The sequence below is a fragment of the Schistocerca piceifrons genome, chromosome X (assembly GCF_021461385.2).
Source record: "Schistocerca piceifrons isolate TAMUIC-IGC-003096 chromosome X, iqSchPice1.1, whole genome shotgun sequence".
NCBI lineage: Eukaryota > Metazoa > Arthropoda > Insecta > Orthoptera > Acrididae > Schistocerca > Schistocerca piceifrons.
Window position 1 is genome coordinate 952,185,699 of NC_060149.1, and position 72,089 is coordinate 952,257,787.

Genomic DNA, 72,089 nt, shown 5'->3' on the forward strand with positions numbered 1-72,089 from the left:
TTAACTGTATCCCTTGGACCTTCACATCGACTTGAAACACAGAAGTTGCATCGGGATTGAATACAAAAGGCACAATGCCGACTTAAGTTTAAGAAGAGTGAATCTTCTAAGAGATTGTGGTTTAAGCGGCTCCTCGGAGGCCAGTATCAGGTTCCGATGCACCAGTGCAGGTTTACTGTATCCCTTGGACCTTCACATTGATCATGTAACACAGAAATTGCATCGGGATTGAATACAGAAGGCGCAATGCCAACTTAAGTACAAGAAGAGTGAGTCTTCTAAGGGTTTGTGGTTTGAGCGGCTCCTGGGAGACCAGTATTTGATTTCGATCCATTAGTGCAGGTTTACTTTATCCCTTGGACTATCATATTGACTTAAAATACAGAAGTTGCACCGGGATAGAATACAAAGGCACAATGCCAACTTAAGTACAAGAAGAGTGAATCTCGTATAAGTTTGTGCTTTGAGCGGCCCTTGGGAGACCTGTATTAGATTCCGATGCACGAGTGCAGGATCACTGTATCAATTGGACCTTTACATTGACCATGAAACACGGCAATCGCACTTCATTGAATACAGAAGGCACAATGACGACTTAAGTACAAGAAGAGTGAATCTTCTAAGAGTTTGTGGTTTGAGCTTCTCCTGGGAGACCAGTATTAGATTCCGATCCACCAGTGCAGGTTTACTGTATCCCTTGGATTTTCACATTTTCTTGTAACTCAGAAATTGCATCGGGATTCAATACAAAATCCACAATGCAGACGTAAGTACAAGACGAATGAATCTTCTAAGAGTTTGTCGTTTGAGCGGCACCTGGGAGGCCAGGATTAGATTCCGATGCACCAGTGCAGGTTTACTGTATCCCTTGGAACTTCACATTTACGATGTAACACAGATATTGCAACGGGTATTAATACAAAAGGGACAATGACGACTTAAGTACAAGTAGAGTGAATCTTCCAAGAGTTTGTGGTTTGAGCGGCTATTGGGAGACCAGTATCAGATTCCGATGCACCTGTGCAGGTTTACTGTATCCCGTGGACCTTCACATTGGCCATGAAATACAGAAATTGCATCGGGATTGAATACAGAAGGCACAAAGCCGACTTAAGTACAAGAAGAGTGAATCTTCTAAGAGTTTGGAGTTTGAGCGGCTCCTGGGAGATCAATAATAGATTCCGATCCACTAGTGCAGGATTGCTGTATCCCTTGGACTGTCACATTGACTTGAAACACAGAAGTTGCATCGGGATTAAATACAAAAGGCACAATGCCGACTTAAGTACAAGATGAGTGAATCTTCTAAGAGATTGTGGTTTGAGCGGCTCCTGGGAGACCAGTATTTGATTCCGATGCACCAGCGCAGGTTTACTGTGTCCCTTGGACCTTCACATTGACGATGAAACACAGAAATTGCATCGGGATATAATACAAAAGAGACAATGCCGACTTAAGTACAAGGAGAGTGAATTTCTAAGAGTTTGTGGTTTGAGCGGCTCCTAGGAGACCACTATTAGATTCCGATGCACCAGTGCAGGTTTACTGTATCTCTTGGACCTTCACATTGACTATGAAACACAGATATTGTTGCGGGAATGAATACAGAATGCACAATGCAGACTTAAGTACAAGAAAAATGAATCTTCTAAGAGTTGGTTGTTTGAGCGGCTCCTGAGAGACCAGTATTAGATTCCGATGCACCAGTGGAGGTTTACTGTATCCCTTGGACCTTCACATCGACTATGAAACACAGACATTGCCGCGGGAATGAATACAGAATGCACAATGCAGACTTAAGTACAAGAAAAGTGAATCTTCTAAGAGTTGGTTGTTTGAGCGGCTCCTGAGAGACCAGTATAAGATTCCGATGCACCAGTGGAGGTTTACTGAATCCCTTGGACCTTCACATTGATCATGGAACACAGAAAACGCAACGGGATAGAATACAAAAGGCACAATGCCGACTTAAGTACAAGAAAAGTGAATCTTCTAAGAGTTTGTGGTTTCAGCGACTCCTGGGAGATCAGTATTAGTTTTCTGATGCACCAGTGCATGTTTACTGTATCCCTTGGACCTTCACATTGTCCTTGAAACACAGAAATTGCTTCGTGATTGAATAATAAAGGCACAATGCAGACTTTAGTACTAGAAGAGTGAATCTGCTAAGAGTTCGTGGTTTGAGCGGCTCCTGGGAGACCAGTATTTACATCCGATGCACGAGTGCAGGTTTACTGTGTCCCTTGCACTTTTACATTAGCTTGAAACACAGAAATTGAATCAGGATTGAATACAAAAGCCACAATGCAGACTTCAGTACTAGATGAGTGAATCTTGTAAGAGTTTGTTCTTTGAGCGGCTCCTGGGAGATCAGTATTAGATTCCGATGCACCAGTGCAGGTTTACAGTATCAATTGGACCTTCACATTGACCATGAAACACCGAAATTGCATCGGGATTGAATACAGAAGGCACAACGCCGACTAAAGTACAAGAAGAGTGAATCTTCTAAGAGTTTGTGGTTTGAGCGGCTCCAGGGAGACCAGTATTAGATTCCGATCCACCAGTGCAGATTTACTGTATGCCTTGGACTATCATATTTTCTTGAAGCACAGAAATTGCATCGGGATTGATTACAAAAGCCACAATGCAGACTTAAGTACAAGAAGAGTGAATCTTCTAAGAGTTTCTGGTTTGAGCGGCTCCTGGGAGTCCAGTATTAGATTCCGATGCACCAGTGCAGGTTTACTGAATCCCTTGGATTTTCACATTGACCATGAAACACAGAAATTGCAATGGGATATAATACAAAAGGGACAATGACGACTTAAGTTAAAGAAGAGTGAATCTTCCATGTGTTTGTGGTTTGAGCGGCTCCTGGGAGACCAATAATAGATTCCGATGCACCAGTGCAGGTTTGCTGTGTCCCTTGGACCTTCAAATTACCATGAAACACAGAAATCGCAACGGGATAGAATACAAAATGCACAATGCCGACTTAAGAAAAGAAGAGTGAATCTTGTAAGAGTTTGTGCATTGCGCGGCTCCTGGGATACCAGTAATAGATTCCAACTCAGCAGTGCAGAATTAACTCTATCCCTTGGACCTTCACATTGACCAAGAAACACAGAAATCTCATCGGGATTGAATACAAAAGGCACAATGCCGACTTAAGTCTAAGACGAGTGAATCTTCTAAGAGTTTGTGTTTTGTACAGCTCTTGGGAGACCTGTATTAGATTCCGATCCACCAGTGCAGGTTTACTGTATCCCTTGGACCTTCACATTGACCAATAAGCACAGAAATCGCATAGAGATTGAATACAAAAGGGACAATGCCGACTTAAGTACAAGAAGGGTGAATCTTCTAAGAGTTTGTGGTTTGAGCGGCTCCTAGGAGACCAGTATTAGATTCCGATGCAATAGTGCTGGTTTACTGTATCCCTTGGACCTTCACATTGACCATGAGACACAGAAAACGCATTGGGATTGAATTCTGAAGGCGAAATGCCGATATATGTACAAGAGCAGTGAATCTTCTAAGAGTTTGTGGTTTGAGCGTCTACTGGAAGACCAGTATTTACATCCGATGCACGAGCGGAGGTTTACTGTATGCCTTGCACTTTCACATTAACTTGAAACACAGAAATTGAATCGGGATTCAATACAAAAGCCACAATGCAGACTTGAGTACAAGGAGAGTGAATCTTCTAAGAGTTTGTGGTTTGAGCGACGCCTAGGAGACCAGTATTAGATTCCGATGTACCAGTGCAGGTTTACTGTATCCCATGGACCTTCACATGGACCATGAGACACAGAAATTGAATTGGGATTGAATTCAAAATGCACAATGCCGACATAAGGACAAGAAGAATGAAACTTCGAAGAGTTTGTGCTTTTACCGGTTACTGGGAGACCAGTATTAGATTCCGATGCAACAGTGCAGGTTTGCTGTATACCTTGGACCTTCACATTGACGATGAAACACGGAAATGTTAACGGGGTATAATACAGAAGGGACAATGCCGTCTTAAGTACAAGAGGAATGAATCTACCAAGAGTTTGCGGTTTGAGCGGCTCCTGGGAGACCAGTATTAGATTGCGATGCACCAGTGCAGGTTTACTGTTTCCCTTGGACCTTCACATTGACCATGAAACACAGAAATTGCATCGGGATTGAATACAAGGGGCACAATGCCGACTGAAGTACAAGAAGAGTGAATCTTCTAAGAGTTTGTGGTTTGAGCGGCTCCTGGGAGACCAGTATTAGATTCCAACACACCAGTGCAGAATTTACTCTATCGCATGGAGCTTTACATTGACCATGAAACACAGAAACCTCATCGTGATTGAATACGTAAGGCACAATGCCGTCTTAAGTCTAGGACGAGTGAAACTTCTAAGAGTTTGTGCTTTGTACCGCTCCTGGGAGACCTGTATTAGATTCCGATGCACTAGTACAGGTTTACTGTATCCCTTGGACCTTCACATTGACCATGAGACAAGAAATCGCATTGGGATTGAATTCAAAATGCACAATGCCGACATAAGGAGAAGAAGAATGAAACTTAGAAGAGTTTGTGTTTTTACCGGCTACTGGGAGACCAGTATTAGATTCCGATGCAACAGTGCAGGTTTACTGTATCCCTTGGACATTCACATTTACCATGAAACACAGAAATTGCATCGGGATTGAATTCAGAATGCGAAATGCCGACTTAAGTACAAGAAGAGTGAATCTTCTGAGAGTTTGTGGTTTGAGCGGCTCCTAGGAGACCAGTATTAGATTCCGATGCAATAGTGCTGGTTTACGGTATCCCTTGGACCTTCACACTGACCATGAGACACAGAAATCGCATTGGGATTTAATTCAAAAGGCGCAATGCTGACATAAGGACAAGAAGAAATAATCTTCGAAGAGTTTGTGCATTGAGCGGCTCCTGGGATACCAGTATTAGATTCCAACGCACCAGTGCAGGTTTACTGTATCAATTGGACCTTCACATTGACCATGAAACACCGAAATCGCTACGGGATTAAGTACAAGAAGGACAATGCCGACTTAAGTACAAGAAGAGTGAATCTTCTAAGTTATTGTGGTTTGAGTGGTTCCTGGGAGACCAGCATTAGATTCCGATGCACCAGCGCAGGTTTACTGTATCCCTTGGACCTTCACATTGACCGTGAAACACAGAAATTGCATCGGGATTGAATACAAAAAGGACAATGCCGACTTAAGTACGGGAAGAGTGAATCTTCTAAGAGTTTGTGGTTTGAGCGGCCCCTGGGAGGCCAGTATTAGATTCCGATGCACCAGTGCAGGTTTACTGTATCGCTTGGACCTTCACATTTACCGTGAAACCCAGAAATTGCTACGGGATAGAATACAAAAGGCACAATGCCCACTAAAGTACAAGAAGAGTGAATATTCTATGAGACTGTGGCTTGAGCGGCTCCTGGGAGACTAGTATTAGATTCCAACGCACAAGTGCAGAATGTACTCTATCCCTTGGACATTCACATTGACCATGAAACACAGAAATCTCATCGGGATTGAGTACAAAAGGCACAATGCCGACTTACGTACAAGAAGAGTGAATCTTCTAAGAGTCTGTGTTTTTAACAGCTTCTGGGAGACCAGTATTAGATTCCGATGCACCAGTGCAGGTTTACTGTATCCCTTGGACCTTCACATTGACTTGAAACACAGAAGTTGCATCGGGATTGAATACAAATGGCACAATGCCGACATAAGTACAAGAAGAGTGTAACTTCTAAGAGATTGTGGTTTCAGCGGTTCCTGGGAGACCATTATTAGATTCCGATGCACGAGTGCAGGTATCATTTATCACTTGTACCTTCACATTGACGATGAAACAAGGAAATTGCATCGGGATATTATACAAAAGGGACAATGCCGACTTAAGTATAAGAAGAGAGAAGCTTCTAAGAGTTTGTGGTTTGAGCGGCTCCTGGGAGGCCAGTATTAGATTCCGAAGCACCAGTGCAAGTTAACAGTATCAATTGGACCTTCAGGTTGACCGTGAAACACCAAAATCACATCGGGATTGAATACAAAAGGCACAACGCCGACTTAAGAACAAGGAGAGTGAATCTTCAAAGAGTTTGTGGTTTGAGCGGCTCCTGGGAGACCAAAGCAAAACACAAACAATGGGAAGATTAACTCCTCTTGTACTTAAGTCGGCACTGTGGCTTTTGTATTAAATACTAGCGCAATTTCTGTGTTTCATCGTCAATGTGAAGATCCAAGGGATTGAGTGAAGCTGCAGATGTGCATCGGAGTCTAATACTGATCTCCCAGAAAACTCTCAAAGCAAACCACAAACAATGAAAAGTTTTACTCTTCTTGTACTTAAGGCGGCACTGTGCCTTTTGTATTAAATACCGACGCAATATCTGTGTTTCATCGTCAATGGGAAGGTTCAAGTTATTGAGTAAAGCTGCAATAATGCATCGGAATCTAATACTGATCTCGCAGGAAACGCTCAAAGCAAACCACAAACAATGAGATGATTTACTCCTCTTGTACTTAAGTCGGCATTGTGCGTATTGTATTAAATCCCTACGCAATTCCTGTGTTTCATCGTTAATGTGAACGTCAAAGGGATAGGGTAAAGCGGGTGTAGTGCATCGGAATCTAATACTGATCTCACAGGAAACGCTCAAGGCAAACCACGAACAGTGAGAAGATTTACCCTTCTTGTACTTAAGTCGGCATTGTGCCTTTTGAATTAAATCCCGACACAATATCTGTGTTTCATCGTCTCATGTGAAAGTCCAAGGGATGGAGTAAAGCTGCAGTAGTGCAATGGAATCAAATACTGATCTCCCAGGAAACGCTCAAAGCAAACCAGATACAATGGGAAGGTTTACTCTTCCTTTACCTAAGTCGGAATTATGGTCTTGTATTAAATTCCGACGCAATATCTGTGTTTCATCGTCAATATGAAGGTCCAAGGGAAAGAGTAAAGCTGGAGTAGTGCATCGGAATGTAATACTGAACTCCCAGGAAACGGTCAAAGCAAACCACAAACAATGAGAAGATTAACTCTTCCTTTACCTAAGTCGGCATTATGGCTTTTGTATAAAATCCCGACGCAATTCCTGTGTTTCATCGTCAATGTGAAGGTCCAAGGGATAGAGTAAAGCTGCAGTAGTGCATCGGAAAGGTATACTGATCTCCCAGGAAACGCCCAAAGCAAACGACAAACCATGAGAGGATATACTCTTCTTGTACTTAAGTCCGCATTGTGCTTTTTGTATTAAATCGTGACGCAATTTCTGTGTTTCATCGTCAATGTGAAGGTGCAAGGGATAGAGTAAAGCTGCAGTATTGCATCCTAATCTAATACTTATTTCCTTGGAATCACTCAAAGAGAACCACAAACAATGAGAAGATATACTATTTTTGTACTTAAGTCGACATTCTGCTTTTTGTATTAAATCCCAACGCAATATCTGTGTTTCATAGTCTATGTGAAGGTCCAAAGGATAGAGTAAAGCTGCAGTAGTGCATCGGAATCTAATACCGATCTCCCAGGAAACGCTCAGAGCAAACCACAAACAATGAGAAGATTTACACTTTTTGTACTAAAATTGGCATTGTGCCATTTGTACTAAATCCCGACGTAATTTCTCTGTTTGGTCGTCAATGTGAAGGTCTAAGGGATTGAGTAAAGCTGCAGTAGTGCATCGTAATCTAATACTGATCTCCCAGGAAACGCTCAAAGCAAACCACAAACAATGAGAAGATTTACTCTTCTAGTACATAAGTCGTCAAGGTGCCTTTTGTATTAAACCCCGACGCTCATTCTGTGTTTCATCGTCAATGTGGAGTTCCAAGGGATAGAGTAAAGCTGCAGTAGTGCATCGCAATCTAATACTGATCTCCCAGGAAACGCTCAAAGCAAACCACAAAGATTGAGTAGAATTACTCTTCTAGTACTTAAGTCGGCATTGTGCCTTTTGTATTAAATCCCGACGCAATTTCTATGTTTCATCGTCAATTTGAAGGTCCAAGGGATAGAGTAAAGCTCATTACTGCATCGGAATCTAATACTGATCTCCCAGGAAACACTCAATGGATACCTCATGGAATGAGGAGATTTACTCTTCTTGTACTTACATCGGCACTATGCCTTTTGTATCAAATCCCGGGGCAATTTCTGTGTTTTATCGTCAATGTCAAGGTCCAAGGGATAGAGTAAATCTGCTGTAGTGCATCGGAATACAATACTGATCTCCGATGAAATGCTCAAAGCAATCCAGAATCAATGAGAAGATTTACTCTTCTTGTATGTAAGCTGGCATTGTGCCTTATGTAATAAATCCCGACGCAATTTCTGCGTTTCATCGTCTACGTGAATGTCCAAGGGATAGAGTAAAGCGGGTGTAGTGCATCGGAAACTAATAATGATCTCCCAGGAAACGCTCAAAGCAAACCAAAAACAATGAGAGTATTTACTCTTCTTGTACATAAGGCGGCAATTGCGATGCACTACTGCAGCTTTACTCTATCCCTTGGACCTCCACATTGACGATGAAACACAGAATGTGCGTCGGGATTTAATACAAAAAGCACATTGCCGACTTATGTACAAGAAGAGTAAATCTTCTCATTGTTTGTGGTTTGCTTTGAGCGTTTCGTGGGAGATCAGTATTAGATTACGATGCACTATTGCAGCTAGACTCAATCACTTGGACCTTCACATTGACGATGAAACAGAGAATTTACGTCGGGATTTAGTACAAATGGCATAATGCCAATTTTAGTACAAAAGGAGTAAATCTTCTCATCGTTTGTGGTTTGCTCTGAGCGTTTCCTGGGAGATCAGTATTAGATTCCGATGCACTACTGCAGCTTTACTCTATCCCTTGGACCTTCACATAGACAATGAAACACAGATATTGCGTCGGGATTTAATACAAAAGGCACAATGTCGACTTAAGTACAAAAATAGTATATCTTCTCATTGTTTGTAGTTTTCTTTGAGTGATTCCATGGAAATAAGTATTAGATTGGGATGCAATACTGCAGCTTTACTCTATCCCTTGCACCTTCACAGTGACGATGAAACACAGAAATTGCGTCAGGATTTAATACAAAAAGCTCAATGCGGACTTAAGTACAAGAAGAGTAAATCCTCTCATTGTTGGTGGTTTGCTTTGGGCGTTTCCTGGGAGATCAGTATTACTTTCCGATGCACTACTGCAGCTTTACTCTATCCCTTGGGCCTTCACATTGACGACTAAACACAGATAATGCGTCGGCATCTTATACAAAAGCCATAATGCCGACTTAAGTAAAGGAAGAGTTAATCTTCTCATTGTGTGTGGTTTGCTTTGACCGTTTCCTGGAAGATCAGTATTAGATTCCGATGCACTACTCCAGCTTTACTTTATCCCTTGGACCTTCATATTGACGAAGAAATACAGATGTTGCGTCGGAATTTAATACAAGGCCATAATGCCGACTTAAGTAAAGGAAGAGTAAACCTTCCCATTGTATCTGGTTTGTTTTGAGCGTTTCCTGGGAGATCAGTATTTGACTCTAATGCACTACTGCAACTTTACTCCATCCCTTGAACCATCACATTGACGATGAAACACAGATATTGGGTCGGGATTTAATTCAAAAGGCACAATGCCGACTTAAGTACAAGAAGGGTAAATCTTCTCACTGTTCGTGGTTTGCTTTGAGCGTTTCCTGTGAGATCAGTATTGGATTCCGATGCACTACACCCACTTTACTCTATCCCTTGGACTTTCACGTTGGCGATGAAACACACAAATTTCGTCGGGATTTATTACAAAAGGCACAATGCCAGCTTACATACAAAAAGAGTAAATCTTCTCATTGTTTGTGGTGTGCTTTGAGAAATTCCTGGGAGATCAGTATTAGATTCCGATGCACTACTGCAGCTTTACCCTATCCCTTTGACGTTCACATTGACGATGAAACACAGAAATTACGTCGGGATTCAAAACAAAAGGCACAATGCCGACTTAGGTACAAGAGGATTAAATCTTCTCATTGTTTGTGGTTTGCTTTGAGCGTCTCCTGCGAGATCAGTATTAGATTGCGATGCACTACTGCAGCTTTACTCTATCCCTTGGAGCTCCATATTGACGATGAAACACAGAATGTGCGTCGGGATTTAATACAAAAGGCACAATGCCGACTTATGTACAAGAAGAGTAAATCTTCTCATTGTTTGTGGTTTGCTTTGAGCGTTTCCTGGGAGATCAGTTTTAGATTATGATGCACTACTGCAGCTTTACTCAATCCCTTGGACCTTCACATTGACGATGAAACAGAAAAATTACTTCGGGATTTAGCACAAATGGCGCAATGCCAATTGTAGTACAAAAAGAGTAAATCTTCTCATTGTTTGTGGTTTGCTCTGAGCGTTTCCAGGGAGATCAGTATTAGATTCCGATGCTCTACTGCAGCTTTACACTATCCCTTGGACCTTCACATAGACGATGAAACACAGATATTGCGTCAGGATTTATTACAAAAGCCATAATGCCGAATTAAGTAAAAGAAGAGTTAATCTTCTGTTTGTTTGTGGTTTGCTTTGACCGTTTCTTCGGAGTTCAGTAATAGATTCCGATGCACTATTCCAGGTTTACTCTATCCCTTGGACCCTCATATTGACGATGAAACACAGATATTGCATCGGAATTTAGTACAAGACCATAATGCTGACTTAAGCAAAGGAAGAGTAAACCTTCCCATTGTATCTGTTTTGCTTTGAGCGTTTCCTGGGAGATCAGTATTAGATTCTAATGCACTACTGCAGCTTTACTCCATCCCTTGGACCTTCACATTGACGATGAAACACAGATATTGGCTCGGGATTTAATTCAAAAGGCACAATGCCGACTTAAGTACAAGAAGGGTAAATCTTCTCACTGTTCGTGGTTTGCTTTGAGCGTTTCCTGTGAGATCAGTATTGGATTCCGATGCACTACACCCACTTTACTCTATCCCTTGGACTTTCACGTTGGCGATGAAACACACAAATTGCGTCGGGATTTATTACAAAAGGCACAATGCCAGCTTACATACAAAAAGAGTAAATCTTCTCATTGTTTGTGGTGTGCTTTGAGAAATTCCTGGGAGATCAGTATTAGATTCCGATGCACTACTGCAGCTTTACCCTATCCCTTTGACGTTCACATTGACGATGAAACACAGAAATTACGTCGGGATTCAAAACAAAAGGCACAATGCCGACTTAGGTACAAGAGGATTAAATCTTCTCATTGTTTGTGGTTTGCTTTGAGCGTCTCCTGCGAGATCAGTATTAGATTTTGATGCACTACTGCAGCTTGACTCTATAACTTGGACCTTCACATTGACGATGAAACACAGATATTGGGTCGGGATTTAATTCAAAAGGCACAATGCCGACTTAAGTACAAGAAGGGTAAATCTTCTCACTGTTCGTGGTTTGCTTTGAGCGTTTCCTGTGGGATCAGTATTTGATTCCGATGCACTACCGCACCTTACTCTATCCTTTGGTCCTTCACGTTGACGATGAAACACAGAAATTGCGTCGGGATTTATTACAAAAGGCACAATGCCAGCTTACATACAAGAAGAGTAAATCTTCTCATTGATTCTGGATTGCTTAGAGCATTTCCTCGGAGATCAGTATTAGATTCCGATGCACTACAGCAGATTTACTCTATCCCTTGGCCCTGCACATTGACGATGAAATACAGAAATCGCGTCGGGATTTGATACAAAAGGCACAATGCCGACGTAAGTAGAAGAAGAGTAAATCTCCTCATTGCATGTGGTATCCTTTGAGCGTTTCCTGGGAGATCAGTAATAGATTCCGATGCAGTAATGAGCTTTACTCTATCCCTTGGACCTTCAAATTGACGATGAAACATAGAAATTGCGTCGGGATTTAATACAAAAGGCACAATGCCGAGACAAGTACAAGAAGAGTAAATCTTCTCAGTGATTGTGGTTCGCTTTGACCGTTTCCTTGGAGATCAGTATTAGATTCCGATGCACTACCGCTGCTTTACTCTATAACTTGGACCTTCACATTGACGATAAGACACAGAAATTGCGTCGTGGTTGAATGCAACGGGACAATGCCGACTTAAGTACAAGATGAGTAAATCTTCTCATTGCTTGTGGTTTGCTTTAAACATTTCCTGGGAGATCAGTATTAGATTCCGATACTCTACTGCTGCTTTACTCTATCCCTTGTACCTTCGCATTGACGATGAAACACAGAAATCGCGGCGGGATTTAATACAAACGGCACAATGCCGACTTCAGTACAAAAAGAGTAAATCTCCTCGTTGTTTGTGGTTTGCTTTGACCGCTTCCTGGGAGATCAGTATTAGATTCCGATGCACTACTGCAGCTTTACTCTATCCCTTGAACTTTCACGTTGACGAAGAAACACAGAAATTGCGTCGGGACTTAACACAAAAGGCACATTGTCGACTTAAGTAAAAGAAGAGTAAAACTTTTCATTGTTTGTGGTTTGCTTTGAGAGTTTCCGATGCACTACTGCAGCTACACTGTATCCCTTGGACCTTCACATTGACGATGAAACACAGAAGTTGCGTCGGGATTTAATAAATAAGGCACAATTACGATTTAAGTACAGGAAGAGCAAATCTTCTCATTGTTTCTGGTTTGCTTTGAGCGTTTCCTGTGAGATCAGTATTAGATTCCGATGCACTACTGCAACTTTACTCTATCACTTGGACGTTCACATTGACGATGAAACACTAGGATTGCGTCGGGATTTAAAACAAAAGGCACAATGCCGACTTAAGTACAAGAGGTGTAATTCTTCCACTGTTTGTGGTTTGCTTTGATCGTTTCCTGCGAGATCAGTATTAGATTCCGATGCACCACTGCAGCTTTACTCTGTAACTTTGACCTTCACATTGACGATGAAACACAGAAAGTGCGTCGGGATTGAATACAAACGGCACAATGCCGACTTAAGTACAAGAGGAGTAAATCTTCTCATTGACTCTGGTTTGCTTTGAACGTTTCCTCGGAGATCAGTATTAGCATCTGATGCACTACAGTGGACTTACTCTATCCCTTTGACTTTCACATTGATGATGAAACACAGAAATTGCGTCCGGATTTAATACAAATGCCATACTGCCAATTCAAGTAAAGGAAGAGTTAATCTTCTCATTGTTTGTGATTTGCTTTTAGTGTTTCGTGGGTGTTCAGTATTAGATTCCGATGCTCTACTGCAACTTTACTCTATCCCTTGGACGTTCACATTGACGATGAAACTCAGAGATTGCGTCGGGATTTAATATGAAATGCACAATGCCGACTTACGTACAAGAAGAGTAAATCTTCTCATTGTATCTGGTTTGCTGTGAGCGTTTCCTGGAGAATCAGTATTAGATTGCTATGCACTACTGAAGCTTTACTCTACCCCTTGGACCTTCACATTTACGATGAAACATGGAAATTGCGTCTGGATTTAATACAAAAAGCACAATGCCGACTTAAGTACAAGAAGAGTAAATTGTCTCATTGTGTGTGGTTTGCTTGGTTTGCTTTGAGGGTTTCCTGGGAGATCAGTATTAAAGTCCAATGCACTACTGCAGCTTTGCTCTATCCTTTGGACCTTCACATTGACGATGAAACACAGAAGTTACGCCGGGATTTAATATAAAAGGCACAATTACGACTTAAGTACAAGATGAGTAAATCTTCTCATTGTTTCTGGTTTGCTTTGAGCGTTTCCTGTGAGATCAGTATTAGACTCCAATGAACTACTGCAGCTTTACACCATCCCTTGGACCTACACATTGACGATGAAACACAGAAATTGCGTCGGGATTTAATACAAATGCACAATGCCGACTTAAGTACAAGAAGAGTAAATCTTCTCATTGATTGTGGTTTGCTTTGACCGTTTCCTGGGAGATCAGTATTAGATTCCGATGCACTACTGCTGCTTTACTCTATAACTGTGAACTCCACATTGAAGATAAAACACAGAAATTGCTTCGGGATTGAATGCAAACGGCACAATGCCGACTTAAGTACAAGATGAGTAAATCTTCTCATTGTTTGTGGTTTGCTTTGAACATTTCCTGGGAGAACAGTATTAAATTCCGATACTCTACTGCTGCTTTACTCTATCCCTTGCACCTTCACATTGACGATGAAACACAGAAATTGCTTCGGGATTTAATACAAAAGGCACCATTCCGACTTAAGTACAAGAAGAGTAAATCTTCTCATTGTTTGTGGTTTACTTTGAGCGTTTCCTGGGAGATCAGTATTAGATTCCGTTGCACTACTGCAGCTTTACTCTATCCCTCTGATGCTCACATTGACGATGAAACACCGAAATTGCGTCGGGATTTAATGCAAAAGGCACAGTGCCGACTTAAGTACAAGAGGAGTAAAACTTCTCATTGTTTGTGGTTTGATTTGAGCGTCTCCAGCGAGATCAGTATTATATTCCCATGAACTATTGCAGCTTTACTCAATATCTTGGACCTTCACATTGACCATGAAACACAGATTTAGCGTCGGTATTTAATACAAAAGGCACAATGCCGACTTATGTACAAGAAGAGTAAATTATCTCATAGTTTGTGGTTTGCTTTGAGCGTTTTTTGTGAGATCAGTATTCGATTCCGATGCACTACTGCAGCTTTACTCTATCCCTTGGACCTTCACATTGACGAAGAAACACAGAAATCGCGTCGGGACTTAACACAAAAGGCACATTGTCGACTTACGTAAAAGAAGAGTAAATCTTCTCATTGATTCTGGTTTGCTTTGAACGTTTCCTCGGAGATCAGTATTAGATTCCGATGCACTACAGTGGACTTACTCTATCCCTTGGACTTTCACATTGATGATGAAACACAGAAATTGCGTCCGGATTTAATACAAATGCCATACTGCCAACTCAAGTAAAGGAAGAGTTAATATTCTCATTGTTTGTGAATTGCTTTTAGCGTTTCCTGGGTGTTCAGTATTAGATTCCGATGCACTACTGCAGCTTTACTCTATCCCTTGGACGTTCACATTCACGGTGGAACTCAGAGACTTCGTCGGGATTTAATACGAAATGCACAATGCCGACTTATGTACAAGAAGAGTAAATCTTCTCATTGTATCTGGTTTGCTGTGATCGTTTCCTGGAAGATCAGTATCGGATTCCTATGCACTACTGCAGCTTTACTCTATCCCTTGGACCTTCACATTTACGATGAAACATGGAAATTGCGTCGGGATTTAATACAAAAAGCACAATGCCGACTTAAGTACAAGAAGAGTAAATCTTGTCATTGATTGTGGTTTGCTTTGACCGTTTCCTGGGAGATCAGTATTAGATTCCGATGCACTACTGCTGCTTTACTCTATAACTTGGAAATCCACATTGAAGATAAAACACAGAAATTGCGTCGGGATTGAATGCAAACGGCACAATGCCGACTTAAGTACAAGATGAGTAAATCTTCTCATTGTTTGTGCTTTGCTTTGAACATTTCCTGGGAAAACAGTATTAAATTCCGATACTCTACTGCTGCTTTACTCCATCCCTTGGACCTTCGCATTGACGATGAAACACAGAAATTGCGTCGGGATTTAATACAAACGGCACAATGCCGACTTCAGTACAAGAAGAGTAAATCTCCTCATTGTTTGTGGTTTGCTTTGACCGCTTCCTGGGAGATCAGTATTAGATTCCGATGAACTACTGCCGCTTTACTCTATCCCTTGGACCTTCACATTGACGATGAATCACAGATATTGCGTCGGTATTTAATACGAAAGGCACAATGCCGACTTAAGTACAAGAAGAGTAAATCTTGTCACTATTTGAGGTTTGCTTTGAGCGTTTCCTGTGAGATCAGTATTAGATTCCGATGCACTACTGCAGCTTTACTCTATCACCCAGGACGTTCACATTGACGATGAAACACAGGGATTGTGTCGGGATTTAATACAAAAGGCACAATGCCGACTTAAGTACAAGAGGTGTAAATCTTCCACTGTTTGTTGTTTAATTTGATCGTTTACTGCGAGATCAGTATTGGATTCCGATGCACCACTAAGCTTTCACATTGACGACGAAACACAGAAATTGCGTCGGTACTTAACACAAAAGGCACATTATCGACTTAAGTAAAGGAAGAGTAAATCTTCTCATTGATTCTAGTTTGCTGTGAGCGTTCCCTGGAAGATCAGTATTAGATTCATATGCACTACTGCAGCTTTACTGTATCACTTGGACTTCACATTTACGATGAAACATGGAAATAGCGTCGGGATTTTATACAAAAAGCACAATGCCGACTTAAGTACAAGAAGAGTAAATCGTCTCATTGTGTGTGGTTTGCTTGGTTTGCTTTGAGCGTTTCCTGGGAGATCAGTATTAAATTCCGATGCACTACTGCAGCTTTACTCCATCTCTTGGACCTTCGCATTGACGATGAAACACAGAAACTGCGACGGGATTGAATACAAACGGCACAATGCCGACTTCAGTACAAGATGAGTAAATCTTCTCATTGTTTGTGGTATGCTTTGAACGTTTCCTGGGAGGTCAGTAAGAGATTCCGATGCTATACTGCTGCTTTACTCTATCCCTTGGACCTTCACATTGACGATGAAACAGAAATTGCGACGGGATTGAATACAAACGGCACAATGCCGACTTAATTACAAGAAGAGTAAATCTTATCATTGTTTGTGGTTAGCTTAGAGCGTTTCCTGGGAGATCAGTATTAGATTCCGATGCACTACTGCAGGTTTACTCTATCCCTTGGACCTCCACATTGACGATGAAACACGGAAATTGCGTCGTGATTTAATACAAAAGGCACAATACCGACTTAAGTACAAGAAGAGTAAATCTTCTCATTGTGGTTTCCTGTGAGCGTTTCCAGAGGGATCAGTATTAGATTCCGATGCACTACTGCAGCTTCTCTCTATCCCCTGGACCTTCACATTGACGATGCAACACAGAAATTGCGTCGGGTTTTGATACAAAAGGCACAATGCCGTCTTAAGTACATGAAGTGTAAATTTTCTCATTGTGTTTGGTTTACTTAGAGCGTTTCCTGGGAGATCAGTATTAGATTCCGATGCACTACTGCAGCTTTACTGTATCCCTTGGACCTTCAAATTGTCGATGAAACACAGAAATTGCGTCGGGATATAATACAAAAGGCACAATCCTGAACTAAGTACAGGAAGAGTAAATCTTCTCATTGTCTGAGGTTTGCTTTGAGCGTTTCCTGTGAGATCAGTATCAGATATCGATGCACTAATGCAGCTTTACTCTATCCCTTGGACCTTTACATTGACGATGAAACACAGAAATTGCGTCGGGATGTAATACAAAAGGCACAATGCCAACTTATGTACAAGAAGATTAAATCTTCTCATTGATTGTGGTTTGCTTTGAGCGTTTCTTTGGAAATCGGTATTAGACTCCGATGCACTACAGCTGCTTCAGTCTAGAACTTGGACCTTCACATTGACGATGAAACACAGAAATTGCGTCGGGATTGAATACAAATGGCACAATGCCAACTTAAGAACAATAAGTTTGAAACCTCTCATTGTTTGTGGTTTGCTTTGAGTGTTTCCTGGGAGATCAGGATTAGATTCCGATGCAGTACTGCAGCTTCACTCTATCCCTTATGGCTTCACATTGACTATGAAACACAGAAATTGCGTCAAGATTTAATACAAAAGGCACGACCCCGAATTATATACAAGCAAAGTAAAAATTCTCATTGTTTGTGGTTTGCTTTGAGCGTTTCCTGGGAGATTAGTATAAAATTCCAATGCACTACTGCAGCTTTACTCTATCCCTTGCGCCTTCATATTGACGATGAAACACAGAAATTGCGTCGGGATTTAATACAAAATGCTCAATGCCGACTTAAGTACAAGAAGACAAAGTCCTTGCATTGTTTGTGGTTTGCTTTGAGCGTATCCTGGAAGATCTGTATTATATTCAGATGTACTACTGCAGCTTAATTCTATCGCTTGGACCTTCACATTGACAATGAAACATAGAAATTGCGTCGTTATTTAATACAAAATGCACAATGCCGACCTAAGTACAAGCAGAGTAAATATTCTCATTGTTAGTGGTTTGCTTTGAGCGTTTCCTGGGAGATCAGTATTAGATTCTGATGCACTACTGCAGCTTTACTCAATCTGTTGAAACTTCACATTCACGGTGAAACACAGAAATTGCGTCGTTATTTAATACAAAAGGCACAATTCCGACTTATGTACAAGCAGATTAAATATTCTCTTTGTTTGTGGTTTGCTATGAGCGTTTCCTGGGAGATCAGTATTTGATTCCGATGCACTACTGCAGCTTTAATCTATCCCGTGGACCCTCACATTGACGATAAAACACAGAAATTGAGTCGGGATTTAATACAAAAGGCACAATGCCGACTTAAGTACAAGAGGAGGCTACCTTGTCTTTGTTTGTGGTTTGCTTTCAGCGTTTCCCGCGAGATCAGTATTGGATTCCGATGCACTACTGGAACTTCACTGTATAACTTGGACGTTCACATTGACGATGAAACACAGAAATTTCGTCAGGATTGAATAATAACTTCACAAAGCCGACTTATGTACAAGAGGAGTAAATCTTCTCATTGTTTGTGGTTTGCATTGAGCGTTTCCTGGGAGGTCAGTATTAGAATCCGATGCACTACTGCTGCTTTACTCTATCCCTTGGACCTTCACATTGACGATGAAACACAGATATTACGTCGGTATGAAATACAAAAGGCTCAATGCCGATATAAGTACAAGAAGAGTAAATCTTTTCATTGTTTGTGGTTCGTTTAAGCGTTTCCTGGGAGATCAGTATTAGATTCCAATGCGCTACTGCAGCTTTACTCTATCCCGTGGACCTTCACATTGACGATGAAACACGGAATTGGCGTGGGGGTTTAATACAAAAGGCACAATGCCGACTTAAGTACAAGAAGAGAAAATCTACTCATTGTTTCTGGTTTGCTTTGAGCGTTTCCTGGGCGATCAGTATTAGATTCCGTTGCACTACTGCAGCTTCGCTCAATCCCTTGGACCTTCACATTGACGATGAAATACAGAAATTGCGTCGGGTATCAATACAAAAGACACAATGCAGACTTAATTCCAATAAGAGTAAGATTTCTCAGTGTTTGTGGTTTGCTTTGAGCGTTTCCTGGGGGTTCAGTGTTAGATTCCGATGCACTACTGCAGGTTTACTCTATCCCTTGGACATTCACATTGAAGATGAAACACAGAAATTGCGTTGGGATCGGTAAGCGGATCTAAATCCCCTATTCAGTCACTCGTTGACCACGATGGCACCGAAACAGAGGACGACCGAAGAAAGGCAGAAATACTGAATTCAGTGTTCCGAAACTGTTTCACTGTGGGAAATCGTAACACGGTCCCTGACTTCAGCCGTCGCACGGACGCCAAAATGGAAAATATTGAAATAAACGATATCGGAATTGAAAAACAACTGCTATCACTTAGTAGCGGAAAAGCATCCGGACCAGACGAGATACCCTTAAGATTCTACAGTGATTATGCTAAAGAACTTGCCCCCTTTCTATCAGCAATTTATCGTAGATCGCTGGAAGAACGTAAAGTACCTAGCGATTGGAAGAAAGCGCAGGTCGTTCCCATTTTCAAGAAGGGTCATAAATCAGATGCGAATAATTATAGGCCTATTTCGCTTACGTCAATCTGTTGTAGAATAATGGAACATGTTTTGTGTTCTCGTATTATGACGTTCTTAGATAATACAAATCTCCTTCATCATAACCAACATGGATTCCGCAAACAGAGATCATGTGAAACTCAGCTCGCCCTATTTGCCCAAGAAATTCACAGTGCCGTAGACACTGGCGAGCAGATTGATGCCGTATTCCTGGACTTCAGGAAGGCATTTGATACGGTTCCGCACTTACGTTTAGTGAAAAAAATACGAGCTTACGGAATATCGGACCAGGTTTGTGATTGGATTCAGGATTTCCTAGAAGAAAGAAGACAACACGTCATTCTTAACGGTTCAAAATCTGCAGATGTAGAGGTAATTTCGGGAGTACCGCAGGGAAGCGTGATAGGACCTTTATTGTTTACAATATACATAAATGACTTAGTTGACAACATCGGTAGCTCCGTGAGGCTATTTGCAGATGACACAGTTGTCTACAAGAAAGTAGCAACATCAGAAGACTCGTACGTACTCCAGGACGACCTGCAGAGGATTAATGCATGATGCGACAGCTGGCAGCTTTCCCTAAACGTAGATAAATGTAATATAATGCGCATACATAGGGGCAGAAATCCATTCCAGTACGATTATGCCATAGGTGGTAAATCATTGGAAGCGGTAACGACCGTAAAATACTTAGGAGTTACTATTCGGAGCGATCTGAAGTGGAATGATCACATAAAACAAATTGTGGGAAAAGCAGGCGCCAGGTTGAGATTCATAGGAAGAATTCTAAGAAAATGTGACTCATCGACGAAAGAAGTAGCTTACAAAACGCTTGTTCGTCCGATTCTTGAGTATTGCTCATCAGTATGGGACCCTTACCAGGTTGGATTAATAGAAGAGATAGACATGATCCAGCGAAAAGCAGCGCGGTTCGTCATGGGGACATTTAGTCAGCGCGAGAGCGTTACGGAGATGCTGAACAAGCTCCAGTGGCGGACACTTCAAGAAAGGCGTTACGCAATACGGAGAGGTTTATTATCGAAATTACGAGAGAGCACATTCCGGGAAGAGATGGGCAACATATTACTACCGCCCACATATATCTCGAGTAATGATCACAACGAAAAGATCCGAGAAATTAGAGCAAATATGGAGACTTACAAGCAGTCGTTCTTCCCACGCACAATTCGTGAATGGAACAGGGAAGGGGGGATCAGATAGTGGTACAATAAGTACCCTCCGCCACACACCGTAAGGTGGCTCGCGGAGTATAGATGTAGATGTAGATGTAGATTTAGTACAAAAGGCACAATGCCGACTTAATTGCAAGAAGTGAAAAACTCCTCATAGTATGTGGTTTGATTTGAGCGTTTCCTGGGAGATCAGTATTAGATTCCGATGCACTACTGCAGCTTTACTCTATCCCATGGACTTTTACATTGACGATGAAACACAGAAATTGCGCCGGGATTTAATACAAAAGACACAAAGCTGACTTAAGTACAAGCAGAGTAAATCTTCTCATAGTTTGTGGTTTGCTTTGAGCGTTTCCTGGGAAATCAGTATTAGCTTCCGATGGACTACTGCAGCTGTACTCTATCCCTTGGAACTTCACATTGACGATGAAACACAGAAATTGCGTCGGGATTTAATACAAAAGGCACAATGCCGACTTAAGTACATGCAGATTAAATATTCTCATTGTTTGTGGTTAACTCTGAGCGTTTCCTGGGAGATCAGTATTAGATTCCGATGCACTACCGCAGGTTTAATCTATTCCTTGGACCCTCACATGGACGTTGAATTACAGAAATTGGGTCGGGATATAATGCAAAAGGCACAATGCCGACTTAGGTACAAGAAGAGTAATTCCTTTCAATGTTTGTGGTTTGCTTTGAGCGTTTCCTGCGAGATCAGTATTAGATTCCGATGCACTACTGCAGCTTTACTCTATCCCTTTGACGTTCACATTGACGATGAAAGACAGAAATTGCGTCGGGATTTAACACAAAAGCCACAATGCAGAGTTCACTACTAATGGAGTAGATCTTCTCAATGTTTGTGGTTTTCTTTGAGCGTTTCCTCGGAGATCAGTATTAGATTTCGATGCACTACTGCAGCTCGACTCTATCCCTTGGACCTTCACATTGACGATGAAACACAGAAATTGCGGCGTTATTTCATACAAAAGGCACAATGCCGACTTAAGTACAAGAAGAGTGTATCTTCTCATTGTTTGTGGTTTGCTTTGAGCGTTTCCTGGGAGATCAGTAAAAGATTCAAATGCACTACTGCAGCTCTGCTCTTTCCCTTGGACCTTCACATAGACGATGAAACACAGAAATTGCGTCGGGATTTAACACAAAAGGCACAATGCCGACTTAATTCCAATAAGAATAAAATTTCTCAGTGTTTGTGGTTTGCTTTGAGCGTTTCCTGGGGGTTCAGTATTAGATTCCGATGCACTACTGCAGCTTTACTCTATTCCTTGGACCCTAAAAGTGACGCTGAAACACAGATATTGCGTCGGGATTTAATACAAAAGGCACAGTGCCGACTTAAGTACAAGAGGAGTAAATCTCATTGTTTGTGGTTTGCTTTGAGCGTTTCCTGGGAGATAAGTATTAGATTCCGATGCACTACAGAAGCTCTACTCTATCTGTTGGACCTTCACATTGACGATGAAACACAGACATTGGGTCGGGATTTAATACAAAAGGCACAATGCCGACTTAAGTACAAGAAGATTAAATATTCTTATTGTTTGTGGTTTGCTATGAGCGTTTCCCGGGAGATCAGTATTAGATTCCGATGCACTACTGCAGCTTTACTCGATCCCTTGTACCTTCACATTGACGATGAAACACAGAAATTGCGTCGGGATTTAATACAAAAGGCACAATGTCGACTTATGTACAAGTGGAGTAAATCCTCTCATGGTTTGCGGTTTGCTTTGAGCGTTTCCTGGGAGATCAGTATTAGATTCCGATTCACTACTACTGCTATACCCTATCCCTTGGACCTTCAAATTGACGATGAAACACAGATATTGCGTCGGGAATTAATACAAAAGGCACAATGCCAGCTTTAGTACAAGAGGAGTAAATCTTCTCATTGTTTGTGGTTTGCTTTGAGCGTTTCCTGCGAGATCAGTATTAGATTCCAATGCACTACTGCAGCTTTACTCTATAACGTGGACCTTCACATTGACGATGAAACACAGAAATTGCGTCGGGATTGAATACAGACAGCACAATGGCGATTTAACTACAAGAAGAGTAAATCTTCTCATTGTTTGTGGTTTGCTTTGAGCGTTTCCTGGGAGATCAGTATTAGATACCGATGCACTACTGCAGCTTTACTCTATCCCATGTACTTTCACATTGACGATGAAACACAGAAATTGCCTCAGGAATTAATAAAAAATGCTCAATGCCGACTTAAGTACAAGAAGAATAAATTTTCTCATTGTTTGTGGTTTGCTTTGAGCATTTCCTGGGAGATAAGTATTAGATTCCGATGCGCTACTGCAGCTTTACTCTATCCCTTGGGACTTCACATAGATGATGCAACACAGAAATTGCGTTGGGATTTAATACTAAAGGCACAATGCCAACTAAGTACAACAAGAGTAACTGTTCTCATTTTTCGTGGTTTGCTTTGAGCGTCTCCTGGGAATCAGTATTAGATTCCGATGCACTACTGCAGCTTTACTCTATCCCTTAGACCTTCACTTTGAAGATGAAACACAGAAATTGCGTCGGTATTTAATACAAAAGGCACAATGCTGACCTAAATACAAGAAGAGCGAATCTTCTCATTGTCTGTGGTTTGCTTTGGGCGTTTCCTGGGAGATCAGTATTAGATTGCGATGCACTACTGCAGCTTAAATCTATCCCTTGGACATTCGCGTTGACGATGAAACACAGAAATTGCGTCAGGATTTAATACAAAATGCTCAATGCCGACTTAAGTACAAGAAGAGTAAATCTTCTCATTGTTTGAGGTATGCTTTGAGCGTTTCCTGGGAGGTCTGTATTAGATTCCGATGCACTACTGCAGCTTTTCTCTATCCCTTGGACCTTCACGTTGACGATGAAACATAGAAGTTGCGTCGGGATTTAATAAAAAAAAACACAATGCCGACCTAAGTACAAGAAGAGCGAATCTTCTCATTGTCTGTGGTCTGCTTTGGGCGTTTCCTGGGAGATCAGTATTAGATTGCGATGCACTACTGTAGCTTCACTCTATCCATTGGACATTCACATTGAAGATGAAACACAGAAATTGTGTCGGGATTTAATACAAAAGGCACAATGCCGACTTGAGTGCAAGAAGAGAAAATCTCATCATAGTTTGTGGTTTGCTTTGAGCGTTTCCTTGGAGATCAGTATTAGATTCCGATGCACTAATGCAGCCTCAGTCTATCCCTTGGACATTCACATTGACTTTGAAACACAGAAATTGCGTAATTATTTCATACAAAAGGCACAATGCCGACTTAAGTACACGCAGATTGAATAATCTCATAGTTTGTGGTTTACTATGACCGTTTCCTGGGAGATCAGTATCAGATTCCGATGCACTACTGCAGCTTTAATCTATTCCTTGGACATTCATATTGACGATAAAACACAGATATTGCGTCAGGATTTAATACAAAAGGCACAATGCCGACTTAAGTACAAGAAGAGTAAATCTTCTCATTGTTTGTGGTTTGCTTTGAGAGTTTCCTGGGAGATCAGTATTAGATTCCGATGCACTACAGCAGCTTTACTCTATCCCTTGGACCTTCACATCGACGATGAAACACAGAAATTGCGTCAGGATTTAATAAAAAAATGCTCAATGCCGGGTTCAGTACAAGAAGAATAAATCTTCTTATTGTTTGTGGTTTGCTTTGAGCATATCCTGAGAGATAAGTATTACATTATGATGCACTACTGCTGCTTAATCTATCCCTTGGACCTTCACATTGACGATGAAAGACAGAAATTACGTCGGAATTTTAATACAAAAGGCACAATGCCGACTTAAGTACAAGAAGAGTAAATCATCTCATTGCTTATGGTTTGCTTAGAGCATTTCCTCGGAGATCAGTATTAGATTCCGTTGCACTACTGCAGCTTTACTCTATCCCTTGCAACTTCACATTGACGATGAAACCCAGAAATTGCGTTGGGATTTAATACTAAAGGCACAATGCCAACAAGTACAAGAAGAGTAAATCTTCTCATTGTTTGAGGTTTGCTTTAAACGTTTCCTGGGATATCAGTATTAGATTCCGATGCACTACTGCAGCTTTACTCTATCCCGTGGACCTTCACATTGACGATGAAACACAGAAATAGCGTCGGTATTTAATACAAAAGGCACAATGCCGACATAAGTACAAGAAGAATAAATCTTCTCATTGTTTGTGGTTTGCTTTGAGCGTTTCCTGGAAGATCAGTATTAGATTCCGATGCACTACTACAGCTTTACTCTATTCCTTGGACATTCACATTGACGATGAAACACAGATATTGCGTCGGGAATTAATACAAAGGGCACAATGCCAGCTTTAGTACAAGAAGAATAAATATTCTCATTGTTTGTGGTTTGCTTTGAGCATTTCCTGGGAGATAAGTATCAGATTCCGATGCACTACCGCAGCTTTACTTTATCCGTTGGACCTTCACATTGACGATGAAACACGGAAATAACGTCGGAATTTTAATACAATAGGCACAATGCCGACTTAAGTACAAGAAGAGTAAATCTTCTCATTGCTTATGGTTTGCTTAGACCATTTCCTCGGAGATCAGTGTTAGATTCCGTTGCACTACTGCATCTTTGCTCTATCCCTTGCATCTTCACATTGGCGATGAAACACAGAAATTGCGTCCGTATTTAATACAAAAGGCACTATGCCGACTTTAGTACAAGCAGAGGATATATCCCAATTGTTTGTGGTTTGCTTTAAGCTTATCCTGGGAGATCAGTATTAGATTCCGTTGCACTACTGCAGCTTTACTCTATCCCTTGGACCTTCACATAGACGAAGAAACATAGAAATTGCGTCGGGATTTAATTCAAAAGGCACAATGGCGACCTAAGTACAAGAAGAGCGAATCTCCTCATTGTCTGTGGTTTGCTTTGAGCTTTTCCTGAGAGATCAGTATTATATTCCGATGCACTACTGTAGCTTCACTCTATCCATTGGCCATTCACATTGAAGATGAAACACACAAATTGCGTCGCGATGTAATACAAAAGGCACAATGTCGACTTGAGTGCAAGAAGAGTAAAACTCCTCATAGTTTGTGGTTTGGTTTGAGCGTTTCCTGGGAGATCAGTATTAGATTCCGATGCTCTACTGCAGCCTCACTCTATCCCTTGGACTTTCACATTGACGATGAAACACAGAAATTGCGTCGGGATTCAATACAAGAGACACAAAGCTGACTTAAGTACAAGAAGAGTAAATCTTCTCAAACTTTGTGGTTTGCTTTGAGCGTTTCCTGGGAGATCAGTATTAGATTCCGTTGCACTACTGCAGCATTACTCTACCCCTTGGACATTCACATTGACGATGAAGCACAGAAGTGGCGTCGGGATTTAATACAAAAGGCACAATGCCGACTTATGTACAAGTGGAGTAAATCTTCTCATTGTTTGCGGTTTGCTTTGAGCGTTTCGTGGGAAATCAGTATTAGATTCCGATTCACAACTGCAGCTTTACTTTATCCCTTGGACCCTCACATTGACGATGAAACACAGATATTGCGTCGGGAATTAATACAAAATGCACAATGCCAACTTAAGTACAAGAGGAGTAAATATCCTCACTGTTTGTGGTTTGCTTTGAGCGTTTCCTGCGAGATCAGTTTTAGATTCCGATGCACTACTGCAGGTTTACTCTACAACTTGGACCTTCATATTGACGATGAAACACAGAAATTGCGTCGGGATTGAATACAAACGGCACAATGCCGACTTAAGTACAAGAAGAGTATATCTTCTAATTATTTGTGGCTTGGTTTGGGGGTTTCCTGGGAGATCAGTATTAGATTCCGATGCACTACTGCAGCTTTACTCTATCCCTTGGACCGTCACATTGACGATGAAACAAAGAAATTGCGTCAGGATTTAATAAAAAAATGCTCAATGCCGACTTAAATACAAGAAGAGCTTCTCATTGTTTATGGTTGGCTTAGAGCATTTCCTCGGAAATCAGTATTAGATTCCGTTGCACTACTACAGCTTTACACTATCCCTTGGATCTTCACATTGACGATGAAACACAGAAATGGCGTCGGTATTTAATGCAAAAGGCACAACGCCGACTTTAGTACAAGCAGAGTATATATTCTAATTGTTTTTGGTTTGCTTTGAGCTTATCCTGGGAGATCAGTATTAGATTCCGTTGCGCTACTGCATCTTTACTCTATCCCTTGGACCATCACATTGACGATGAAACACGGAAATTGCGTCGGGATTTAATACAAAAGGCACAATGCCGACTTAAGTACAAGAGGAGTAAATCTACTCATTATTTGTGGTTTGCTTTGAGCGTTTCCTGCGAGATCAGTATTAGATTCCAGTGCACTACTGCAGCTTTACGCTTTAACCTGGACCTTCACATTGACGATGAAACACAGAAATTGCGTCGGGATTGAATACAAACGGGACAATGCCGACTTAAGTACAAGAAGAGTAAATATTCTCATTGTGTGTGGTTTGCTTTGAGCGTTTCCTGGGAGATCAGTATTGGATTCCGATGCACTACTGCAACTTAACTCTATCCTTTGGACATTCGCATTGACGATGAAACACAGAAATTACGTCAGGATTTAATACAAAATGCTCAATGCCGACTTAAGTACAAGCAGAGTAAATCTTCCCATTGTTTGTGCTATGCTTTGAGTGTTTCCTGGGAGATCAGTATTAGATTCCGATGCACTACTGCTGCTTAACTCTATCCCTTGGGGCTTCACATTGACGATGAAACATAGAAGTTGCGTCGGGATTTAATACAAAAGGCACAATGCCAACCTAAGTACAAGAAGAGCGAATCTCCTCATTGTCTGTGGTTTGCTATGAGCGTTTCCTGGGAGATCAGTATTAATTTCCGATGCACTACTGTAGCTTCACTCTATCCTTTGGACTCTCACATTGACGATGAAACACGGAAATTGCGTCGAGATTTAATACAAAAGACACAATGCCGACTTAAGTACAAGAAGAGTAAATCTTCTCAAAGTTTGTGGTTTGCTATGAGCGTTTCCGGGGAGACCAGTATTAGATTCCGATGCACTACTGCAGCTGTACTCTATCCCTTGGAACTTCACATTGACGATGAAACACAGAATTTGCGTCGGGATTTAATATAAAAGGCACAATGCCGACTTAAGTACACGCAAATTGAATATTCTCATTGTTTGTGGTTTACTATGAGCGTTTCCTGGGAGATCAGTATTAGATTCCGATGCACTACTGCTGCTGTCCTCTGTCCCTTGGAACTTCACATTGACGATGAAACACAGAATTTGCGTCGGGATTTAATACAAAAGGCACAATGCCGACTTAAGTACACGCACATTGAATATTCTCATTGTTTGTGGTTTACTATGAGCGTTTCCTGGGAAATCAGTAGTAGATTCCGATGCACTACTGCAGTTTTAATCTATCCCTCGGACCCTCACATTGAGGATGAAACACAGAAATTGCGTCGGGATTTAATACAAAAGGCACGATGAAGACTTAAGTACAAGAAGAGTAAATCTTCTCATTGTTTCAGGTTTGCTTTGAGCGTTTCCTGGGAGATCAGTATCAGATTCCGTTGCACTACTGCAGCATTACTCTAACCCTTGGACCTTCACATTGACGATGAAGCACAGAAATTGCGTCGGGATTTAATACAAAAGGCACAATGCCGACTTAAGTACAACAAGACTAAAACTTCTCATTGCTTGTGGTATGCTCTGAGCGTTTCCTTGGAGATCAGTATTAGATTCCGATGCACTACTGCAGCTTTACTCTATGCTTTGAACCTTCACATTGACGAAGAAACACAGAAATTGCGTCGGGATTTAATACAGAAGGCACAATGCCGACTTACGTTCAAGAAGAGTAAATCTTCTAATTGTTTGTGGTATGTTTTGAGCGTTTCCTGGGAGATCAGTATCAGATTCCGATGCACAACTGCAGCTTTTCTGTATCCCTTGGACCTTCACAATGACGATGAAACACAGAAATTGTGTCAGGATTTAATACAAAAGGCACAATGCCGACATAGGTACAAGAAGAGTAAAACTTCTCATTGTTTGTGGTTTGCTTTGAGCGTTTCCTGGGAGATCAGTATCAGATTCTGATGCACTACTGCAGCTGTACTCTATCCCTTGGAGTTCACCATTGACGATGAAACACAGTAATTGCGTCGGAATTTAATACAATAGACACAAAGCCGACTTAAGTACAAGAAGAGTTAATCTTCTCATAGTTTGTGTTTTGCTTTGAGCGTTTCCTGGAAGAGCAGTATTAGATTCCGATGCACTACTGCAGCTTTACTCTATCCCTATGAACTTCACATTGACGATGAAACACAGGAATCGCGTCGGGATTTAATACAAAAGGCACAATGCCGACTTAAGTACAAGCAGATTAAATATTCTCATTGATTGTGGTTGCTATGAGAGCTTCCTGGGAGATCAGTATTTTATTCAGATGCACTTCTGCAGCTTTACCCTACCCCTTGGACCGTCACATTGACGATGAAACACAGCAATTGCGTTGGGATTTAATACTAAAGGCACAATGCCAACTAAGTACAAGAAGAGTAAATTTTCTCATTGTTTGTGGGTTGCTTTAAGCGTTTCCTGGGGGATCAGTATTAAATTCCGATGCACTACTGCAGCTTTACTCTATCTTTCGGATCCTCACATTGACGATGAAACAGAGAAATTGTGTCGGTATTTAATATAAAATGCACAATGCCGACATAAGTACAAGAAGAGTAAATCTTCTCATTGTTCGTGGTTTGCTTTGAGCGTTTCCTGGAAGATCAGTATTAGATTCTGACACATTACTGCAGCTCTACTCTATCCCTTGGACCTTGACTTTGTCGATGAAACACAGAAATTGCGTCGGGATTTAATAGCAAAAGCACAATGCCGACTTAAGTACAAGAAGAGCAAATCTTCTCATTGTTTCTGGTTTGTTTTGAGCGTTTCCTGAGAGTTTAGTATTACATTTCGTTGCACAACTGCAGCCTTGCTCTAACCCTTGGACCTTCACATTGACTATCAATATAGAAGTAGCGGCGGGATTTAATACAAAAGGCACAATGCCGACTTAAGTTTAAGAAGAGCGAATCTTCTCATTGTCTGTGGTTTGTTTTGGGCGTTTCCTGGGAGATCAGTATTAGATTCCGATGCACTACTGTAGCTTCACTCTATCCATTGGAGATTCACATTGAAGATGAAACACAGAAGTTGCGTCGGGATTTAATACAATAGGCACAATGCCGACTTGAGTGCAAGAAGAGAAAAACTCAACATAGTTTTTGGTTTGCTTTGAACGTTTCCTCGGAGATCAGTATTAGATTCCGATGCACTACTGCATCCTCACTCTATCACTTGGACACTCATATTGACGATGAAACACAAAAATTGCGTGTGTTTTTAATACAAAAGGCACAATGCCGACTTAAGTACACGCAGATTGAATAATCTCATTGTTTGTGGTTTACTATGACCGTTTCCTGGGAGATCAGCATTAGATTCCGATGCACTACTGCAGCTTTACTCTATCCCTTGGACCTTCACATTGACGTTGAAACACAAAAATTGCGTCAGGATTTAATATAACAATGCTCAATGCCGGCTTCAGTACAAGAAGAATAAATCTTCTTATTGTTTGTGGTTTGCTTTGAGCTTTTCCTGGGAGATAAGTATTAGATTCCGTTGCACTACTGCAGCTTTACTCTATCCGTTTGACCTTCACATTGACGATGAAACATAGAAGTTGCGTCGGGATTTAATAAAAAGGCACAATGCCGACCTAAGTACAAGAAGAGCGAATCTCCTCATTGTCTGTGGTTTGCTTTGAGCGTTTCCTGCGAGCTCAGTTTTAGTTTCCGATGCAATACTGCAGCTTTACTCTACAACTTGGACCCTCATATTGACGATGAGACACAGAAATTGCGTCGGGATTGTAGAAACGGCACAAAGCCGACTTAAGTACAAGAAGAGTAAATCTTCTAATTGTTTGTGGCTTGGTTTGGGCGTTTCCTGGGAGATCAGTATTAGATTCCGATGCTCTACTGCAGCTTTACTCTATCCCTTGGACCGTCACATTGACGATGAAACACAGAAATTGCGTCAGGATTTAATAAAAAAATGCTCAATGCCGACTTAATTACAAGAAGAATAAATCTTCTCATTGTTTGTGGTTTGCTTTGAGCGTTTGCTGGGAGATAAGAATTGGATTCCGATGCACTACTGCAGCTTTACTCTATCCCTTGGGCCTTCACATTGACGATGAGGCACGGAAATTACGTCGGAATTATAATACAAAAGGCACAATGCCGACTTAAGTACAAGAAGAGCTTCTCATTGTTTATGGTTTGCTTAGAGCATTTCCTCGGTAATCAGTATTAGATTCCATTGCACTACTACAGCTTTACACTATCCCTTGGATCTTCACATTGACGATGAAACACAGAAATTGCGTCGGTTTTTATACAAAAGGCACAATGCCGACTTTAGTACAGGCAGAGTATATATTCTAATTGTTTGTTGTTTGCTTTGAGCTCACACTGGGAGATCGGTATTAGATTGCGTTGCACTACTGCATCTTTACTCTATCCCTTGGACCATCACACTGACGATGAAAAACGGAAATTGCGTCGGGATTTAATACAAAAGGCACAATGCCGACTTAAGTACAAGCAGAGTAAATATTCTCATTGTTTGTGGTTTGCATTGAGCTTTTCCTGGGAGATCAGTATTAGATTCCGATGCACTACTGCAGCTTTACTATATCCCTTGGACCTTTACATTTACGATGAAACACGGAAATTGCGTCGGGATTTAATACAAAAGGCACAATGCCGTCTTAAGTACAAGAAGTGTAAATCTTCTCATTGTTTGTGGTTTGCTTTGAGCGTTTCCTGGGAGATCAGTGTTAGATTCCGATGCACTACTGCAGCTTAACTCTATCCTTTGGACATTCGCATTGATGATGAAACACGGAAATTGCGTCGGGATTTAATACAAAAGGCACAATGCCGTCTTAAGTACAAGAAGTGTAAATCTTCTCATTGTTTGTGGTTTGCATTAAGCTTTTCCTGGGAGATCAGTATTAGATTCCGATGCACTACTGCAGTTTTAATCTATCCCTTGGACCCTCACATTGAGGATGAAACACAGAAATTGCGTCGGGATTTAATACAAAAGGCACGATGAAGACTTAAGTACAAGAAGAGTAAAACTTCTCATTGTTTCAGGTTTGCTTTGAGCGTTTCCTGGGAGATCAGTATTAGATTCCGTTGCACTACTGCAGCATTACTCTACCCCTTGGACCTTCACATTGACGATGAAGCACAGAAATTGCGTCGGGATTTAATACAAAAGGCACAATGCCGACTTAAGTACAACAAGACTAAAACTTCTCATTGCTTGTGGTATGCTCTGAGCGTTTCCATGTAGATCAGTATTAGATTCCGATGCACTACTGTAGCTTTACTCTATCCCTTGGACCTTCACATTGACGACGAAACACAGAAATTGTACCGGATTTAATACAGAAGGCACAATGCCGACTTACGTTCAAGAAGAGTAAATCTTCTAATTGTTTGTGGTATGTTTTGGGCGTTTCCTGGGAGATCAGTATCAGATTCCGATGCACTACTGCGGCTTTTCGGTATCCCTTGGACCTTCACAATGACGATGAAACACAGAAATTGAGTCAGGATTTAATACAAAAGGCACAATGCCGACATAGGTACAAGAAGAGTTAATCTTCTCATAGTTTGTGTTTTGCTTTGAGCGTTTCCTGGAAGAGCAGTATTAGATTCCGGTGCACTACTGTAGCTCTACTCTATCCCTTGGAACTTCACATTGTCGATGAAACACAGGAATTGCGTCGGGATTTAATACAAAAGGCACAATGCCGACTTAAGTACAAGCAGATTAAATATTCTCATTGATTGTGGTTTGCTATGAGAGTTTCCTGGGAGCTCAGTATTTTATTCAGATGCACTTCTGCAGGTTTACTCTACCCCTTGGACCGTCACATTGACGATGAAACACAGAAATTGCGTTGGGATTTAATAGTAAAGGCACAATGCCAACTAAGTACAAGAAGAGTAAATCTTCTCATTGTTTGTGGTTTGCTTTAAGCGTTTCCTGGGGGATCAGTATTAAATTCCGATGCACTACTGCAGCTTTACTCTATCTTTCGGATCCTCACATTGACGATGAAACAGAGAAATTGTGTCGGTATTTAATACAAAATGCACAATGCCGACATAAGTACAAGAAGAGTAAATCTTCTCATTGTTCGTCGTTTGCTTTGAGCGTTACCTGGAAGATCAGTATTAGATTCCGGTGCACTACTGCAGCTTTACTCTATTCCTTGTACCTTCACATTGCCAATGAAACACAGAAATTGCGTCGTTATTTAATACAAAAGGCACAATGCCGACTTAAGTACAAGAAAAGTAAATCTTCTCATTGTTTGTTGTTTGCTTTGAGCGTTTCCTGGGAGATCAGTATTAGATTCCGATACATTACTGCAGCTCTACTCTATCCCTTGGACCTTGACTTTGTCGATGAAGCACAGAAATTGCGTCGGGATTCAATAGCAGAAGCACAATGCCGACTTAAGTACAAGAAGAGTAAATCTTCTCATTGTTTCTGGTTTGTTTTGAGCGTTTCCTGGGAGTTTAGTATTACATTCCGTTGCACAACTGCAGCTTTGCTCTAACCCTTGGACCTTCACATTGACGATGAATATAGAAGTAGCGGCGGGATATAATACAAAAGGCACAATGCCGACCTAAGTACAAGAAGAGCGAATCTTCTCATTGTTTGTGGTTTGCTTTAAGCGTTTCCTGGGAGATAAGTATTAGATTCCGATGCACTACTGCAGCTTCACTCTATCCATTGGACATGCACATTGAAGATGAAACACAGAAATTGCGTCGGGATTTAATATAAAAGGCACAATGCCGACTTAAGTACAAGAAGAGTAAATCTTCTCATTGTATGTGGTTTGCTTTGAGCGTTTCCTGGGAGATCAGTATTAGATTCCGATGCACTACTGCAGCTTTACTCTATCCCTTGGACCTTCACATTGTCGATGAAACACAGAAATTGCGTCGGGATTTAATACAAAAGTCACAATGCCGACTTAGGCACAAGAAGAGTTAATCTTCTCATTGTTTGTGATTTGCTTTGAGCGTTTCCTGGGAGATCAGTATTAAATTCCGATGTACTACTGCAGCGTTACCCTATCCCATGGACTTTCACATTGACGATGAAACACAGAAATTGCGTCGGGATTTAATACAAAAGACAAATGCCGACTTAAGTACAAGCTGAGTAAATGTTCACATTGTCTGTGGTTTGATATGAGCGTTACCTGGGAGATCAGTATTAGATTACGATGCACTACTGCAGCTTTACTCTATCCCTAGGACCTTCAGATTGAGGGTGAAACACAGAAATTGTGCCGGGAATTAATACAAAAGGCACAATGCCGACTTAAGTACAAGAAGAGTAATCCACCTCATTGTTTGTGGTTTGCATTGAGCGTTTGCTGGGAGATCAGTATTAGATTCCGATGCACTACTGTAGCTTTACTCTATCCCTTCGACATTCGCATTGAAGATGAAACACAGAAATTGCGTCGGGATTTAATACAGAAGGCACAATGCCGAATTAAGTACAAGAAGAGTAAATATTCACATTGTTTTTGGTTTCCTGGGAGATCAGTATTAGATTCCGATGCACTACTGCAGTATTAATCTATCCCTTGGACCTTCACATGACGATGAAAGGCAAAAATTTGGTTGTTATGTAATACAAAAGGCACAATGCCGACTTAAGTACAGGAAGAGTAAATCTTCTCAATGTTTGTGGTTTGCTTTGAGCGTATCCTGTGAGAACAGTATCAGGTTCCGAAGCACTACTGCTGCTTTACTCTATCCCTTGGACGTCCACATTGACGATGGAACACAGAAATTGCATAGGGATTTAATACAAAAGGCACAATGCCCTTATATGTACAAGAAGAGTAAATCGTCTCATTGTTTGTGGTTTGCTTTGAGCGTTTCCAGGGCGATCAGTATTAGATTCCGATGCACTACTGCAGCTTTACTCCATCCCTTGGACCTTCACATTGTCGATGAAACTCAGAAATAGCTTCGTGATTTATTACAAAATTCAAAATGCCGACTTAAGTACAAGAAGAGTTAAACTTCTCATTGTTTGTAGTTTGCTTTGGCCTTTTCCTGGGAGATTAGTATTAGATTCCGATGCACTACTGCAGCTAACCTCTATCTGTTGGACCTTCACTTCGACGATGAAACACAGACATTGGGTCGGGATTTAATACAAAAGGCACAATGATGACTGAAGTACAAGAAGAGTAAATCTTCTCATTGTATGGGGTTTGCTTTGAGCGTTTCCTGGGAAATCAGTATTATATTCCGATGCACTACTGCAGCTTTACTCTATCCATTGGACCATCACATTGACGATGAAACATGGAAATTACGTCGGAATTTTAATACAAAAGGCACAATGCCGACTTAAGTACAAGAAGAGTAAATCTTCTCAATTTTTATGGTTTGCTTAGAGCATTTGCTCGGAGATCAGTATTAGATTCCGTTGCACTACTGCAGCTTTTCTCTATCCCTTGGATCTTCGCATTGACGATGAAACCCAGATATTGCGTTGGGATTTAATACAAAAGGCACAATGCCAACTAAGTACAAGAAGAGTAAATCATCTCATTGTTTGTGGTTTGCTTTAAGCGTTTCCTGGGAGATCAGTATTAAATTCCGATGCACTACTGCAGCTTTACTCTATCGCACGGAACTTCACATTGACGATGAAACAGAGAAATTGTGTCGGTATTTAATACAAAATGCATAATGCCGACATAAGTACAAGAAGAGTAAATCTTCTCATTGTTTGTGGTTTGCTTTGAGCGTTTCCTGCGAGGTCAGTATTTGATTCCGATGCACTACTGCAGCTTTACGCTATCACTTGGCCCTCACATTGACGGTGAAACACTGAAATTTAGTCGGGATTTAATACAAAAGGCACAATGCCGACTTAAGTACAAGAAAAGTAAATATTCTCACTGTTTTTGGTTTGTTTGAGCGTTTCCTGGGAGATCAGTATTAGATTCCGATGCACTACTGCAGCTTTACTCTATCCCTTGGACCTTCATATTGAAGATGACACAGAGTAAATGCGTCTGGATTGAATACAAAAGGCACAATGACGACTTAAGTACAAGAAGAGTACATCTTCTCATTGTTTGTGGATCGTTTTGAGCGTTTCCTGGGAGATCAGTGTTAGATTCGGATGCCCTACTGCAGCTTTCCTCGATCCCTTGGACCTTCACATTGACGATGAAAGATAGAAATTGCGTCGGTATTTAATACAAAAAGCACAATGCCGACTTATGTACAACAAGAGTAAATCTTCTCATTGTTTGTGGTTTGCTTTGAGCGTTTCCTGGAGATCAGTATTAGTTTCCAATGCACTACTGCAGATTTACTCGATCCCTTGGACCTTCAGATTGACGATGAAACGTTGAAATTGCGTCGGGATGTAATACAAAATGTAGAATGCCAACATTTGTACAAGATTAGTAAATCTGCTCAATGTTTGTGCTTTGCTTTGAGCGTTTCCTGGGAGATCAGTATTAGATTCCGATGCACTACTGCAGCTTTACTCCATTTCATGGACCTTCACATTGACGGTGAAACACAGAAATTGCGTCGGGATATAATACAGAAGGCACAATGCCGTCTTAAGTACAAGAAAAGTAAATCTTCTCATTGTTTGTGGTTTGCTTTGAGCGTTTCCTGCGAGGTTAGTATTTGATTCCGATGCACTACTGCAGCTTTACGCAATCCCTTGGACCATCACTTTGACGTTGAAACATAGAAATTGCGTCGGGATTTAATACAAAATTCACAATTCCGACTTAAGTACAAGAAGAGTAAAACTGGTAATGTTAGTGGTTTGCTTTGAGCGTTTCCTGGGTGACCAGCATTAGATTCCGATGCACTGCTGCAGCTTTACCCCATCCCTGGAACCTTCACATTGACGATTAAACTCAGAAATTGCGTCGGGATTTAATACAAAAGGCACAATGCCGACTTAAGTACAACAAGAGTAAATCTTCTCATTGTTTGTGGTTTGTCATGAGCGTTTCCTGGGAGATCAGCATTAGATTCCGATGCACTACTGCAGCTTTACTCTATCCTTCTGACCATCACATTGACGATGAAGCACAGGAATTGCGTCGGGATCTAATGCAAAAGGCACAATGACAATTTAAGTACAAGTAGAGTAAATCTTCCCATTGATTGTGGCTTGTTTTGGGCGTTTCCTGGGAGATCAGTATTAGATTCCGATGCACTACTACAGCTTTACTCTATCTCTTGGTCCTTCACATTGACGAAGAAACACAGAAATTGCGTCAGGATTTAATTGAAAAGGCACAATGCCGACTTAAGTACAAGAAGAGTAAATCTTCTCATTGTTTGTGGTTTGCCATGACCGTTTCCTGGGAGATCAGTATTAGATTCCGATGCAGTACTGCTGCATTACTCTATCCCTTGGACCATCTCATTGACGGTGAAACACAGAAATTGCTTTGGGATATAATACAAAATAAACAATGCCGACTCAAGTACAAGAAGAGTAAATCTTCTCATTGTTTGTTGTTTGCTTTGAGCGTTTCCTGGGAGATCAGTAGTAGATTTCGATGCACTACTGCAGCTTTACTGTATCCCTTGGACCTTCACATTGATGATGAAACACAGAAATAGAGTCGGGATTTAATACAAAAGCTAGAAAGCCGGCTTAAGTACTTTAAGAGTAAATCATCTCATTGATTGTGGTTTCCTTTGGCCGTTTCCTGGGAGATTAATATTAGATTCCGAAGCACTACTGCAGCTCTAGTCTATCTGCTGGACCTTCACATTGACGATGAAACACAGGAATTGCGTCGGGATTAAATACAAAAGGCATAATGCCAACATAAGTACATGAAGAGTAAATCTTCTCAATGTTGCTGGTTTGCTTTGAGCGTTTCCTGTGAGATCAAGATTAGAATCCGATGCACTACTGCAGCTTTTCTTTATCCTTTGGACCTTCACATTGACGATGACGCACAGAAATTGCGTCTGGATTTAATACAAAAAGCACAATGCCGACTTAAGTACAAGAAGAGTAAATCTCCTCATTGTTTGTGGTTTGCTTTGAGCGTGTCCTTTGAGATCAGTATTAGATTCCGATGCACTACTGTGGCTTTACTCTATCCGTTGGACGTTCACATTGACGATGAAAGAAAGTAACTGCGTCGGGATTTAATACAAAAGGCACAATGCCGACTTAAGTACAAGAAGAGAAAATCTTCTGATTGCTTGTGGTTTGCTTTTAAGAGATTCCTGGGAGATCAGTACTAGTTTCCGATGCACTACTGCAGTTTTACTTTATCGCTTGGACCTACACATTGACGATGAAACACAGAAATTGTGTTGGGATTTAATACAAAAGGCACGATGCTGACTTAAGTACAAGAGGAGTAAATCAACCCATTGTTTCTGGTTTGCTTTGAGCGTTTCCTGGGAGATCAGTATTAGATTCCGATGCACTCCTGCAGCTTCACTCTATCCCTTGGTCCTTCACAATTACGACGAAACACAGAAATTGCGTCGGAATTTAATTCAAAAGGCACAATGCCGACTTATGTACAAGAAGAGAAAATCTTCTCATTGTTTGTGGTTTGCCTTTAGGAGATTCCTGGGAGATCAGTACTAGTTTCCGATGCACTACTGCAGTTTTACTTTATCGCTTGGACCTACACATTGACGATGAAACACAGAAATTGTGTTGGGATTTAATACAAAAGGCACGATGCTGACTTAAGTACAAGAGGAGTAAATCATCTCATTGTTTCTGGTTTGCTTTGAGCGTTTCCTGGGAGATCAGTATTAGATTCCGATGCACTCCTGCAGCTTTACTCTATCACTTGGAACTTCACATTGACGATGAAACTGAGAAATTGCATCGGGATTTAATACAAAAGGCACAATGCAGACATAAGTACAAGAATAGTAAATCTTCTAATTGTTTATGGCTTGCTTTTAGCGTTTCCTGGGAGATCAGTATTTGATTCCGATGCAATACTGCAGCTTTAATCAATCCTTTGGACCTTCCCGGTGACTATGAAACACAGAAATTGCGTCGGGATTTAATACAACTGGCACAATGCAGACATAAGTACAAGAAGAGTAAATCTGCGCATTGTTTGCGATTTGCTTTGAGCGTCTCCAGTGAAATCAGTGTTAGATTCCGATGCACTACTGCAGCTTTTCTCTATGCCTTGCAGCTTCACAATGACGATGAAACACAGAAATTGCGTCGGGATTAAAACAAAACACACAATGCCGACTTAAGTACAAGAAAAGTAAATCATCTCATTGTTTGTGGTTTGCTTTGAGCGTTTCCTGGGAGATCAGTATTAGATTCCTTTGCACTACGGCTGCTTTACTCTATCCCTTGGACCTTCACATTGACGATGGACACAAAAATTGCGTCGGGAATTAATACAAAAGTTCACAGTGCCGACTTAAGTACAAGAAGAGTAAATCTGCTCAATGTTTTTGGTTTGCATTGAGTGTGTCCTGGGAGATCAGTAGTAGATTCCGATCCACTACTACAGCTTTGCTCTATCTCTTTGCCGATCACATCGACGATGAAACACAGCAATTGCGTCGGGATTTAATAGAAAAGGCACAATGCCGACTTAAGTACAAGAAGAGTCAATCGCCTCATTGTTTGAGGTTTGCTTTGAGCGTTTGCTGGGGATCAGTATTACAAATCCGATGCACTACTGCAGCTTTACTCTATCCCTTGGAGCTTCACATTGACGATGAAACACAGAAATTGCGTCTGGATTTAATACTAAGGCACAATGCCGGCTTAAGTACAAGAAGAGTCAATCTTCGCATTGTTTGTGGTTTGCTTTGAGTGTGTCCTGGGAGATCAGTATTAGATTCCGATGCACTACTGCTTCTTTACTGTATCCCTTTGACGATCACGTCGACGATAAAACACAGAAATTGCGTTGGGATTTAATACAAGAGGCACAATGCCGACTTAAGTGCAAGAAGAGGAACTCTTCTCATTGTTTGTGGTCTGTTTTGAGCAGTTCGTGGGAGATCAGTATTATATTCCGATGCACCACTGATGCTCTACTCTATCCCTTGGCTCTTCACATTGACGATGAAACACAGAAATTGCGTCGGGATTTAATACAAATGGCACAATGCCGAGTTAAGTACAAGAAGAGTAAATCATCTCATTGCTAGTGTTTTGCTTTGAATGTTTCCTAAGAGATCAGTATTAGATTCCGATGCACCACTGTAGCTTTACTGTATGCCTGGGACATTCCCATTGACGATGAAACATAGAAATTGCATCGGGATTTAATACAAAAGGCTCAGAGCCAACTTAATTACAAGAAGAGCAAATCTTCTCTTTGTTTGTGGTTTGCTTCGAGCGTTCCTGGGATGTCAATATTAGATTCCGATGCACTACTGCAGCTTTACTCTATCCCTTGGAGCTTCACATTGGCGATGAAACACAGAAATTGCGTCTGGATTTAAGACTAAGGCACAATGCCGGCTTAAGTACAAGAAGAGTCAATCTTCGCATTGTTTGTGGTTTGCTTTGAGTGTGTCCTGGGAGATCAGTATTAGATTCCGATGCACTACTGCTTCTATACTGTATCCCTTTGACGATCACGTCGACGATGAAACACAGAAATTGCGTCGGGATTTAATACAAAATTCACAATGCCGACTTAAGTACAGAGTAGCATATCTTCTCAAAGTTTGTGGTTTGCTTTGAGCGTTTCCTGTGAGATCAGTATTAGATTCCAATGCACTACTGCAGCTTTACTCTATCCCTTGGCCTTCACATTGGCGATGAAACACAGAAATTGCGTCGAAATTTAATACAAAATTCACAATGCCGACTTAAGTACAGAGTAGCATATCTTCTCAAAGTTTGTGGTTTGCTTTGAGCGTTTCCTGTGAGATCAGTATTAGATTCCAATGCACTACTGCAGCTTTACTCTATCCCTTGGACCTTCACATTGGCGATGAAACACAGAAATTGCGTCGAAATTTAATACAAAATTCACAATGCCGACTTAAGTACAGAGTAGCATATCTTCTCAAAGTTTGTGGTTTGCTTTGAGCGTTTCCTGTGAGATCAGTATTAGATTCCAATGCACTACTGCAGCTTTACTCTATCCCTTGGGCCTTCACATTGATGATGAAAGAAAGAAATTGCGTCGGGATTTAATACAAAAGGCACAATGCCGACTGAAGTACAAGAACAGTAAATGTTCTCACTGTTTGTGGTTTCCTTCGAGTGTGTCCTGGGAGATCAGTATTAGATTCCGATGCACTACTGCAGCTTTACTCTATCCCTTGGACCTTCACATTGGCGATGAAACACAGAAATTGTGTCGGGAATTAATACAAAAGGCACAATTCCGACTTAAGTGCAAGAAAAGTAAATCATGTCATTGGATGTGGTTTGCGTTGAGCGTTTCCTGTGAGATCAGTATTAGATTCCAATGCACTACTGCAGCTTTACTCTATCCCTTGGGCCTTCACATTGATGATGAAAGAAAGAAATTGCGTCGGGATTTAATACAAAAGGCACAATGCCGACTGAAGTACAAGAACAGTAAATGTTCTCACTGTTTGTGGTTTGCTTCGAGTGTGTCCTGGGAGATCAGTATTGGATTCCGATGCACTACTGCTGCTTTACTCTATCCCTTGGACTTTCACATTGACGATGAAACACAGAAATTGCGTTGGGATTTTAATACAAAAGGCACAATGCCGAATTAAGTAAAAGGAGAGTAAATCTTCTCTTTGTGTGTGGTTTGCTTCCAGCGTTTCCTGGGAGATCAGTATTAGATTCCGATGCACTACTGCAGCTTTACTCTACCCCTTGGAGATTCACATTGACGATGAAACACAGAATTTGCGTCGGGATTTAATAAAAAAGGCACAATGCGGACTTAAGTACAAGAAGAGTCAATCTTCTCATTGTTTGTGGTTTGTTGTGAGCGTCTCCCGTCAGATCAGTATTAGATTGCGATGCACTACTGCAGCATTGCTCTATCACTTGGACCTTCAATTTGACGATGAAACACAGAAATTGCGCCGGGATTTAATACAAAAGGCACAATGCCGATTTATGTAAAAGAACAGTCAATCATCTCATTGTTTTTGGTGTGCTTTGAGCGTTTCCTGTCAGATCAGTATTAGATTCCGAAGCCCTAGTGCAGCATTACTCTATCTCTTGGACCTTCACATTGAAGATGAAACACAGAAATTGCGACGGGATTTAATACAAAAGGCACAATACTGACTTAAGTACAAGAAGAGTAAATCTTCTCATTGTTTGTGGTTTGCTTTGAGCGTTTCCTGGGAGATCAGTATTAGATTCCGATGCACTACTGCAGCTTTACTCTATCCTTTGGACCTTCACATTGACGATTAAACGCAGAACTTGCGTCGGGATTTAATACAAAAAAAGCACAATGCCGACTCAAGTACAAGAAGAGTAAATCTTCCCATTGTTTGTGCCTTGCTTCGAGCGTTTCCTGGGAGATCAATATTAGATTCCGATGCACTACTGCAGCTTTACTCTATCCATTGGACCTTCACATTGACGTCCAAACTCAGTAATTGCGTCAGTATTTAATATAAAAGGCACAGTGCCGACATAAGTACAAGAGCAGTAAATCATCTTATTGATTGTGGTTTGCTTTGAGCGTTTCCTGGGAGATCAGTATTAGATTCCGATGCCCTACAGCAGCTTTACTCTATCCCGTGGACCTTCACATTGACGATGAAACAAAGAAATTGCGTTGGGATTTAATACAAAAGGCACAATGACACCTTAAGTACAAGAAGAGTAAATCTTCTCATTGTTTATGGTTTGCTTTGAGTGTTTCATGGGGTATCAGAATTACTTTCCAAAACACTACTGCAGCTTTACTCTATCTATTGGACCTTCACATTGACGATGAAACACAGAAATTGCGTCGAGATATAATACAAAAGTCACAATGCCGACTTAAGTACAAGAAGAGTAAATCTTCTCATTGTTTGTGGTTTGTTTGAGCGTTTCCCGGGAGATCAGTATTATTTTCAGATGCACTACTGCAGCTTTACTCTATCCTTTGGACCTTCACATTGACGATGAAACAAAGAAATTGCGTCGGTATTTAATACAAAAGGCACAATGCCGCCTTAAGTACAAGAAGAGTAAATCTGCTCATTGGTTATGGTTTGCCTTGAGTGTTTCATGGGAGATCAATATTAGTTTCCGAAGCACTACTGCAGATTTAATCTATCCCTCTGACCTTCACATTGACGATGAAACACAGAAATTGCGTCGGGATATAATGCAAAAGGTCCAATGCCGACTTAAGTACAAGAAGAGTAAATCTCCTCATTGTTTGAGGATTGCTTTGAGCGTTTCCTTGGAGATTTGTATTATATTCAAATGCACTACTGCAGCTTTACTTTATCCCTTGGAGCTTCAATTTGACGATGAAACACAGAATTAGCGTCGGGATTTAATACAAAAGGCACAATGCCGACTTAAGTACAAGAATAGTCAATCTGCTCATTGTTTGTGGTTTGCTTTGAGCGTTTCCCATCAGATCAGAATTAGATTCCGATGCACTACTGCAGATTTACTCTATCTCTTGGACCTTCACATTGACGATGAGACACAGAAATTGCGTCAGGATTTAATATAAAATGCACAGTGCCGACTTAAGTACAAGAAGAGTAAATCTTCTCATTGTTCGCGGTTTGCTTTGAGCGGTTCCTGCGAAATCAGTATTAGATTCCCATGCACTATTGCAGCTTTACTCTATAACCTGGACCTTCACATTGAAGATGAAACACAGATAATGCGTAGACATTTAATGCAAAAGGCACAATGCTTACTTAAGTCTAAGAAGAGTAAATCCTCTCATTTTTTGTGGTTTCTTTGAGCGTTTCCTGGGAGTTCGGTATTAGATTCCGATGCACTACTGCAGCCCTACACTATCCCTTGGACCTTCACATTTACGATGAAACACAGAAATTGCGTCGGGATTTAATACAAACAGCAGAATGCCGACTTAAGTACAAGATGAGTAAATCTTCTCAATGTTTGTGGTTTGCTTTGAGCGCTTCCTCGCGAAATCAGTATTAGATCCCGATTCACTACTGCGGTTTTACTCTATCCCTTGGGCCTTCATATTGAGGATGAAACACAGAAATTGCGTCGGGATTTAATACAAAAGGCACAATGCCGCCATAAGTACAAGAAGAGTAAAATTTTTCATTGTTTGTGGTTTGCTTTCAGTGTTTCCTGGGTCATCAGTATCAAATTCCGATGCACTACTTCAGCTTTACTCTATCACCTCGTACTTGACATTGACGGTGAATCACAGAAATAGCGTCAGGATTTATTACAAAATGCACAATACCGGCTTAAGTACAAGAAGAGTAAATCTTCTCATTGTTTGTGGTTTGCTTTGAGCGTTACCTAGGAGATCAATATTAGATTCCGATGCACTACTGCGGCTTTACTCTATTCCTTGGAAATTCATATTACGATGAAACACAGAAATTGCGTCGGGATTTAATACGAAAGGCACAATAACGAATTAAGTAGAAGAAGAGTAAATTTTCTCATTGTTTGTGGATTGCTTTGTGCGTTACCTTGGAGATCAGTATTAGATTGCGATGCACTACTGCAGATTTACTCTATCACTTGTACCTTCACATGGACGATGAAACACAGAAATTGCGCCGGGATTTAATACAAAATGCACAATGCCAACTTAAGTACACCAAGAATAACACTTCTCTTTGTTTGTGGTTTGCTTTGAGCGTTTCCTGGGAGATAAGTATTAGATTCCGATGCACAACTGCAGGTTTACTCTATCCCTTGGAACTTCACATTGACGATTAAACACAGAAATTGCTTCGGGATGTAATACAAAGGGCACAATGCCGACTCAAGTACAACAAGAGTGAATCATCACATTGTTTGTGGTTTGCTTTAAGCGTTTCCTTGGAGATCGGTATTAGATTCCAACGCACTACAGGAGCTTTACTCTATCCCTTGGACCTTCAAATTGACGATGAAACACAGAAATTGCGCCGGTAATTAATAGAAAATGTACAATGCAGACATAGGTACAAGATGAGTAAATCTTCTCATTGTTAGTGGTTTGCTTTGAGAGTTTCCTGCGAGATCAGTATTAGATTCCGATGCACTACTGCAACTTTACTCTATCCCTTGGACCTTCACATTGACGATGAATCACAGATATTGCGTCGGGATTTAATAAAAAAGGCATAATGCCATCTGAAGTACAAGAAGTGTAAATCTCCTCATTGTTTGTGGTTTGCTTTGAACGTTTCCTGGGAGATCAGTATTAGATTCCAATGCACTACTGCAGCTTTACTCTATCTGTTGGACCTTCACATTTACGATGAACCACAGAATTTGCACCGGGGTATAATACAAAAGGCACAATGCCGACTTAAGTACAAGAAAAGTAACTCTTCTCATTGTTTGAGGTTTGATTTGAGCGTTACCTGGGTGATCAGTATTAGATTCCGATGCACTACAGCACCTTTACTCTATCTCTTGGACCTTCACATTGACGAAGAAATACAGAAATTGCGTCTAGATTTAATACAAAAGGCACAATGCCGACTTCAGTACAAGAGGAGTAATTCTTCACATTGTTGTGGTTGTCTTTGAGTGTTTTCTGAGTGATCAGTATTAGATTTCGATCCACTAATGCAGCTTTACTCTATCCCTTGGACCTTCGCATTCACGATGAAACACAGAAATTACGTCAGGCTTTAATACAAAAGGCGCAATGCCGACTTAAGAACAAGAAAAGTAAATCTTCTCATTGTTTGTGGTATGCTTTGAGCGTTTCCTGCGAGGTCAGTGTTTGATTCCGATGCACTACCGCAGCTTTACGCTATCCCTTGGACCTTCACATTGACGTTGAAACAGAGAAATTGCGTCGGGATTTAATACAAAATTCACAATGCCGACTTAAGTACAGAGTAGCACATCTTCTCAAAGTTTGTGGTTTGCTTTGAGCGTTTCCTGTGAGATCAGTATTAGATTCCGATGCACTACAGCAGCATTACTCTATCCATTGGTCCTTCGCATTGACGATGAAACACAGAAATTGCGTCGGGATTTAATACAAAAAGCGCAATGCCGACTCAAGTACAAGAAGGGTAAATCTTCTTATGTTAGTGGTTTGGTTTGAGCGTTTCCCGGGAGATCAGTATTAGATTCCGATGCACTACTCCCACTTTACTATATCCCTTAGTCCATCTCATGGACGATGAAACAGAGAATTTGCGTCTGGATTTAATACAAAAGGCTAAATACCGACTTAAGTACAAGAAGAGAAAATCTTCTCATTGTTTGTGGTTTGCTTTGAGCCTTTCCTGGGAGATCACCATTAGATTTAGATGCAATTCTGCAGCTTTATTCTATCCCTTGGACCTTCAGATAGAAGATGAATCACAGAAATAGCGTCGGGATTTCATACAAAAGTCACAATGCGGACCTAAGTACGATAAGAGAAAATCTTCTCATTGTTTGTGGTTTGCTTTGAGTGTTTCCTGGGAGATCAGTATTAGATTACGATGCACCACTGCAGCTTTACCCTATCCCTTGGACCTTCACATTGACCATGAAACACCGAAATTGCGTCGGGATTTAATACAAAAGGAACAATGCCGACTTCAGTACAAGAAGAGTAAATCTTCTCATAGTTTGTGGTTTGCATTGAGCTCTTCCTGGGAGATCAGTATTAGATTCCAATGCACTACTACAGCACTACTCTATCCCTTTGACCTTCACATTGACGATGAAACGCAGATATTGAGTCGGGATTTAATACAAAAGGCACAATGCCGATTTAAGTGGAAGAAGAGTAAATCTTCCCATTGTTTGTGGTTTGCTTTGAGCGTTTCCTGGGAGATCACTATTAAATTCCGATGCACTGCTGCAGCTTTACTCTATCCCTAGGAACTTCACATTGACGATGAAATACATAAATTCCGTCGGGAATTAATACAAAAGTCACAATGCCGACTTAAGTACAAGAAGATTAAAACTCCTTATTGTTTGTGGTCTGCTTTGAGCGTATCTTGGGAGATCAGTATTAGACTCCGATGCACTACTGCAGCAATACTCTATCAGTTGGAGCTACACATAGACAAAGATACACAGAATTTGCGTCGGGATTTAATACTAAGGGCACAAAGCTTACTTAAGTATGAGAAGAGTAAATCTTCTAATCGTTTCTGGTTTGCTTTGAGCGTTTCCTGGAAGATCAGTATTACATTCCGATGCACTACTGCAGCATTACTCTATCCCTTGGGCCTTCACATTGACGATGAAACACAGACATTGCGTCGGGATGTAATATAAAAGGCACAATGCCGAATTTAGTACAGGATTAGTATATCTTCTCATTGTTTGTGGTTTGCTTTGAGCGTTTCCTGGAGGATCTGTATTAGATTCCCATGCACTACTGCAGCCTTACTCTATCCCTTGGACCATCACATTGACGATGAAACACAGACATTGCGTCGGGATTTAATACAAAAGACACAATGCCGACTTAAGTACAGGAGGAGTATATCTTCTCATATTTTGTGGTTTGCTTTTTGCGTATCCTGGGAGATCAGCATTACATTCCGATGCACTACTGCAGCTTTACACTATACCTTGGAGTTTCATATTGGCGATGAACCACAAATATTGCGTCGGGATTTAATACAAAAGGCACAATGCCGACTTAACTACAAGAAGAGTAATTAACTCATTTGTTGTGGTATACTTTGAGCGTTTCCTGGGAGATCAGTACTAGATTAAAATGCATTACTGCAGCAATACTCTATCCCTTGGAGCTTCACATTGACGAAGATACAGAGAAATGGCGTCGGGATTTGATACAAAAGGCACAATGCTTACTTAAGTACAAGTGGAGTATATCTTCTCATTGTTTGTGGTTTGCTTTGAGCGTTTCCTGGGGGATCTGTATTAGATTCCCATGCACTACTGCAGCCATACTTTATCCCATGGAGCTTCACATTGACGATGATACACAGAAATTGCGTCGGGATTTAATACAAAAGGCACAATTCCGACTTAAGTACAAGAAGGGTAAATCTTCTCATAGTTTGTGGTTTGCTTTGAGCGTTTCTGCGGGGGATCAGTATTACGTTCCGATGCACTACTGCAGCTTTACACTATCCCTTGGAGTTTCACATTGTCGATGAAACACAGTAATTGCGTCGGGATTTAATACAAAAGGCACAATGCGTCTTAGGTACAAGAAGACTAAATCTTCTTATTGGTTGTGGTTTGCTTTGAGCGTTTCCTGGGAGATCAGTATTACCTTCCGATGCACTACTGCAGCTTTACACTATCCCTTGGACTTTCACATTGTCGATGAAACACAGAAATTGCGTCGGGATGTAATACAAATGTCACAATGACGACTTAAGTACAAGAACAGTAAAACCTCTCATTGTTTGTGGTTTGCTTTGAGCGTTTCCTGGGAGATCAGTATTAGATTCCGATGCACTGCTGCAGCTTTGCTCTATCCCTTGGAGGATCACATTGACGATTATACACAGCAATGGCGTCGGGACATAATACAAAAGGCACAATGCCGACTCAAGTACTAGAAGAGTAAAACTTCTCTTTGTTTGTGGTTTGCTTTGAGCGTTTCCTGGGAGATCAGTATTACATTCCGATGCACTACTGCAGTTTTACACTATCCCTTGGACTATCACATTGTCGATGAAACACAGAAATCACGTCTGGATTTAATACAAAATGCACAATGCCGACTTAAGTACAAGAAGAGTAAATCTTCTCATTGGTTGGGGTTTGCTTTGAGCATTTCCTTGGAGATCAGTATTAGAATCCGATGCACTACTGCTGCTTTACTCTATTCCTTGGACCTTCACATTGACGATATAACACAGAAATTGCGTCGGGATTTAACAAAAAAGGCACAATGCCGACATAACTACACGAAGAGTAAATCTTCTCATTGTTTGTGCTTTGCTTTGAGCGTTTTCTGGGCGATCAGTATTAGATTCCGATGCACTATTGCAGCGTTGCTCTATCCCTTGGACCTCCACATCGACGATGAAACAAAGAAATTGCGTCGGGATGTAATAAAATAGGCACAATGCCGACTTAAGTAGAAGAAGAATAAATCTTCCCATTGTTTGTGGTTTGCTTTGAGCGTTTCCTGGGAAATCAGTATTATATTCCGATGCACTACTGCAGCTTTACTCTATCCATTGGACCATCACATTGACGATGAAACATGGAAATTACGTCGGAATTTTAATACAAAAGGCACAATGCCGACTTAAGTACAAGAAGAGTAAATCTTCTCAATTTTTATGGTTTGCTTAGAGCATTTGCTCGGAGATCAGTATTAGATTCCGTTGCACTACTGCAGCTTTTCTCTATCCCTTGGATCTTCGCATTGACGATGAAACCCAGATATTGCGTTGGGATTTAATACAAAAGGCACAATGCCAACTAAGTACAAGAAGAGTAAATCATCTCATTGTTTGTGGTTTGCTTTAAGCGTTTCCTGGGAGATCAGTATTAAATTCCGATGCACTACTGCAGCTTTACTCTATCGCACGGAACTTCACATTGACGATGAAACAGAGAAATTGTGTCGGTATTTAATACAAAATGCATAATGCCGACATAAGTACAAGAAGAGTAAATCTTCTCATTGTTTGTGGTTTGCTTTGAGCGTTTCCTGCGAGGTCAGTATTTGATTCCGATGCACTACTGCAGCTTTACGCTATCACTTGGCCCTCACATTGACGGTGAAACACTGAAATTTAGTCGGGATTTAATACAAAAGGCACAATGCCGACTTAAGTACAAGAAAAGTAAATATTCTCACTGTTTTTGGTTTGTTTGAGCGTTTCCTGGGAGATCAGTATTAGATTCCGATGCACTACTGCAGCTTTACTCTATCCCTTGGACCTTCATATTGAAGATGACACAGAGTAAATGCGTCTGGATTGAATACAAAAGGCACAATGACGACTTAAGTACAAGAAGAGTACATCTTCTCATTGTTTGTGGATCGTTTTGAGCGTTTCCTGGGAGATCAGTGTTAGATTCGGATGCCCTACTGCAGCTTTCCTCGATCCCTTGGACCTTCACATTGACGATGAAAGATAGAAATTGCGTCGGTATTTAATACAAAAAGCACAATGCCGACTTATGTACAACAAGAGTAAATCTTCTCATTGTTTGTGGTTTGCTTTGAGCGTTTCCTGGAGATCAGTATTAGTTTCCAATGCACTACTGCAGATTTACTCGATCCCTTGGACCTTCAGATTGACGATGAAACGTTGAAATTGCGTCGGGATGTAATACAAAATGTAGAATGCCAACATTTGTACAAGATTAGTAAATCTGCTCAATGTTTGTGCTTTGCTTTGAGCGTTTCCTGGGAGATCAGTATTAGATTCCGATGCACTACTGCAGCTTTACTCCATTTCATGGACCTTCACATTGACGGTGAAACACAGAAATTGCGTCGGGATATAATACAGAAGGCACAATGCCGTCTTAAGTACAAGAAAAGTAAATCTTCTCATTGTTTGTGGTTTGCTTTGAGCGTTTCCTGCGAGGTTAGTATTTGATTCCGATGCACTACTGCAGCTTTACGCAATCCCTTGGACCATCACTTTGACGTTGAAACATAGAAATTGCGTCGGGATTTAATACAAAATTCACAATTCCGACTTAAGTACAAGAAGAGTAAAACTGGTAATGTTAGTGGTTTGCTTTGAGCGTTTCCTGGGTGACCAGCATTAGATTCCGATGCACTGCTGCAGCTTTACCCCATCCCTGGAACCTTCACATTGACGATTAAACTCAGAAATTGCGTCGGGATTTAATACAAAAGGCACAATGCCGACTTAAGTACAACAAGAGTAAATCTTCTCATTGTTTGTGGTTTGTCATGAGCGTTTCCTGGGAGATCAGCATTAGATTCCGATGCACTACTGCAGCTTTACTCTATCCTTCTGACCATCACATTGACGATGAAGCACAGGAATTGCGTCGGGATCTAATGCAAAAGGCACAATGACAATTTAAGTACAAGTAGAGTAAATCTTCCCATTGATTGTGGCTTGTTTTGGGCGTTTCCTGGGAGATCAGTATTAGATTCCGATGCACTACTACAGCTTTACTCTATCTCTTGGTCCTTCACATTGACGAAGAAACACAGAAATTGCGTCAGGATTTAATTGAAAAGGCACAATGCCGACTTAAGTACAAGAAGAGTAAATCTTCTCATTGTTTGTGGTTTGCCATGACCGTTTCCTGGGAGATCAGTATTAGATTCCGATGCAGTACTGCTGCATTACTCTATCCCTTGGACCATCTCATTGACGGTGAAACACAGAAATTGCTTTGGGATATAATACAAAATAAACAATGCCGACTCAAGTACAAGAAGAGTAAATCTTCTCATTGTTTGTTGTTTGCTTTGAGCGTTTCCTGGGAGATCAGTAGTAGATTTCGATGCACTACTGCAGCTTTACTGTATCCCTTGGACCTTCACATTGATGATGAAACACAGAAATAGAGTCGGGATTTAATACAAAAGCTAGAAAGCCGGCTTAAGTACTTTAAGAGTAAATCATCTCATTGATTGTGGTTTCCTTTGGCCGTTTCCTGGGAGATTAATATTAGATTCCGAAGCACTACTGCAGCTCTAGTCTATCTGCTGGACCTTCACATTGACGATGAAACACAGGAATTGCGTCGGGATTAAATACAAAAGGCATAATGCCAACATAAGTACATGAAGAGTAAATCTTCTCAATGTTGCTGGTTTGCTTTGAGCGTTTCCTGTGAGATCAAGATTAGAATCCGATGCACTACTGCAGCTTTTCTTTATCCTTTGGACCTTCACATTGACGATGACGCACAGAAATTGCGTCTGGATTTAATACAAAAAGCACAATGCCGACTTAAGTACAAGAAGAGTAAATCTCCTCATTGTTTGTGGTTTGCTTTGAGCGTGTCCTTTGAGATCAGTATTAGATTCCGATGCACTACTGTGGCTTTACTCTATCCGTTGGACGTTCACATTGACGATGAAAGAAAGTAACTGCGTCGGGATTTAATACAAAAGGCACAATGCCGACTTAAGTACAAGAAGAGAAAATCTTCTGATTGCTTGTGGTTTGCTTTTAAGAGATTCCTGGGAGATCAGTACTAGTTTCCGATGCACTACTGCAGTTTTACTTTATCGCTTGGACCTACACATTGACGATGAAACACAGAAATTGTGTTGGGATTTAATACAAAAGGCACGATGCTGACTTAAGTACAAGAGGAGTAAATCAACCCATTGTTTCTGGTTTGCTTTGAGCGTTTCCTGGGAGATCAGTATTAGATTCCGATGCACTCCTGCAGCTTCACTCTATCCCTTGGTCCTTCACAATTACGACGAAACACAGAAATTGCGTCGGAATTTAATTCAAAAGGCACAATGCCGACTTATGTACAAGAAGAGAAAATCTTCTCATTGTTTGTGGTTTGCCTTTAGGAGATTCCTGGGAGATCAGTACTAGTTTCCGATGCACTACTGCAGTTTTACTTTATCGCTTGGACCTACACATTGACGATGAAACACAGAAATTGTGTTGGGATTTAATACAAAAGGCACGATGCTGACTTAAGTACAAGAGGAGTAAATCATCTCATTGTTTCTGGTTTGCTTTGAGCGTTTCCTGGGAGATCAGTATTAGATTCCGATGCACTCCTGCAGCTTTACTCTATCACTTGGAACTTCACATTGACGATGAAACTGAGAAATTGCATCGGGATTTAATACAAAAGGCACAATGCAGACATAAGTACAAGAATAGTAAATCTTCTAATTGTTTATGGCTTGCTTTTAGCGTTTCCTGGGAGATCAGTATTTGATTCCGATGCAATACTGCAGCTTTAATCAATCCTTTGGACCTTCCCGGTGACTATGAAACACAGAAATTGCGTCGGGATTTAATACAACTGGCACAATGCAGACATAAGTACAAGAAGAGTAAATCTGCGCATTGTTTGCGATTTGCTTTGAGCGTCTCCAGTGAAATCAGTGTTAGATTCCGATGCACTACTGCAGCTTTTCTCTATGCCTTGCAGCTTCACAATGACGATGAAACACAGAAATTGCGTCGGGATTAAAACAAAACACACAATGCCGACTTAAGTACAAGAAAAGTAAATCATCTCATTGTTTGTGGTTTGCTTTGAGCGTTTCCTGGGAGATCAGTATTAGATTCCTTTGCACTACGGCTGCTTTACTCTATCCCTTGGACCTTCACATTGACGATGGACACAAAAATTGCGTCGGGAATTAATACAAAAGTTCACAGTGCCGACTTAAGTACAAGAAGAGTAAATCTGCTCAATGTTTTTGGTTTGCATTGAGTGTGTCCTGGGAGATCAGTAGTAGATTCCGATCCACTACTACAGCTTTGCTCTATCTCTTTGCCGATCACATCGACGATGAAACACAGCAATTGCGTCGGGATTTAATAGAAAAGGCACAATGCCGACTTAAGTACAAGAAGAGTCAATCGCCTCATTGTTTGAGGTTTGCTTTGAGCGTTTGCTGGGGATCAGTATTACAAATCCGATGCACTACTGCAGCTTTACTCTATCCCTTGGAGCTTCACATTGACGATGAAACACAGAAATTGCGTCTGGATTTAATACTAAGGCACAATGCCGGCTTAAGTACAAGAAGAGTCAATCTTCGCATTGTTTGTGGTTTGCTTTGAGTGTGTCCTGGGAGATCAGTATTAGATTCCGATGCACTACTGCTTCTTTACTGTATCCCTTTGACGATCACGTCGACGATAAAACACAGAAATTGCGTTGGGATTTAATACAAGAGGCACAATGCCGACTTAAGTGCAAGAAGAGGAACTCTTCTCATTGTTTGTGGTCTGTTTTGAGCAGTTCGTGGGAGATCAGTATTATATTCCGATGCACCACTGATGCTCTACTCTATCCCTTGGCTCTTCACATTGACGATGAAACACAGAAATTGCGTCGGGATTTAATACAAATGGCACAATGCCGAGTTAAGTACAAGAAGAGTAAATCATCTCATTGCTAGTGTTTTGCTTTGAATGTTTCCTAAGAGATCAGTATTAGATTCCGATGCACCACTGTAGCTTTACTGTATGCCTGGGACATTCCCATTGACGATGAAACATAGAAATTGCATCGGGATTTAATACAAAAGGCTCAGAGCCAACTTAATTACAAGAAGAGCAAATCTTCTCTTTGTTTGTGGTTTGCTTCGAGCGTTCCTGGGATGTCAATATTAGATTCCGATGCACTACTGCAGCTTTACTCTATCCCTTGGAGCTTCACATTGGCGATGAAACACAGAAATTGCGTCTGGATTTAAGACTAAGGCACAATGCCGGCTTAAGTACAAGAAGAGTCAATCTTCGCATTGTTTGTGGTTTGCTTTGAGTGTGTCCTGGGAGATCAGTATTAGATTCCGATGCACTACTGCTTCTATACTGTATCCCTTTGACGATCACGTCGACGATGAAACACAGAAATTGCGTCGGGATTTAATACAAAATTCACAATGCCGACTTAAGTACAGAGTAGCATATCTTCTCAAAGTTTGTGGTTTGCTTTGAGCGTTTCCTGTGAGATCAGTATTAGATTCCAATGCACTACTGCAGCTTTACTCTATCCCTTGGCCTTCACATTGGCGATGAAACACAGAAATTGCGTCGAAATTTAATACAAAATTCACAATGCCGACTTAAGTACAGAGTAGCATATCTTCTCAAAGTTTGTGGTTTGCTTTGAGCGTTTCCTGTGAGATCAGTATTAGATTCCAATGCACTACTGCAGCTTTACTCTATCCCTTGGACCTTCACATTGGCGATGAAACACAGAAATTGCGTCGAAATTTAATACAAAATTCACAATGCCGACTTAAGTACAGAGTAGCATATCTTCTCAAAGTTTGTGGTTTGCTTTGAGCGTTTCCTGTGAGATCAGTATTAGATTCCAATGCACTACTGCAGCTTTACTCTATCCCTTGGGCCTTCACATTGATGATGAAAGAAAGAAATTGCGTCGGGATTTAATACAAAAGGCACAATGCCGACTGAAGTACAAGAACAGTAAATGTTCTCACTGTTTGTGGTTTCCTTCGAGTGTGTCCTGGGAGATCAGTATTAGATTCCGATGCACTACTGCAGCTTTACTCTATCCCTTGGACCTTCACATTGGCGATGAAACACAGAAATTGTGTCGGGAATTAATACAAAAGGCACAATTCCGACTTAAGTGCAAGAAAAGTAAATCATGTCATTGGATGTGGTTTGCGTTGAGCGTTTCCTGTGAGATCAGTATTAGATTCCAATGCACTACTGCAGCTTTACTCTATCCCTTGGGCCTTCACATTGATGATGAAAGAAAGAAATTGCGTCGGGATTTAATACAAAAGGCACAATGCCGACTGAAGTACAAGAACAGTAAATGTTCTCACTGTTTGTGGTTTGCTTCGAGTGTGTCCTGGGAGATCAGTATTAGATTCCGATGCACTACTGCAGCTTTACTCTATTACTTGGACCTTCAAATTGACGATTAAACTCAGAAATTGCGTCGGGATATAATACAAAAGGGATAATGCCGACATAAGTACAAGAAGAGTCAATCTTCCCAATGTTTGTTGTTTGCTTTGAGTGTTACCCGGAAGATCAGTATTAGATTCCGATGCAATACTGCAGACTTACTCTATCTCTTGGACCTTCACATTGACGATGAAACACAGAAACTGCGTCGGGATTTAATACAAAAGGCACAATGCCGATTTATGTACAAGAACAGTCAATCATCTCATTGTTTTTGGTATGCTTTGAGCGTTTCCTGGGAGATCAGTATTGGATTCCGATGCACTACTGCTGCTTTACTCTATCCCTTGGACTTTCACATTGACGATGAAACACAGAAATTGCGTTGGGATTTTAATACAAAAGGCACAATGCCGAATTAAGTAAAAGGAGAGTAAATCTTCTCTTTGTGTGTGGTTTGCTTCCAGCGTTTCCTGGGAGATCAGTATTAGATTCCGATGCACTACTGCAGCTTTACTCTACCCCTTGGAGATTCACATTGACGATGAAACACAGAATTTGCGTCGGGATTTAATAAAAAAGGCACAATGCGGACTTAAGTACAAGAAGAGTCAATCTTCTCATTGTTTGTGGTTTGTTGTGAGCGTCTCCCGTCAGATCAGTATTAGATTGCGATGCACTACTGCAGCATTGCTCTATCACTTGGACCTTCAATTTGACGATGAAACACAGAAATTGCGCCGGGATTTAATACAAAAGGCACAATGCCGATTTATGTAAAAGAACAGTCAATCATCTCATTGTTTTTGGTGTGCTTTGAGCGTTTCCTGTCAGATCAGTATTAGATTCCGAAGCCCTAGTGCAGCATTACTCTATCTCTTGGACCTTCACATTGAAGATGAAACACAGAAATTGCGACGGGATTTAATACAAAAGGCACAATACTGACTTAAGTACAAGAAGAGTAAATCTTCTCATTGTTTGTGGTTTGCTTTGAGCGTTTCCTGGGAGATCAGTATTAGATTCCGATGCACTACTGCAGCTTTACTCTATCCTTTGGACCTTCACATTGACGATTAAACGCAGAACTTGCGTCGGGATTTAATACAAAAAAAGCACAATGCCGACTCAAGTACAAGAAGAGTAAATCTTCCCATTGTTTGTGCCTTGCTTCGAGCGTTTCCTGGGAGATCAATATTAGATTCCGATGCACTACTGCAGCTTTACTCTATCCATTGGACCTTCACATTGACGTCCAAACTCAGTAATTGCGTCAGTATTTAATATAAAAGGCACAGTGCCGACATAAGTACAAGAGCAGTAAATCATCTTATTGATTGTGGTTTGCTTTGAGCGTTTCCTGGGAGATCAGTATTAGATTCCGATGCCCTACAGCAGCTTTACTCTATCCCGTGGACCTTCACATTGACGATGAAACAAAGAAATTGCGTTGGGATTTAATACAAAAGGCACAATGACACCTTAAGTACAAGAAGAGTAAATCTTCTCATTGTTTATGGTTTGCTTTGAGTGTTTCATGGGGTATCAGAATTACTTTCCAAAACACTACTGCAGCTTTACTCTATCTATTGGACCTTCACATTGACGATGAAACACAGAAATTGCGTCGAGATATAATACAAAAGTCACAATGCCGACTTAAGTACAAGAAGAGTAAATCTTCTCATTGTTTGTGGTTTGTTTGAGCGTTTCCCGGGAGATCAGTATTATTTTCAGATGCACTACTGCAGCTTTACTCTATCCTTTGGACCTTCACATTGACGATGAAACAAAGAAATTGCGTCGGTATTTAATACAAAAGGCACAATGCCGCCTTAAGTACAAGAAGAGTAAATCTGCTCATTGGTTATGGTTTGCCTTGAGTGTTTCATGGGAGATCAATATTAGTTTCCGAAGCACTACTGCAGATTTAATCTATCCCTCTGACCTTCACATTGACGATGAAACACAGAAATTGCGTCGGGATATAATGCAAAAGGTCCAATGCCGACTTAAGTACAAGAAGAGTAAATCTCCTCATTGTTTGAGGATTGCTTTGAGCGTTTCCTTGGAGATTTGTATTATATTCAAATGCACTACTGCAGCTTTACTTTATCCCTTGGAGCTTCAATTTGACGATGAAACACAGAATTAGCGTCGGGATTTAATACAAAAGGCACAATGCCGACTTAAGTACAAGAATAGTCAATCTGCTCATTGTTTGTGGTTTGCTTTGAGCGTTTCCCATCAGATCAGAATTAGATTCCGATGCACTACTGCAGATTTACTCTATCTCTTGGACCTTCACATTGACGATGAGACACAGAAATTGCGTCAGGATTTAATATAAAATGCACAGTGCCGACTTAAGTACAAGAAGAGTAAATCTTCTCATTGTTCGCGGTTTGCTTTGAGCGGTTCCTGCGAAATCAGTATTAGATTCCCATGCACTATTGCAGCTTTACTCTATAACCTGGACCTTCACATTGAAGATGAAACACAGATAATGCGTAGACATTTAATGCAAAAGGCACAATGCTTACTTAAGTCTAAGAAGAGTAAATCCTCTCATTTTTTGTGGTTTCTTTGAGCGTTTCCTGGGAGTTCGGTATTAGATTCCGATGCACTACTGCAGCCCTACACTATCCCTTGGACCTTCACATTTACGATGAAACACAGAAATTGCGTCGGGATTTAATACAAACAGCAGAATGCCGACTTAAGTACAAGATGAGTAAATCTTCTCAATGTTTGTGGTTTGCTTTGAGCGCTTCCTCGCGAAATCAGTATTAGATCCCGATTCACTACTGCGGTTTTACTCTATCCCTTGGGCCTTCATATTGAGGATGAAACACAGAAATTGCGTCGGGATTTAATACAAAAGGCACAATGCCGCCATAAGTACAAGAAGAGTAAAATTTTTCATTGTTTGTGGTTTGCTTTCAGTGTTTCCTGGGTCATCAGTATCAAATTCCGATGCACTACTTCAGCTTTACTCTATCACCTCGTACTTGACATTGACGGTGAATCACAGAAATAGCGTCAGGATTTATTACAAAATGCACAATACCGGCTTAAGTACAAGAAGAGTAAATCTTCTCATTGTTTGTGGTTTGCTTTGAGCGTTACCTAGGAGATCAATATTAGATTCCGATGCACTACTGCGGCTTTACTCTATTCCTTGGAAATTCATATTACGATGAAACACAGAAATTGCGTCGGGATTTAATACGAAAGGCACAATAACGAATTAAGTAGAAGAAGAGTAAATTTTCTCATTGTTTGTGGATTGCTTTGTGCGTTACCTTGGAGATCAGTATTAGATTGCGATGCACTACTGCAGATTTACTCTATCACTTGTACCTTCACATGGACGATGAAACACAGAAATTGCGCCGGGATTTAATACAAAATGCACAATGCCAACTTAAGTACACCAAGAATAACACTTCTCTTTGTTTGTGGTTTGCTTTGAGCGTTTCCTGGGAGATAAGTATTAGATTCCGATGCACAACTGCAGGTTTACTCTATCCCTTGGAACTTCACATTGACGATTAAACACAGAAATTGCTTCGGGATGTAATACAAAGGGCACAATGCCGACTCAAGTACAACAAGAGTGAATCATCACATTGTTTGTGGTTTGCTTTAAGCGTTTCCTTGGAGATCGGTATTAGATTCCAACGCACTACAGGAGCTTTACTCTATCCCTTGGACCTTCAAATTGACGATGAAACACAGAAATTGCGCCGGTAATTAATAGAAAATGTACAATGCAGACATAGGTACAAGATGAGTAAATCTTCTCATTGTTAGTGGTTTGCTTTGAGAGTTTCCTGCGAGATCAGTATTAGATTCCGATGCACTACTGCAACTTTACTCTATCCCTTGGACCTTCACATTGACGATGAATCACAGATATTGCGTCGGGATTTAATAAAAAAGGCATAATGCCATCTGAAGTACAAGAAGTGTAAATCTCCTCATTGTTTGTGGTTTGCTTTGAACGTTTCCTGGGAGATCAGTATTAGATTCCAATGCACTACTGCAGCTTTACTCTATCTGTTGGACCTTCACATTTACGATGAACCACAGAATTTGCACCGGGGTATAATACAAAAGGCACAATGCCGACTTAAGTACAAGAAAAGTAACTCTTCTCATTGTTTGAGGTTTGATTTGAGCGTTACCTGGGTGATCAGTATTAGATTCCGATGCACTACAGCACCTTTACTCTATCTCTTGGACCTTCACATTGACGAAGAAATACAGAAATTGCGTCTAGATTTAATACAAAAGGCACAATGCCGACTTCAGTACAAGAGGAGTAATTCTTCACATTGTTGTGGTTGTCTTTGAGTGTTTTCTGAGTGATCAGTATTAGATTTCGATCCACTAATGCAGCTTTACTCTATCCCTTGGACCTTCGCATTCACGATGAAACACAGAAATTACGTCAGGCTTTAATACAAAAGGCGCAATGCCGACTTAAGAACAAGAAAAGTAAATCTTCTCATTGTTTGTGGTATGCTTTGAGCGTTTCCTGCGAGGTCAGTGTTTGATTCCGATGCACTACCGCAGCTTTACGCTATCCCTTGGACCTTCACATTGACGTTGAAACAGAGAAATTGCGTCGGGATTTAATACAAAATTCACAATGCCGACTTAAGTACAGAGTAGCACATCTTCTCAAAGTTTGTGGTTTGCTTTGAGCGTTTCCTGTGAGATCAGTATTAGATTCCGATGCACTACAGCAGCATTACTCTATCCATTGGTCCTTCGCATTGACGATGAAACACAGAAATTGCGTCGGGATTTAATACAAAAAGCGCAATGCCGACTCAAGTACAAGAAGGGTAAATCTTCTTATGTTAGTGGTTTGGTTTGAGCGTTTCCCGGGAGATCAGTATTAGATTCCGATGCACTACTCCCACTTTACTATATCCCTTAGTCCATCTCATGGACGATGAAACAGAGAATTTGCGTCTGGATTTAATACAAAAGGCTAAATACCGACTTAAGTACAAGAAGAGAAAATCTTCTCATTGTTTGTGGTTTGCTTTGAGCCTTTCCTGGGAGATCACCATTAGATTTAGATGCAATTCTGCAGCTTTATTCTATCCCTTGGACCTTCAGATAGAAGATGAATCACAGAAATAGCGTCGGGATTTCATACAAAAGTCACAATGCGGACCTAAGTACGATAAGAGAAAATCTTCTCATTGTTTGTGGTTTGCTTTGAGTGTTTCCTGGGAGATCAGTATTAGATTACGATGCACCACTGCAGCTTTACCCTATCCCTTGGACCTTCACATTGACCATGAAACACCGAAATTGCGTCGGGATTTAATACAAAAGGAACAATGCCGACTTCAGTACAAGAAGAGTAAATCTTCTCATAGTTTGTGGTTTGCATTGAGCTCTTCCTGGGAGATCAGTATTAGATTCCAATGCACTACTACAGCACTACTCTATCCCTTTGACCTTCACATTGACGATGAAACGCAGATATTGAGTCGGGATTTAATACAAAAGGCACAATGCCGATTTAAGTGGAAGAAGAGTAAATCTTCCCATTGTTTGTGGTTTGCTTTGAGCGTTTCCTGGGAGATCACTATTAAATTCCGATGCACTGCTGCAGCTTTACTCTATCCCTAGGAACTTCACATTGACGATGAAATACATAAATTCCGTCGGGAATTAATACAAAAGTCACAATGCCGACTTAAGTACAAGAAGATTAAAACTCCTTATTGTTTGTGGTCTGCTTTGAGCGTATCTTGGGAGATCAGTATTAGACTCCGATGCACTACTGCAGCAATACTCTATCAGTTGGAGCTACACATAGACAAAGATACACAGAATTTGCGTCGGGATTTAATACTAAGGGCACAAAGCTTACTTAAGTATGAGAAGAGTAAATCTTCTAATCGTTTCTGGTTTGCTTTGAGCGTTTCCTGGAAGATCAGTATTACATTCCGATGCACTACTGCAGCATTACTCTATCCCTTGGGCCTTCACATTGACGATGAAACACAGACATTGCGTCGGGATGTAATATAAAAGGCACAATGCCGAATTTAGTACAGGATTAGTATATCTTCTCATTGTTTGTGGTTTGCTTTGAGCGTTTCCTGGAGGATCTGTATTAGATTCCCATGCACTACTGCAGCCTTACTCTATCCCTTGGACCATCACATTGACGATGAAACACAGACATTGCGTCGGGATTTAATACAAAAGACACAATGCCGACTTAAGTACAGGAGGAGTATATCTTCTCATATTTTGTGGTTTGCTTTTTGCGTATCCTGGGAGATCAGCATTACATTCCGATGCACTACTGCAGCTTTACACTATACCTTGGAGTTTCATATTGGCGATGAACCACAAATATTGCGTCGGGATTTAATACAAAAGGCACAATGCCGACTTAACTACAAGAAGAGTAATTAACTCATTTGTTGTGGTATACTTTGAGCGTTTCCTGGGAGATCAGTACTAGATTAAAATGCATTACTGCAGCAATACTCTATCCCTTGGAGCTTCACATTGACGAAGATACAGAGAAATGGCGTCGGGATTTGATACAAAAGGCACAATGCTTACTTAAGTACAAGTGGAGTATATCTTCTCATTGTTTGTGGTTTGCTTTGAGCGTTTCCTGGGGGATCTGTATTAGATTCCCATGCACTACTGCAGCCATACTTTATCCCATGGAGCTTCACATTGACGATGATACACAGAAATTGCGTCGGGATTTAATACAAAAGGCACAATTCCGACTTAAGTACAAGAAGGGTAAATCTTCTCATAGTTTGTGGTTTGCTTTGAGCGTTTCTGCGGGGGATCAGTATTACGTTCCGATGCACTACTGCAGCTTTACACTATCCCTTGGAGTTTCACATTGTCGATGAAACACAGTAATTGCGTCGGGATTTAATACAAAAGGCACAATGCGTCTTAGGTACAAGAAGACTAAATCTTCTTATTGGTTGTGGTTTGCTTTGAGCGTTTCCTGGGAGATCAGTATTACCTTCCGATGCACTACTGCAGCTTTACACTATCCCTTGGACTTTCACATTGTCGATGAAACACAGAAATTGCGTCGGGATGTAATACAAATGTCACAATGACGACTTAAGTACAAGAACAGTAAAACCTCTCATTGTTTGTGGTTTGCTTTGAGCGTTTCCTGGGAGATCAGTATTAGATTCCGATGCACTGCTGCAGCTTTGCTCTATCCCTTGGAGGATCACATTGACGATTATACACAGCAATGGCGTCGGGACATAATACAAAAGGCACAATGCCGACTCAAGTACTAGAAGAGTAAAACTTCTCTTTGTTTGTGGTTTGCTTTGAGCGTTTCCTGGGAGATCAGTATTACATTCCGATGCACTACTGCAGTTTTACACTATCCCTTGGACTATCACATTGTCGATGAAACACAGAAATCACGTCTGGATTTAATACAAAATGCACAATGCCGACTTAAGTACAAGAAGAGTAAATCTTCTCATTGGTTGGGGTTTGCTTTGAGCATTTCCTTGGAGATCAGTATTAGAATCCGATGCACTACTGCTGCTTTACTCTATTCCTTGGACCTTCACATTGACGATATAACACAGAAATTGCGTCGGGATTTAACAAAAAAGGCACAATGCCGACATAACTACACGAAGAGTAAATCTTCTCATTGTTTGTGCTTTGCTTTGAGCGTTTTCTGGGCGATCAGTATTAGATTCCGATGCACTATTGCAGCGTTGCTCTATCCCTTGGACCTCCACATCGACGATGAAACAAAGAAATTGCGTCGGGATGTAATAAAATAGGCACAATGCCGACTTAAGTAGAAGAAGAATAAATCTTCTCATTGTTTGTGATTTGCTTTGAACGTTTCCTGGGAAATCAGTATTAGATTCCGATGCACTGCTGCAGTTTTACTCTATCCCTTGGACCTTCACATTGACGATGAAATACAGAAATTGCGTTGGGATTAAATACAAAAGACACAATGCCGACGTAAGTACAAGAAGAATAATTCTTCTCACTGTTTGTGGTTTGCTTTGAGCGTTTCCTGGAAGTTGAGTATTACATTCCGATGCACTACTGCAACTTTACTCTATACCTTAGACCTACACATTGACGATGTAACACAGAAATTGCGTCGGGATTTAATAAAAAAGGCACAATGCCGAATTAAGTACAGGAAGAGTAAAACATTTCATTGTTTGTGGTTTGTTTGAGTGTTTCCTGGGAGAGCAGTATTAGATTCCGATGCACTACTCCAACTTTCCTCTATCCCTTGGAACATCACATTGACAATGAAACACAGAAATAGCGTTGGGATTTAATACAAAAGGCACAATGCCGACTTAAGTACAAGTAGAATAATTCATCTCACTGTTTGTGGTTTGCTTTGAGCGGTTCCTGGGAGATCAGTATTAAATTCCGATGCACTACTCCAGCTTTGCTCTATCCCTTGGACCTTCACATTGACGATGACACAAAGAAATTGCGTCGGGATTTAATACAAATGGCACAATGCCGACTTAAGTACAAGAAGAATAATTCTTCTCACTGTTTATGGAAACCTTTGAGCGTTTCCTGGGAGATCAGTATTAGATACCAATGCACTACTGCAGCGTTACTGTATCCCTTGGACCTTCACATTGCCGACGAAACACAGAAATTGCGTCGGGATTTAATGCAAAGGGCACAATGTCGACTTAAGTACAAGAAGAGTAAATCATCTCACTGTGTGTGGCTTGCTTTGAGCGTGTCCTGGTAAACATACTATTTGATTCTGTTGCACTACTGCAGCCATACTCTATCCCTTGGACCTTCACAGTGACGGTGAAACACAGATATTGCGTTGGGATTTAATACAAAAGGCACAATGCCGACATAAGTACAGGAAGAGTAATTCTTCTCACAGTTTGTGGTTTGCTTTGAGCGTTTCCTGGGCGATCAGTATTAGATTCCAAAAGAATCTGATGCACTTCTCCAGCTTTACTCTATCCCTTGGGCCTTCACAATGACGAAGAAACACAGAAATAGAGTCGGGATTTAATGCAAAGGGCTCAATGTCGACAGAAGTACAAGCAGAGTAAATCTCTTTGTTTGTTGTTTGCTTTGAGCGTTTCCTGGGAAACGTACTATTAGATTCCGATGCACTACTGCAGCTTTACTCTATCCCTTGGACCTTCACATTGACGATGAAACACAGAAATCTCCTTGGGATTTAATACAAAAGTCACAATGCCGACTTTAGTACTAGAAGAGTAAATCTTCCCATTGTTTGTGGTTGGCTTTGAGCGTTTCCTGGGAGATCAGTTATACATTCCGACGCACAATTGCTGCTTTACTCTTTTCCTTGAATCTTCGTATTGACGATGAAACACAGAAATTGCGTCGGGATTTAATGCAAAAGGCACCAGTCCGACTTAAGTACAAGAAGAGTACATCATCCCATTGTTTGTGGTTTGCTTTGCGCGTTTCCTGGGAGATGAGTATTAGATTCAGATGCACTACTGCAGCCTTACAGTATCCCTTCGACCTTCACATTGACGATGAAACACAGAAATTGCGTCGGGATGTAATGAAAAATGCACTATGCCGACTTAAGTACGAGAAGAGACAATCATCCCATTGTTTGTGGTTTGCTTTGAGCTACTCCTGGGAGATCAGTATTAGATTCCGATGCACTACTGCAGCGTTACTTTATCCCTTGGACCTTCACCTAGACGATGAAACACAGAAATTGCGTCGGGATTTAATGCAAAGGGCACAATGCCGACTGAGGTATAAGAAGAGTAAATCTCATTGTTTGTGGTTTGCTTTGAACGTCTCCTAGGAAACGTACTATTAGATTCCGATGCACTACTGCAGCTTTACTCTTTCTCTTGGACCATCACATTGACGATGAATCACTTAAATCCCTTTGGGATTTACTACAAAAGTCACAATTCCGACTCAAGTACAAGAAGAGAAATTCTTCTCACTGTTTGTGGTTTGCTTTGAGCGTTTCCTGGGAGATCAGTATTAGATTCCGATTCACTACTGGAGCTTTACTCTATCCCTTGGACCTTCACATTGACAATGAAACACAGATATTGCGTTGGGATTTAATACAAAAGGCACAATGCCGACGTAAGTACAAGATGAATAATTCTTCTCACTGTTTGTGGTTTGCTTTGAAGGTTTCCTGGGAGTTGAGTATTACATTCCGATGCACTACTGAAACTTTAATCTATCCCTTGGACCTACACATTGAAGATGTAACACAGAAATTGCGTCGGGATTTAATGCAAAGGGCACAATGCCGACTTAAGTACAAGAAGAGTAAATCATCTCATTGTGTGTGGCTTGCTTTGAGCGTGTCCTGGTAAACATACTATTTGATTCCGATGCACTACTGCAGCCATACTCTATCCCTTGAACCTTCACAGTGACGATGAAACACAGATATTGCGTTGGGATTTAATACAAAAGGCACAATGCCGACATAAGTCCAAGAAGCGTAATTCTTCTCACAGTTTGTGGTTTGCTTTAAGCGTTTCCGGGCGATCAGTATTAGATTCCGATAGAATCTGATGCACTTCTCCAGCTTTACTCTATCCCTTGGGATTTCACAATACGATGAAACACAGAAATAGAGTCCGGATTTAATGCAAAGGGCACAATGGCGACAGAAGTACAAGAAGAGTAAATCTCATTGTTTGTTGTTTGCATTGAGCGTTTCCTGGGAAACGTGCTATTAGATTCCGATGCACTACTGCAGCTTTACTCTATCCCTTGGTCCTTCACATTGACGATGAAACACAGAAATCTCCTTGGGATTTAATACAAAAGTCACAATGCCGACTTTAGTACAAGAAGAGAAATTCTTCTCACTGTTTGTGGTTTGCTTTAAACGTTTCCTGGGAGATCAGTAATACATTCCGACGCACAATTGCTGCTTTACTCTTTTCCTTGGACCTTCGTATTGACGATGAAACACAGAAATTGCGTAAGGATTTAATGCAAAAGGCACCATGCCGACTTAAGTACAAGAAGAGTAAATCATCCCATTGTTTGTGGTTTGCTTTGCGCGTTTCCTGGGAGATCAGTATTAGATTCCGATGCACTACTGCAGCGTTACTGTATCCCTTGGACCTTCACATAGACGATGAAACACAGAAATTGCATCGGGATTTAATCAAAAGGCACTATGCCGACTTAAGTACAAGAAGAGTAAATCTTCTCATTATTTGTGGTTTGGATTGAGCGTTTCCTGGGAGATCAGTATTAGATTCAGATGCACTAGTGCAGCCTTACTGTATCCCTTGGACCTTCACATTGACGATGAAACACAGAAATTGCGTCGGGATTTAATGCAAATGCACTATGCCGACTTAAGTACAAGAAGAGTAAATCTTCTCATTATTTTTGGTTTGGTTTGAGCGTTTCCTGGGAGTTCAGTATTAGAGTCAGATGCACTACTGCAGCCGTACTGTATCAATTGGGCCTTCACATTGACGATGAAACACAGAAATTACGTCGGGATTTAATGCAAAAGGCACAATGCCGACTGAAGTACAAGGAGAGTAAATCTTCTCATTGTTGGTGGTTTGCTTTCAGCGTTTCCTGGGATGCGTACCATTACATTCCGATGCACTACTGCATCTTTACTCTATCCCTTGGACCTTAACATTGACGATGAAACACAGAAATTGCGTCGGGGATTAATACAAAAGGCACAATCCCGACTTAAGTACAAGAAGAGTATATCTTCTAATTGTTTGTGGTATGCTTTGAGCGTTCCCTGGAAGATCAGTATTAGATTCCGACGCAATACTGCAGCTTTACTCTATTCCTTGGACCTTCACATTGACGATGAAGCACAGAAATTGCGTCGGGATTTAAAACAAAAGGCACAATGCTGACTTAACTACACGAAGAGTAAATCTTCTCGTTGTTTGTGGTTTGCTCTGAGCGTTTCCTGGGGGATCAGCATTAGATTCCAATGCACTATTGCAGCGTTGCTCTATCCCTTGGACCTCCACATCGACGATGAAACAAAGAATTTGCGTCGGGATTAACAAAATAGGCACCATGCCGAAGAGTAAATAATCCCTTTGTTTCTGGTTTGCTTTGAGCGTTTCCTGGGAGATCAGTAATAGATACCAATGCACTACTGCAGCGTTACTGTATCCCTTGGACCTTCACATTGACGATGAAACACAGAAATTGCGTTGGGATTTAATAAAAAAGGCACAATGACGACTTAAGTACAAGAGGAGTAAAACTTCCCATTGGTTGTGGTTTTCTTTGAGCGTTTCCTGGGAGATCAGTATCAGATTCCGATAGAATCCGATGCACTTCTCCAACTTTACTCTATCCCTTGGACCATCACATTGACGATGAAACACAGAAATAGCGCCGGGATTTAATACAAAAGGCACAATGACGACATAAGTACAAGAAGAGTAACTCTTCTCACAGTTTGTTGTTTGCTTTGAGCGTTTCCTGGGCGATCAGTATTAGATTCCGATAGAATCCGATGCACTTCTCCAACTTTACTCTATCCCTTGGACCATCACATTGACGATGAAACACAGAAATAGCGTCGGGATTTAATACAAAAGGCACAATGACGACTTAAGTACAAGAGGAGTAAAACATCCCATTGTGTGTGGTTTGCTTTGAGCGTTTCCTGGGAGATCAGTATTAGATTCAGATGCACTACTGCAGCGTTACTGTATCCCTAGTGCCTTGACATTGACGATGAAACACAGAAATCTCGTTGGTATTTAATACAAAAGTCACAATGCCGACTTTAGTACAAGAAGAGAAATTCTTCTCACTGTTTGTGGTTTGCTTTGAGCGTTTCCTGGGAGATCAGTTATACATTCCGACGCACAATTGCTGCTTTACTCTTTTCCTTGGACCTTCGTATTGACGATGAAACACAGAAAATGCGTCGGGATTTAATGCAAAAGGCACCATGCCGACTTAAGTACAAGAAGAGTAAATCATCCCATTGACTGTGGTTTGCTTTGCTCGTTTCCTGGGAGAACAGTATTACATTCCGATGCACTACTGCAGCATTACTGTATCCCTTGGACCTTCACATAGACAATGAAACACAGAAATTGCATCGGGATTTAATCAAAAGGCACTATGCCGACTTTAGTACAAGAAGAGTAAATTTTCTCATTATTTGTGGTTTGGTTTGAGCGTTTCCTGGGAGATCAGTATTAGATTCAGATGCACTACTGCAGCCTTACTGTATCCCTTGGACCTTCACATTGACGATGAAATTGCGTCGGGATTTAATGAAAAAGGCACAATGCCGACTTAAGTACGAGAAGAGTAAATCTTCTAATTGTTTGTGGTATGTTTTGAGCGTTTCCTGGGAGATCAGCATTAGATTCCGACGCACTACTGCAGCTTTACTCTATTACTTGGACCTTCACATTGACGATGAATCGGAGAAATTGCGTCGGGTTTTAAAACAAAAGGCACAATGCCGACTTAACTACACGAAGAGTAAATCTTCTCGTTGTTTGTGGTTTGCTTTGTGCGTTTCCTGGGAGATCAGTATTAGATTCCAATGCACTATTGCAGCGTTGCTCTATCTTCGGACCTCCTCATCGACGATGAAACAAAGAAATTGCGTCGGGATTTAATAAAACAGGCACCATGCCGACCTAAGTACAGGAAGAGTAAATAATCCCATTGTTTGTGGTTTGTTTTGAGCGTTTCCTGGGAGATCAGTATTAGATTCCGATGCACTGCTGCAGCTTTACTCTATCTCTTGGACTATCACATTGAGGACGAAATACACAAATTCCGGTGGGCATTAATACAAAAGGCACAATACTTACTTAAGTACAAGAAGAGTAAATCTTCTCATCATATCTGGTTTGCACTGAGCGTTTCCAAGGAGATCAGTATTAGATTCCGATGCACTACTGCAGCATTACTCTACCCCTAGGTCCTTCACTTTGACGATGAAACACAGAAATTGCGTTGGGATTTAATACAAAAGGCACAATGCCGACGTAAGTACAAGATGAATAATTGTTCTTACTGTTTGAGGTTTGTTTTGAGCGTTTCCTGGGAGTTGAGTATTAGATTGTGATGCACTACTGCAACTTTACTCTATCCCTTGGACCTACACATTGACGATGTAACACAGAAATTGCGTCGGGATTTAATAAAAAAGGCACAATGCCGACTGAAGTACAGGAAGAGTAAATCTTTTTATCGTTTGTGGTTTGCTTTGAGCGTTTCCTAGGAGATCAGTATTAGATTCCGATGCAGTAATCCAACTTTACTCTATCACTTGGACCATCACATTGACGATGAAACACAGAAATAGCGTCGGGATTTAATACAAAAGGCACAATGACGACTTAAGTACAAGAGGAGTAAATCTTCCCATTGTTTGTGGTTGGCTTTGAGCGTTTCCTGGGAGATCAGTAATATATTCCGATGCACTACTGCAGCCTTACTCTATCACTTGGACCATCACATTGACGATGAAACACAGGAATTGCGGCGGGATTTAATACAAATGGCACAATGCCGACTTAAGTACAAGAAGAGTAAATCTTCTCATTGGTTGTTGTTTGCTTTGAGCGTTTCCTGAAAGATCAGTAATAGATTCCGATGAACTACTGCAGCTTTACTCTCTCCCTTCGACCTTCACATTGACAATGAAACACAGAAATTGCGTCGGGATATAATACAAAATGCACAACGCCGCTTTATGTACAAGATGAGTAATTCTTCCCATTGTCTGTGGTTTGCCATGGGCGTTTCCTGGGAGATCATTATTAGATTCCGACGCACAATTTCAGCTTTACTGTATCCCTTGGGCCTTCACATTGACGATGAAACACAGAAATTACGTAGGGGATTTCATACAAAAGGCACAATGCCGACATAACTACAAGAAGAGTAAATCTTCTCATTGTTTGTGGTTGGCTTTGAGCGTTTCCTGGGAGATCAGTATTAAATTCCGACGCACTACTGCAGCTTTAATCTATCCCTTGGACCTTCACATTGACGATGAAGCACAAAATTTGCGTCGGGATTTAATACAAAGGGCACAATGCCGACTGAAGTACAAGAAGACTAAATCTTCTCATTATTTGTGGTTTGCTTTGAGCGTTTCCTGGGAGATCAGTATTAGATTCCAATGCACAACTGCTGCTTCACTCTATCCCTTGCACCTTCACATTGACGATGAAACTCAGAGGTTGCGTTGGGATATAATACTAAAGGCACAATGCCGACATAAGTACAAGAAGAATAATTCACCTCACTGTTAGTGGTTTGCTTTGAGCGGTTCCTGGGAGATCACTATTAAATTCCGATGCACTACTCCAGCATTGCTCTATCCCTTGGACCTTCACATTGACGATGAAACAAAGAAATTTTGTTGGGATTTAATACAAAAGGCTCAATGACGACTTACGTACAAGAAGAACAATTCTTCTCACTGTTTGTGGAATGCTTTGAGCATTTCCTGGGAGACCAGTATTAGATTCCGATGCACTGCTGCAGCTTTACTCTTTCCCCTGGACCTTCACATTGACGTAGAAACACAAAATTGCGTCGGGAATTAATAAAAAACCCACAATGCCGACTCAAGTACAAGAAGAATAAATCTCCTCATTGTTTGTGGTTTGCTTTGAGCGTTTCCTGGGAGATCAGTATTAGATTCCGATGCACTACTGCAGCGTTACTGTATCCCTACGGCCCTCACATTGACGATGAATAACTGAAATTGCGTCGGGATTTAATGCAAAGGGCACAATGCCGACTGAACTACAAGAAGACTAAATCTCATTGTTTGTTGTTTGCTTTGAGCGTCTCCTGGGAACGTACTATTTGATTCCGATGCACTACTGCAGCTTTACTCTATCCCTTGGACCTTCACATTGATGTTGAAACACAGAAATAGCGTCGCCATTTACTACAAAAGGCACAATGATGACTTAAGTACAAGAGAAGTATTTCTTCTCATTGTCTGTGGTTTGCTATGAGCGCTCCCTGGGAGATCAGTTATACATTCCGACGCACAATTGCAGCTTTACTCTATTCCTTGGACCTTCGTATTGACGATGAAACACAGAAATTGCGTCGGGATTTAATGCAAAAGGCACAATGCCGACTGAAGTACAAGAAGAGTAAATCATCCCATTGTTTGTGGTTTGCTTTGAGCTATTCCTGGGAGATCAGTATTAGATTCCGATGCACTACTGCAGC